The sequence below is a fragment of the Zonotrichia leucophrys genome, chromosome 23 (genome assembly GCF_028769735.1).
Source record: "Zonotrichia leucophrys gambelii isolate GWCS_2022_RI chromosome 23, RI_Zleu_2.0, whole genome shotgun sequence".
Taxonomy (NCBI): domain Eukaryota; kingdom Metazoa; phylum Chordata; class Aves; order Passeriformes; family Passerellidae; genus Zonotrichia; species Zonotrichia leucophrys.
Genome location: NC_088192.1, coordinates 852,473 through 920,284, shown reverse-complemented (window position 1 = coordinate 920,284; position 67,812 = coordinate 852,473). Strand labels below are relative to the sequence as shown.

General features: G+C 49.4%; 5 protein-coding genes across 11 annotated transcripts; 3 read left to right on the top strand and 2 right to left on the bottom strand.

The window, feature by feature from the left end:
* Positions 1-17,652: 17,652 nt before the first annotated feature.
* Positions 17,653-20,690, top strand: SYF2 (SYF2 pre-mRNA splicing factor). 2 transcript variants are annotated; one of them, XR_010442650.1, is made up of 8 exons: positions 17,653-17,780; positions 17,859-17,972; positions 18,202-18,327; positions 18,421-18,538; positions 19,021-19,111; positions 19,767-19,865; positions 19,947-20,171; positions 20,259-20,690. XR_010442650.1 is itself a non-coding variant. In XM_064731322.1 (7 exons), exons 1-7 carry the CDS (start codon positions 17,724-17,726, stop codon positions 20,110-20,112), a joined length of 771 nt encoding a protein of 256 aa, XP_064587392.1. In that variant the 5' UTR covers positions 17,653-17,723; the 3' UTR covers positions 20,113-20,690. The 2 variants fall into 2 exon arrangements, 1 of the variants encoding a protein (XP_064587392.1); XM_064731322.1 differs by having other exon boundaries at positions 19,947-20,690.
* A 575-nt stretch (positions 20,691-21,265) lies between these two features.
* On the bottom strand, positions 21,266-26,248 carry RSRP1 (arginine and serine rich protein 1). The gene is made up of 6 exons (XM_064731323.1): positions 26,059-26,248; positions 25,872-25,927; positions 23,954-24,574; positions 23,304-23,458; positions 22,184-22,267; positions 21,266-21,774 (listed from the first exon to the last, which is right to left on the bottom strand). Exons 1-6 carry the CDS (start codon positions 26,127-26,129, stop codon positions 21,586-21,588), a joined length of 1,176 nt encoding a protein of 391 aa, XP_064587393.1. The 5' UTR covers positions 26,130-26,248; the 3' UTR covers positions 21,266-21,585.
* Positions 26,249-26,307: 59 nt separating this feature from the next.
* Positions 26,308-30,566, top strand: TMEM50A (transmembrane protein 50A). 3 transcript variants are annotated; one of them, XM_064731325.1, is made up of 7 exons: positions 26,308-26,397; positions 26,922-27,024; positions 27,810-27,922; positions 28,536-28,603; positions 29,354-29,446; positions 29,851-29,911; positions 30,131-30,566. In XM_064731325.1, the coding sequence occupies exons 2-7, from the start codon at positions 26,932-26,934 to the stop codon at positions 30,174-30,176; spliced, it is 474 nt and encodes a 157-aa protein (XP_064587395.1). In that variant the 5' UTR covers positions 26,308-26,397; positions 26,922-26,931; the 3' UTR covers positions 30,177-30,566. The 3 variants fall into 3 exon arrangements, with proteins under 3 accessions (XP_064587395.1, XP_064587396.1, XP_064587394.1); XM_064731326.1 differs by having other exon boundaries at positions 26,376-26,444; XM_064731324.1 differs by lacking the exon at positions 26,308-26,397 and adding an exon at positions 26,453-26,476.
* Positions 30,567-30,829: 263 nt separating this feature from the next.
* On the bottom strand, positions 30,830-37,805 carry RHCE (Rh blood group CcEe antigens). The gene is made up of 10 exons (XM_064731561.1): positions 37,539-37,805; positions 36,851-37,037; positions 36,485-36,635; positions 35,757-35,898; positions 34,542-34,699; positions 34,010-34,147; positions 33,648-33,793; positions 33,013-33,092; positions 31,939-32,012; positions 30,830-31,654 (listed from the first exon to the last, which is right to left on the bottom strand). The coding sequence occupies exons 1-10, from the start codon at positions 37,672-37,674 to the stop codon at positions 31,628-31,630; spliced, it is 1,239 nt and encodes a 412-aa protein (XP_064587631.1). The 5' UTR covers positions 37,675-37,805; the 3' UTR covers positions 30,830-31,627.
* A 1,250-nt stretch (positions 37,806-39,055) lies between these two features.
* MACO1 (macoilin 1) lies at positions 39,056-64,830 on the top strand. 4 transcript variants are annotated; one of them, XM_064731665.1, is made up of 12 exons: positions 39,056-39,163; positions 39,247-39,380; positions 46,273-46,414; positions 47,321-47,447; positions 48,277-48,400; positions 48,867-49,045; positions 49,823-50,321; positions 56,542-56,700; positions 58,020-58,202; positions 59,737-59,857; positions 61,924-62,098; positions 64,090-64,830. In XM_064731665.1, the coding sequence occupies exons 1-12, from the start codon at positions 39,071-39,073 to the stop codon at positions 64,290-64,292; spliced, it is 2,139 nt and encodes a 712-aa protein (XP_064587735.1). In that variant the 5' UTR covers positions 39,056-39,070; the 3' UTR covers positions 64,293-64,830. The 4 variants fall into 4 exon arrangements, with proteins under 4 accessions (XP_064587735.1, XP_064587738.1, XP_064587736.1 ...); XM_064731668.1 differs by lacking the exons at positions 61,924-62,098; positions 64,090-64,830 and adding an exon at positions 61,710-61,814; XM_064731666.1 differs by lacking the exons at positions 39,056-39,163; positions 39,247-39,380 and adding an exon at positions 39,451-39,712.
* The last annotated feature ends 2,982 nt before the right edge of the window (positions 64,831-67,812 follow it).

Below are 67,812 nucleotides of genomic sequence, written 5' to 3'. Positions count from 1 at the left end.
TATTTCATTTATTTATTTTAATTTTCAGGTTGATTTCTTTTTTTCTTTCAGGCCACCCTAGTGTGGAATCCGATTCCCTGGGGTTCCCAATCCCATTCCCTGGGGCTCCCATCCCACCCCGGGCACTCTCCCCGTGCCCCGGGCACCCCCGGCCGAGCGTGGGGCTTTGTCTCCCTCTAGTGCACGGAGCTCCGGAGCCTGCGGGCAGTGATGGACAGGACACCCCGGACACGGCCGGAGCCTGTGGTCAGTGGGCAGTGCCGGACAGGACACTCCGGACACAGCCCGGTGTCCCAGCCCGGTGTCCTGTCCTGTCCCAACCCGGTGTCCGGTCCTGTCCCAGCCCCTGTCCTGGCACATGGAAGGGTCTCCAAGCAGAGCCTGGCACTCCAAGGTGGGCACAGCACCCCGTGTTTGTCACCTGCAGTGCCACAGCTCCCTCCTTCCATCCCTGCTGCGCTGTCCGTGTGTCCTTCACACCACAACCCCGGCACGGGCACGGTGATCCCTGCCTGGCAATCCCGCTGAAATATCCATTATTCATCCATCTGCCCATGATTCATTTATTCGCTGCGAATCTGGAGGCAATCGCAAGGGCACTCCTGGTCGCTCTGCTATAAAAGCATTTTTGAGCCTCCTCGCTGCCAACACGAACTTGTCTCGGGGTTTAAAGCACATTAATGAGCCATTACAGGGCCGGGCTGCTCTGCCCTGCGCGGAGATCCTGAGATAAACAAAGGGGGATTGTTAATGAGCTCCTTAATGAGGGCTGGGCTGGGCTCAGGAGCTCCCCGGGGCCGTGGCCACGGCACAGCAGTGCCTAAAAACGAGTGGCAGCCCAGGATGGGGCAGGAGAAACCTAAAAATCAATGGCAGCCCAGGAAGGACCAGGAGATGCCACCAGAGCTGCCAAAGGTGACCTCAGGACAGCCCTGGCAATCCCAGGACAGGGAGTGCCCACCTGGCACTGCCCAAACCTGAGCCCCTTGGGGACAGGGACAGCAGGGACAGCAGGGACAGCGTGCTGGCAGCCTCCCCACCCTGCTGGGGTGACACTCGTGCTCCCAGCAGTGCCACCCCAGGTGTGGCTCGTCCCCAATCCCCCCCAGCTCCTGTCTGGTGCCACCACACAGAGGGTGGCACATTTATTTAATTTATTTATTTTATTTTATTTTGTTGTGGTGCTCCCTTCAGGGACAGGGAGTTTGGGGCTGGGGGAGCAGCAGCAGCTGGAGCAGCGTCCTGGATCCCAGCAGGCGCAGAAACGCTGCAGAGATGGATTTTGCATCCATCCTTGTGGCTCCTAGAATATCTTCATAAGCCACAATGTGCCCTTAATCCCACAACAAAATCAAGTCAAAGAGCAATTAATATTCTGATACCTGTGGCTGGCTGAAGTGATATAGAGCTGAAGATTTCTTTTTCCATTTCACTCCAACTGTGGTTTTGTTTTTTTCCAGCCATTCTCTGGTCAGTGGTTTTAGGGGCACCAAGGTTCACTTTTGTGGGTAACCTCCACTGTTAGCTGTTGATTTAATTAACTCAGGCTCCTCTGCCTCCTTGACCATACCAACCCCAGCAGGGCTGGAGAGCAAACGCAGGATTGAGGTCGGGGTTGGGGGTTTGGGCTTAAGATTTAAAATAAAAGCGCTGAGAAATTAAAAATGATGATTCTGAAGGACCGGGCTGCGCCACTGCAGGGTTGTTTAATCCTAAACTCGATGAGGAATGAAGTTTTGATGCCTAAGCTTGAACCAGGAGTGAATGGATGAGCTCAGCACCCAAAAGTGAAGGTGCAGCCACGGGGATGCTGAGAGGGGCAGCACCCAAGGGCAGCTCTGGGTGTTTGGGCTGAGATTTCTGAGATTTCCCATTAAAAACACTGGGAATATTGGAATTTTGGGCAGGTCAGGCAGGGAGACACCTCCACAGCCTGGGGAAGGGCCCTGCTGTCCCCAGGAGCTGCAGGTCTGAGCCCAGGTGGGGTTGGGAGAAGAAAATTCTGAGTTCTCTGTATCAGGATCAAGGGAAAACGCCCAAAGCAGAATTTACTGACACAGCCCCTCCTCTGGACCCCAAAACAAACCCAGCCCCAGCCCCAGGGACCCCCAGAGCACCCAGGGGTGCCCCCTGAGCAGCTCTGACCTTCGCCAGAGTCTGCCTTGTTTTTAGCAACCTCGTTGAAATTTAAATTGATTTGTTATTTATCCAACTGACAACAAAGAGAGAAGAAAACAGTCCTAACTCAGTGCGCTGGGGAGATTGAATTCCTGTATCACTGTCAGCTGCATTAACTGACTTCCTGGAGCTAAATTCAATTAGGGCAGCATTCCCGAGCATTAATAAATCAATACCGATGCCATTTTGATATATTTTGAACGTCTTTCATTATACATTTCAGGGCAGGGATTAGGGCTGAACTGGAAGTTAATGGGACGTGACAGGGCGGGGAGGCAGAGCCTGGCAGCTGGGATTGCTTTGTGCTGCACAAGGTGGAACAAAGGGAATGATCCCGGCCAGGAGCTCCTCAAAGCCAGGAGAAACCTCTGGGATGGAAATAAAGGCCCGGAGCCCCTCCTGCAGCGATTTTGGGAGGGTTCACACCTCGCCCGTGTCTCCCCCTGGAGCTGCCCTAAGGGAAAAAATGAAACCAATGTTATCTCATTTGCTTCTCCTGCGTTTTGCTGCTGTGGAATGTGCTTGGAGGTTGTTTATCCAGCGTGTGAATTGTTTTAACTTAATGACCAGTCACAGCTGGGCTGTGTCAGGACTCTGGAAGGAGTCAGGAGTTTTCATGATCGTTCTTTGTGGACTTCTGCTGACACTCACGAGATTCTGTGCAGTGTGTGCAGAGTTGAGAGCCTGGCAGGTTCAGTTTTAGATTTATAGAATAATAGAGCAGAATAATAGAGTAGAATAAAATACTTAATTAGCCTTCTGATATCGATGGCGTCCTCCTCATCGTTCTCTCCTCATTGGGACCAAAAATATCCACTATAGTGGATATTTTAAAAAGGCTAAAAAGGTTAAAATATTATTTAAAAGGTTAAAATGTTAAAAGGTTAAATTTTTTAAAAAGGTTTAAATGTTCAGCCTTTAAAAATGTTAAAATAGTATTGATATTTTAACGTATTTAATTATTATATAATATATATAATATTATAGATAATATACTGTATACTATATACTATATACTATATTATATTGTATATTGTATATTGTGTATTGTATATTGTATATTGTGTATTGTATATTAAATATTGTATACAATACGTTATTACAATATTATTAAAATATTATGTTATATTATATTATATTATATTATATTATATTATATTATATTATATTATATTATACTATATATTTTTAAATTTTAATATATTTTAAAGGTTAAAATATTTCGCCTTTAAAAATATTAAAATATCCACTATATTCACCATTTTAACCTTTAAAAAGGTTAAAATATTGCCATCATCCCTGGCCATCAATCACTCACCCCGAGCCCTGCAAAGCACCAGTGAAGCTTTCCCTCCCCCCAGGCCATAAAACAGCGCCTTGCAAAGCGCAGCCTGCGCCTCTTCAAGGCTTAAAAGCATCTGAACGGCCTGGAGGGACCATTCCTGCAGCACCTGGGGATGGATAAAGATGGAAAATAAAGACGGAAAATAATCGGGTATCGACGGGGCTGCTGTGCTCAGCTTGGAGGGATTAGCGCGGCTCGTTCAGCCCTTTGGGACAGGAGTGGTGGGGGGCTCCTCTGCGTTTTGGGGCAGAAAAATAGAAAATGAATAGTCTGAGGTGACTCCTGCTCGTTCCCAGTGAGATTGTCACTGTTGTGTCCCCAAAAAGCCTCTGCAGGGGTCAGGGATACACAGAAACCCTTCTCCAACCACCCAAAAACTTTCTCCTCCAAGCTTCAAAGCCCCAGAAAATCCCAATTTTTCCTCTGCCAAGCAAGCCAGCCCCCCCCCAGACACATTATCCCACCCATAAAATCAAAATAAGCCATTAAGAGCCAGTGAGAGTCAGGAGTGCCCTTTGAAACCCAGGTGTTTCCACTTTCAGGGGCACCAGGAGCTGCGAGGGCGCAGGGTTTATGAAGATTTTCCATGCTCGGCTTGGAAAAACGAAATAAATCCATGGAAGGAGCCCTGAGAGGGCAGGGCCGGTCCCATCCTCTCGCAATTCATTAGATCCTTCCTCCTCCCGTGGCAGGTGCTGATCAAGGCAAGGGGCAGGAGGTGGAAAAAGCCGCCCCAGTTTTGATCAAAACCGGTAAAATCCCAACAAAAAACAAGAGGCTCTTTTTCCCAAGTGGCTTCCAAAGCCTTGTAAAAAGGGTAATGATCCTATAAAGCTCAGCCTTGGGTGGCTTGGGGGCAGCTCAGCTCAGACACCAAAATGCTGAGGGTCCCCAAAGGAGCTGTGCCCTAAAATGCAGAGTTTGGCACCCCCAGGTGATGCTGAAAGCCACACTAGGGTTAATCCCAGCAGGGATCAGGGTGTGGGGCAGGATCTGCTCCTTTTCACACAATTATGGGGTTTTTTGGCCTGGAAGGGATCCTCAAGCCCACCCAGACCTGGCAGGGACATCTCCCACCATCCCAGCCCCATCCCATCCAGCCTTTCCCAAATTCCTCCACCAGGGCTGGGCTCCCCTGCGGGGCTCTGAGAAAACCCAACCAGAGCAGATTCGGCCCCAGCTGTGGCTCTGCCAAACAAAACCTGGCATTTTCTGCCCACTCCTGAGGGATCTGAGGGGGTTTGTGGCCCTACAGGGGTGCGAACTCGGCTCTCGTGGGGTTTTGACTTCACTTGGCCACGGAGACCAAAGCAAACCAACGAATGTTCAATTTACCCCGGGCTCAGGGAGGATTTTCCACCTCGGCCACAGGCAGCAAACCCTCCTGGATGTGATGGCAGTGACTGAATCTGGGCAAAACAGACCCAAAATGAGACCCAGGCACTCCCAGTGAGGGCAGTGGGTGCTGCTGTCCCTCTGTCCCCCCTCAAGGGCCACCCAAGGGTGCTCCCAGGGGTTTTCCTGGCATTTCCAGCCTCCCCAAAGGAATGCCTCCCTTTCCAGGCAGCCCAACGCCAGCAGAGAGCCGGATCCCCTCCAGCAGCCTCCCCCCAGTGCACAAAGAGGATTTACTCCCTCTCCAAATCCCACTTTAATTTCACATCCCCAGCAGCGCCAGCCCCTCCACCTGCCTCCCCTCCCACGTTCGTGCCAGGTGAGAGCCCAAAGCCAACCACCCCCGGGGCTGGTTCCCCCCAACTTCCCCAGCTCGGGGGGAGAAGGAGAAGAAGAATCAGGAATGGCTTTGCCCAGAGGTGTTGCACAACCTTTCAAAAAGCAGAAGCCTGGCTTGCAGAGAAACCTGAGCAGGGCAGCCCCGAGGAGCCCCAAACCTCCCTGCCCACAGCCCTGATGAGCAAGAGCGCATCAGAGAGGAGGGATCCTCTGTCCCCACGCCAGGGGTGGCTCCAGGTTGGCTCCCTGTGCCCCCAGCCCAGGGAGGGGACACAAATCCTAGCCTGGAGAGAGGTTGGATATCTCCTGTTTTAATTAATTAAAGATGTAAAGCTCATGGCGAAGAGAGCTGGGGCACAAAATCCCGGGTATGGATGGGAAAAATCAAACAAATCTTCGATGACCCAACAGGGAGAGCAATAAAAGACTGAAAATTGGCCCATTCCAGAAATAGCCCGGGCAGTTCCTGAATTACCTCGTGGTAATGGAGCTGCTGTGCTGGCAGGACACCCAGAGCTGCCCTGGTGCCCAGGGATCGATGAGGAGAGCTCTGCTGGCCAGGACAGCAGGGATGGGGATCCCACACTGCCTCAGCCCATCTCCCTAAAACCAGCCCCAAAATCACCCTAAAACCAACCCCAAAATCACCCTAAAACCAACCCCACAATCACCACTAAAACCAACCCCAAAATCACTCCCTAAACCCAACCCCAAAATCACCCTAAAACCAACCCAAAAATCACCCCCTAAAACCAACCCCACAATCACCCACTAAAAACCAACCCCAAAATCACTCCCTAAGACCAACCCCAGAGCCAGAACCAAAGCAGGAACAACCCCCCCAACTGCCACCCAGCCCAAACTCCTCGTTTTTCACCCCAAACAAAGCTCTCCCTCCCCTCCCTGCAGCCATTTGTTGATGCTCCCAACACCAGACCCATCTCAGGGCCCAGCCCCTCTCCCTTTTTCCCTCCTTGCCTTCGCTTCAGACGTGACCTTTTGATTTCTCGGGTAGAGTGTAAATTACATGTCGCCAGCATAAAATATTAAATCCAATTTATATTTAATTATTGATGTTATTATGTATTCCGTAGTAATGGCAGCAGGAAAAAAAAGAAGATCTCCACCCCACCATTAAAGAGCTCGGTTGCATTAGCAGCTTCTTGAGGTTAAGATTTCTTCCTCCGCTCCTTCTTAACCGTAAGATTGATGGGGATGGGGGGATTTTGTAAATAGTCTTCCAGAAATATTTTATCTGATTATTGTACCTATAAAAGGGAGCCGGGAGGGGGAGAAGGGGCCTTTTTAAACCGCTGATAATTCGCTCAGCTAAAGGGCAAAGAGCTCCCCAGCAAGCCCAGTGCAGGCCCCACAGGCAAAGAGGGGCTGTGGAAACCAGGCTGGGTTTAAGGAGCTGGTGGGGAACCACAGTGGTTTTTCCAGCTGAGATTTAACCAGTCTGTTAAACTCCAGCGTGAGGTTTTTACTAAAATATTAATCAATTCTGCTTAGACTTGATTAAGGTAATTTTCTCCCCATTTATATTTAATGCGGGAGCCACCCAAGGTGTGCAGGGCTTGGTTGGGTTGGGTTTGTGGACACCCAAAGCGAGGGCTGGGTTCCCACCAGGGCCGAGCTCATCCCACCAGCCCAAAGCGCCACGAGGAAACCCCCAAATCACCTTCACCCCTGGCCACAGCAGCTCCAGGCTCACCAAAACGCGGCAATAATTCCATTTATTCCGCAGCGCCCACGCCCCCACCCGCCACAATAAAAACAGCATTAAAACCAGCATTATCCCCTCGCTTTAAAATTCAAATCAATAGAGCAAATGGAGAGAATCCGGCTCAAGAAAAGTCAGGAGCAGGAATCCATCTGGGGCTGCCAGGAGGCCGCTAAGTGCTGCGGTGTCACCCGCTGGGTGACAGCCCCTGGGAGCCGCCAGCTCTGGGGGCAAAGCCTCTCCAGCCCCCTGGGACCCTCCCTGGCCACACAAAGAAATGGTCAATGCCAAAGAAATGCTCTTCTGGTGGGGCTCTGAGCACCCCAGGCAGCGCTGAGAGAAGCAGAGGACATAGGCTCCAGCTAGGGAAGGTTCAGGGTGGATATTAGAAGGAATTTTTCACTGAAAGAATAATAAAATACTGCAGTGTCCTTCCCAGGGAGGTGATGGAATCACCATCTCTGGATGTGTTTAAATAAAGACTGGACATGGCATTTAGTGCTATAGCTGAGGTGTCGGGGCACAGGTTGGGCTCGATGATCTGAGAGGTCCCTTCCAACCTCATCATTCTGTGGTTCTGTGATTGATTCTGTGATTCTGTGATTGATTCTGTGATTGATTCTGTGATTGATTCTGTGATTGATTCTGTGATTGATTCCGTGATTCTCCGCTGGGCAGGAGCTGCACAGGAACACCCAAAGGCTCTGCAGGGCTCTCACCTTTCCCTGACCAAACAAATCCGTTTAAATTTGCTGTTAAAGCAGCGTTTTGGGACGGAGCTTTCTCCCCTTTAATTTTGGTTAGAAATGCCCCTCAGCACAGGCCCAGAAAGCTCCAGCTCCGTCCTGGTGTTAATTAACGCAAATTGTCGCGCTAATTATCCCCTTCAATTACGGGTCTGTGGTGCCCAAACCATTTCCAGCAGAATTCCCAACCCGGAGCTCGAATCCCATTCACTCACAGCCCCATCTCCACCTTTATTTAAGGGACATTTCTGTGGATAAATGACAGCACAGCCCAAGGTGTTTCAGAAACACCCAAAAAAACCCCAGAAAGCGCCAAATCCCCACACCAGGAAGCCCCCACACAGCCTGGATGGCCTTTAATCCCATTTTTACCCCTGCAGCCCCAAATGCAGGTGGCACCAGCACATTCTGCAGGTGACAAAACCTGGAATAAAACTCTGGAATCACTCTGGAATAAAGCTGGAATAAGACTCTGGAGTAAGACTCTGGAATAAGACTTTAATAAAACTCTGGATTCACTCTGGAATAAAACTTGGATAAAACTCGGGAATCACTCTGGAATAAATCTGCAATAAAACTCTGGAATCACTCTGGAATAAAGCTGGAATAAGACTCTGGAATAAGACTCTGGAATAAGACTCTGGAATAAGACTCTGGAATCACTCGAATAAAACGGCAATAAAACTCTGGAATCACTCTGGAATAAATCTGCAATAAAACTCTGGAATCACTGCCCCGGCGGGGTGGGGGACAGCGAGAGGACGCTCCCTCCTTTGTGACACCCACCACGGGACAAAACCCCATTTTTGGGGCAGCAGAAATGTCCCAGCTCCGGGAGGATGCACAGGACAAATCCCTGGGCTGGTTCGCAAGGGAGGAGGAGGCAAAGGGAGCACGCAGAGGGGTGACAATCCCAAAGAAACAATCCCAAACAAGCAATCCCAAACAAGCAATCCCAAACAAGCAATCCCAAACAAGCAATCCCAAGCAATCCCAAGCCCCGCTCGCCGCCTCCCAGCCCATCTGGGTGCGAGGCCCCTCCATCCTGGAGCCGTTTCCCCCTCCCCGCCCCTCTCCGGGCTAATTTTAATTTTACCCGCTCTGGCCGGGGCTCGCAGCCCCTGGTTCTCGTTACCCCCCCGCCGCGCTCCAGGCACGCAGCGTTTTTGCAAAGTGAACGGGGGAGCAGAAATATCCTTGGTTTGGTTTTTTGGTTTTTTTTTTTTTTTTTTGCCTTTGGCCACTCCGAAGTCGCGCTTCCAAAGTTGGGAAAAAGTTACGAAGCGGCAAGAGGCGGGGGGGAATAAAATAAAATAAAATAAAAGTAAAATAAAGTAAAAAAAAGAACAGACCAACCCAAAGCCAAGCGACGGCGATTAGACAAAAGCATAAATAACCTCTGGGCTCTGGGTGTTGATCGCGCTCCAGGGCGAAAGAAGGGAAAAATCTCAAAATGTAAAAAACTGCAGTTTGTGTATTTAATAAAAAACAACCAAAACAAGGCAAACGTGCCCAGGCAGTGACGCCAGCCCGGCCCTGTGGAGGGACCCGGCGGCTGCAGCTCCCCAGACCAGCCGGGGGTCCGGGCCCACAGCAGGGCCTGCTTTGGGGCAAAATCCACGATTTTGGGTTTCCTTCTCCTTGGCACCGCTCGGGCACGGGGGATCAGAGACGGAAAACAAGGGAGAGCAGGGACAGCAGAGAGGGCAAGGCTGGCCCCGAAAGGGACAAAGGGCCCCGAAAGGGACAAAGGGCCCCGAAAGGGACAAAGGGCCCCGAAAGGGACAAAGGGCCCGCTCAGAGCGGCTCGGTGGCCCCAGGACGGGGCTGGAGCCGGTGACAGCTCCGAGCAGCACCAGGAGCTGTCCCAGCCCTGCCGGGGGTGAATAAACCCATCCAGGAGCCCCCGAACTGGAATAAACCCATCCAGGAGCCCCCGAACTGGAATAAACCCATCCTGGAGCCCCGAATTTCTGCATTTTCTGCGTTTCACACCCCGAGGGCCGAGCGGGAAGCGCAGCAGAGGGAACCGGGACGCTCGAGGGACAAACCGGGGGTGGAACCCAAAGCTCCGCATCCCCTGCAGCCATCCCGGCCCCGGGGACAGCCCGAGGTCCCGGAGGGGAGGAAACGGCCCCGGCGGAGGGTGAGGAAGCTGCGGAGCCCTGGCGAACACATGGGCCGGGAGCGAAAGCCAAAAGCAGAAGGAAGCAGAAGGTGACGGCGGAGATACCGTGACTAACGGGACCTTCCCGGCCTGCGGGGGAACCGGCGCTGCCCCGAGGCCGCCGGGGATGGGCCCCGATAGCATCAAATGGCGCCCAGGTGGTGGCGAGGATGGCAGATAAAGGCGGCGAGCAGGAACACGATTGCAGAAGTGACACCCGCGCCGCTGCTCGGCCGGGCCCGCTGGTTTCTCACCTCAGGTCCCAGAGCGCATTGCCCAAACCCAGCCCCGGATGAGCATCCTCACAGATCTCCTCAGCCCCAGGCAGGCAGAGTGCAGGTGTAGGGGTGGGAGCATCCCCGCTCCTCTAAATTCCCCCATTCCCCAAAATTCCCCTCTCTCGGGCGCCTTTTCCCCACACCGAACCACACAAACGCTTTTCCACCGGGGAATTATCGCCTTCGGTGCCTTCCCCAGCTGCCACAAAGGAGGGGAGAGCTCTGAGGGAGCCCCAAAACCAAACCCGAACCTCCCAAAACCAAACCCGAACCTCCCAGAATCGCCTGCCCGGCACTCGGGGGGAGGCTCCTAAAACCAAACACGAACCTCTCAAACCAAACCCGAACCTCCCAAAATCTCCTGCCCGACACTCGGGAGAACTCTGGGTGAGGGATGCTCGGGGCAGGAGCATCCCTGCACCTCTAAATTCCCCCATTTCCCCAAAATTCCCCTCTCTCGGGCGCCTTTTCCCCACGCCGAACCACACAAACGCTTTTCCATCGGGGAATTATCGCCTTCGGTGCCTTCCCCAGCTGCCACAAAGGAGGGGAGAGCTCTGAAGGACCCCCAAAACCAAATCCGAACCTCCCAAAACCAAACCCGAACCTCCCAAAACCGCCTGCCCGGCACTCGGGGGGGCTCTGGGTGAGGGATGCTCGGAGCAGGAGCATCCCCGCACCTCTAAATTCCCCCATTCCCCAAAATTCCCCTCTCTCGGGTGCCTTTTCCCCACGCCCAACCATCCAAACGCTTTTCCATCGGGGAATTATCGCCTTGGGTGCCTTCCCCAGCTGCCGCAAAGGAGGGGAGAGCTGGAGGGGCTCCCAAACCAAACCCGAACCTCCCAAAATCGCCTGCCCGGCACTCGGGGGGAGGCTCCTAAAACCAAACACGAACCTCTCAAACCAAACCCGAACCTCCCAAAATCGCCTGCCCGACACTCGGGAGATCTCTGGGTGAGGGATGCTCGGGGCAGGAGCATCTCCCGTGGGACAGGCGGGATGGAGCAGGCTCAGAGCGGAGCTAAACCCGAATTCCCCCTGGAATTGAGATCCCCGGACAGCAGCAGCAGCCCCAGCTTGCTCGCAGCCCTGCTCCGCTCCTTTCACCAAAGTCTCACCATATTAAGCAGCTGAACTGCATCATCCGAGGAGTGTCAAATTGGTTTTAGATGGTTCTAATTATAACCAGGAAGTTTTAAAGTGTGTGGGTGGAAAGGAATGCAGCAGATTAATTTAATAGCAGTTACCACGGCACAATGGTGCTTCAATTAAGAGTTCTTTCTGACTGGGATTTGTTGGTTTTGTGTTGTTTTTTTTTTTCTTTTCCCTGTTAATAATAAATGTCACAAATGAGAATAGACATATTACTTCATCAGATGCTTTGGCATATCTCTTCGCAGAGAGCCTTTTGTGCAGAAATAGTAGCTGAAAGGGTAATTTTATGGGGCTTAGCACTCACTTAACACTTTAGGAGCCAAAACGGGGCCTCAGCAGAAACCCAGGAAGCTGCACCTGTTTCCAGAGCCACAAAGAGCCCTCCCCGCGCCGGGGAATGGTGTGTGAGGCACGAACCGGGGCCAGCATCCTGCTCGGGCGGCTGGGGAGCGCATGGCGAGCGGGATCCGCGCTCCGGAGCCCCCTCCCGCTGCCCCGGGCTGGGGGCGGCCCCGGGGGCACGGGGGGAGCGGGACAGGGACTCTTTGAACGGCGTGGGGGATCCCGGCCCCGGTGTCCGCACGGGAAGCGCCGCTCCCGGCCCTGCCAGGGCAGAGGGGCCGCTGTGGGGCGGGCTGGGGGCGTCCCGAGGGGTCGGAGCCTTCCCGGGGCCGGGATGAGCCCCATGGAGCCCTGTGTCACCGTGTCCCTGCTGAAGGGACGGCACAGCCCTGTGAGCCGCTCTCATTAACGCCCGGCGCTAATTACCTGAGCCCCGGTTCCCTCCCGAGGAAGGTTCCTCCGCTGCGGGAAGAGTTCCCCGGCACTACTCGGGCTGGCCGGCCCGAAATCGCCTTGGTCGCGGTGTATTTTGTCGGGGTTTATTTGGTCGGGGTTGGTTTTTTCGGGGTTGGTTTTGTCGGGGTTATTTTTCCCTTTGAGAGATTGATTCTGGTGGGTTCCGAGGGGGAGCCCGCTGGGATGGGGAGCAACCCACAGAGAGCCCGAGGCAGGCTGGAAATAACCTGAAATCCTGCCCCACAGAGTCCTTCTGCCCATAATCCTGACTAGGATCCCTACCCATAAACTCCTTCGCCATAGATCCTCCCTATAGATCCCCACCTAGATCCTACCCTATGGATCCCCTGTACCCCATAGATCCTGACCTAGGGATCCCCTGTACCCCACACATCCCTTCTGCCCCATAGATCCTGCCCTATGGATCCCCTGTACCCCATAGATCCTGCCCTATGGATCCCCTGTACCTCATAAACTCCTTCTGCCCCATGGATCCTACCCTATAGATCTCCTCTACCCCATAGATCCTGCCCTATGGATGCCCTGTACCCCACAGTCCTACCCTATAGATCCCCTGTACCCCATAGATCCTGCCCTATGGATCTCCTCTACCCCATAGATCCTGCCCTATGGATCCCCTGTACCCCACAATCCTGCCCTATGGATCCCCTGTACCCCACAATCCTGCCCTATGGATCCCCTGTACCCCACAGATCCTGTCTGAGGGAGGGAGAACACGGCCCGGAGACAAAACCACCGGGAAATGGCAGCAAAAAGAGCTTTAAAAAGCAAACCTGAGGCTGGGAGGGGCAGGGGACACCCCCGGGTCCCAGGGACACCCCCTGGACCCCCAAAATTCCCAGCAAGACACCCAGGGGAGAGGTACTGGGAGCACTGGGAGGAGCTCCCCAGCCACTCAATTCCAGCACCAGCTTCATTTTAATCCTTTAATGATGCCTGGGGTGTGTTTTCCATGCCAGACACATCCCAAACTGCCCTGATGTGGGACAGGGACACATCCCTGGCACCCCAAACTGCCCCTCTATGGGACAGGGACACATCCCCATCACCCCAAACTGCCCCATGGTGGGACAGGGACACATCCTGGAGCCACCTCACCTCTCCATTCCCCCTTTTCCACCCCAGCCCTGCCCAAGGAGCCCGGGGGAGCTCCCCTGGCCACAGCTGAGTGCTGGAAAGCAGCAAAGCCCGCCCGCTGTTCCCCAAAATCCGGCTCTGTCTCGGTGATTTGTGTGCACTGCGATATCGAACCGCTGCCTGGAGGGACTCGGCTACTTAAAAACCCCGCGCAGGAGGCAAACAGGGAGATTTATTATTTTACTTTTGTGGTTTTCAGATAGTTTATGACACCGGGCTAATAACTGCCGAACCAAAATCTTCATTGATCCGGGGGAAAAGTGACGTTATCCTCCCTCCCCGGGCCCCCGGATGAGCTGCTGCCCTCCAGGGATGGCTCCATCCCAGGGGTGCTCCTGCTGGGTGTCCCACGGCAGGGACAGGAGCAAATCCAGAGTAAATCCTGAGCCCACACCTTCCCTTCCCATCCCATCCCATCCCATCCCATCCCATCCCATCCCATCCCATCCCATCCCATTCCCCATTCCCCCAGCCCACTGGGGATCCCAATCCATCCCACCCCACTGTTCCCAGCCCACTGCCCCAATTCCAGCTCTGATCCTGGGCTGGAACACAGGCAGGGAGGGCTGGGGCAAGGCAGCTCCTCATGAGGGCACCAGGGACGCCCAGCAGGACCCTCCCTGTGATTCCAGAGGAAATCAGGGAGGATTTCCCATTTTCCCCATCACAGGGACACCCAGCAGGACCCTCCCTGTGATTCCAGAGAGAAAATAAGGAGGATTTCCCATTTTCCCCATCACAGGGACACCCAGCAGGACCCTCCCTGTGATTCCAGAGGAAATCAGGGAGGATTTCCCATTTTCCCCATCACAGGGACACCCAGCAGGACCCTCCCTGTGATTCCAGAGGAAATCAGGGAGGATTTCCCGTTTTTCCCCATCCACAGGGACACCCTAGGCAGGACCCTCCCTGTGATTCCAGTGGGAGGATTTCCCATTTTCCCCATCACAGGGACACCCAGCAGGACCCTCCCTGTGATTCCAGAGGAAATCAGGGAGGATTTCCCGTTTTCCCCCTGGCTCTCTGCTGGCATTAAAGACAAGCCACTGCCATCATTTGAACTCCACGATCAGGACCTAATTCAATCCCAGCCTGCTCATTGCTGAGGGCTGAGCATTAGACTGAAACCCTAAGCCAGGCCTGCAGTCATTTGGCTGGGGAGGAATTGATTTTGGCCATCAGCACTTTCTCATTTTCGATGGAGTCCCCACGTAACCAGGTTAATTTCTGTTAATCCCATTAGCCAGGTACTTCTGGCTCTCCGGCCCAATGATTTTGTGTCTGATCTGAAAGATTGCAATTGCAACCCAAGAGGACACAAACAGGAGCCTGTGATGGAGAGGAACCGGCCTGACACAGACCCAGCTTCTCTTCCACCTAAAAACCAAACCCTCTCCAAATTTCCCCCTGCTTAATGACACACACAGTAAGTTCTGTCCCTAATTAATTTCCCCACACTTCAGATGCCCCATTTTGCTGGATTAATGTTATTATTACAAGTTTGACTGTGTCCTGTGCAAGTTCCAGGCCCAGGTTTATTTTTCTTGACTCAGATCAGGGCTGGTTCTTGCCAAGGGCTTCCCAGGGAGGCTGATCCCAGTATCCCCCCGGAGCCCCCAGCCCTGAGGGAACCCCTGGCACTGCCCCAAGGGAGATTTGCCCCAGGTCTGGAACCCCAGCTGGGGAAAATGGGGGGCTCCAAAGGGGGGGAGATTTAAACTGAAAGAGAGGAGTGCCCCCAAAACAGCCAAGGTGTGGCAGGGTCCCCACCTGCCTGGGGACATTGCGGGCATTGGTGACCTGTTGTCACTGCTAATGAGGGCTGGGAGCGGGGTGAGCATCCCTGCACCTCTCCCTGCATCCCTGCCTGCATCCCTGCCTGCATCTCTGCATCCCTGCACCTCTCCCTGCATCCTTGAACCTCTCCCTGCATCCCTGTGTGCATCCCTGCAACCCTGCCTGCATCTCTGGATCCCTGCATCCCTGCATCCCTGCATCCCTGCACCTCTCCCTGCATCCCTCCCTGCATCCCTGCCTTTATCCCTCCATCCCTGCAGCTCTCCCTGCATCTCCACACATCTCCCTCCATCCCTGCACCTCTCTCTGCATCCCTCCATCCCTGCAGCTCTCCCTGCATCCCTCCATCCCTGCAGCCCTGCCTGCAGCCCCGCCCGCCTCCCCTGCTCGCCAGGGCTCCTTCCTTCCGCAGCCGCGGCGCTCGGAGCACGCCCGGGCCGGGGCAGCAGCTGCGGAGCACCCGGAGCTCGCTGGGGCAGGAAACGCCGGCGGTCCCGCAGCTGCTGCGGGGCTGGGCCGGGGCTCACACGCGAGGGACACGTGGCACGGCCCGGTGGCACCGGGGGACACGGGGGGACACCGGGAGGAAGGGATGGGCTGGGCACCGGGACAGGAGGGACCTGCGGGGACACGGGAGTGACCATCAGAGACACCAGAGTGACCATCAGAGAGTGTGGGGACACGGGAGTGACCATCAGAGACACCAGAGTGACCATCACAGAGTGTGAGGACACAGGAGTGACCATCAGAGCCATGGGGACACGGGAGTGACCATCAGAGAGTGTGGGGACACAGGAGTGATCATCACAGCTCAGGGACACCAGAGTGACCATCAGAGAGTGTGGGGACACGGGAGTGACCATCAGAGACACCCGAGTGACCATCACATAGCCATGGGGACATTGCAGTGACCATCACAGAGTGTGGGGACAGGGGAGTGGCCCAGTGTGGTGCAGGTCCAAGCTGTGGCACTGCAGGTCTGGATTGTGGCATTGCACTCCCAAAACATGGAGTTGCACACCCAAATAATGGAATTGGAATTGCACACCCAAACCATGGAATTGCACACCCAAATAATGGAATTACACACCCAAACCCTGGAATTGCACGCCCAAAATATGGAACTACACACCCAAACCATAGAATTGGAATTGCACCCCCAAAATATGGAATTACACACCTAAACCATGCATTTGCATACCCAAACCCTGGGATTGCACACCCAAAATATGGAATTACACACCCAAAACTTGGAATTGCACACCCAAACCCTAGAATTACACACCTAAATCACAGCACTGCACACTCAACCCCTCCATATCCCTGTCCCCAGGGTTTGGGGTCACACCTCTGGGATCCCAGGCTCTGTGGCCTCAGGCACATTGCCACCATTATTTTTCCATTATTTTCCCATAATTTTTCCAATATTTTCCCATTATTTTCCCAGGAACATCCCAGGCCTCTCCTTTCCCCCTGCCCCAGCCCAGGAGCTGCACGCTGAGATCCCTGATAAGAGATAAGGGATGCTGCTCCCCAGCCCTGGCCAGCACGTTCCCCTTTGAGGGGCCCAAATCCACCCGAGATGAGTCAGTTCCTCCAGCTCCAGCCCCTGTTCTACATGGAACTGGAATTTCTCATTTCATTTCGGCCCTGCAGGGGAGGCAGAGCTGCAGGAGACAATGGAGGAACACAAACACTCTGAAATCTAAAAATAAAATAAATGTCAGTGCCAGGCAGAGCAGCCCTGCCTGTGCTCGCTGTCAGCCCTGCAGGAGCTCTGGGATTTGGGAATTTGGGACAATTCTGGGCACCGTCAGCAGTGATGGCTGGAGACAACACCTGGGACAGGACACAGTTACAGGAGTAAAGTAGGGGTTTATTAAAAATATTTAAATGTATTTATTAAGAATCCTTCACAGGATTCACCGGGGGCAGCGCAAGAGCCTGGCCATGGCTACACCGAAGAGTCAGAGTTTTCATTTTTTTATAAGTTTTGGCCCATTTTCATATTGGGGTTAATTGATGGGGGGAGACCCCAAGGGTGGGGCTGTCCTGGGGTGTTTTTAAACCCAGGGAAGTGGAGCTGAGGGGACAGAGGAGTTCTGGGGAGTTTTTATTCCTTTGGCAGGGGAGGAGAGCAGAGTTGAGGGGAGAAAGGTGTTCTGGGGGGTTTTTGATCCTTTAGCAGTGGAGCTGAGGGGACAGAACTGCTTTGGCGTGTTTTTAATCCCAGGGAAATGGAGCTGAGAGGACAGAGGAGTTCAGGGGTAGTTTTAATCCCTTATCAAAGGAGAAAAGCGGAGCTGAGGGGCCCAGGCCGGCAGGGCCGCCTCACGGCCGGGGCTGTGTCTCCCTCTGCTGGGCGGCCGCGACTCCTCTGCAAACCCCGCTCCACGGAGATCGGGACTTTCTTCGCTCAGAAGTTGCAACAACACCTTTTTTCTTTCTTTTTTTTTTTTTTTTCCCTGTAACGCTGCCCTGTTTTGGGTCTCCTGAGGGATTTTGCGCATTTTGGGAGAATTCCAGAATCCGGGAGCGGCAGCACCTCCTGCCCGCTGGGGGGCGCCCTGCAGGACGCGCCAGAACCCGGAAGTGCCGGAGCACCGGAAGCGGCAGAAGGCGGAAGTGCCGGCGGGGCGCGATGGCGGCGGCGGTGTCGGCCCTCAGCAGCCTGGGGGTGCCCGAGGCCGATGTGGGGGTGAGGCGGGGACGGGATCGGGTGGGACGGGGGTCCCGGCTCCTCCCGGGGCTCCTGCCTGAGTGCGGGTCCTTGCAGAGCGAGGAGGAAGAGGAGGAGGAGCAGGCAGAGCCCGGCCCGGCCGCGGCGAAGGCGGCGGAGCAGAGGCGGGAGGAGCGGCTGCGCCGGTTCCGGGAGCTCCACATGAAGCGGGTACGGGACCAGAACCGGGGCCAAACACTGCCTGGCTAGCTCTGGGGGTCGGGCTGGGCGATGTACGGGGGTCCCTTCCAGCCCTGATTGCTCTGGGGTTGTTCGGGGTGGGTTTGTGTCCCCCCAGGTTCGGGGTTGTTCGGTTCTGTTCCCCTCGGGGTTTGGGGTTGTTCCCCTCGGGGTTGTTCTCTCTCTCTCTGTGCTGGAGTTTTGCCCTGTTTGGTTCCAGTACGAGGCCTGCAAGCTGAACAGCCAGGAGGTGGTGGAGGAGGACAAGAGGCTGAAGCTGCCCCCGAACTGGGAAGCTAAAAAGGCTCGGCTGGAGTGGGAGCTGCAGGTGCAGGAGAAGAAGAAGGTAAAGAACTCCCCAGAGCCCGGGGTGTGAGCTGGGATTAGCTGGGCTGGGCTGGGCTGTGCAGGGCCGGGATTAGCAAATCTCCTCTCTCAGGAATGTGCAGCCCGGGGTGAGGACTACGAGCGGGTGAAGCTGCTGGAGGTCAGCGCTGAGGACGCCGAGAGGTGGGAGAGGAAGAAGAAGAAGAAAAACCCCGACCTGGGCTTCTCAGGTGAGATTAAGAATTGTATAACATATATTAAAAATGCTATAAAATAGCTAAAATAATGCTATTTATATGTAAGATTACAGATTTCACTATAGAAAAAGCAGCTAAAAGGGATTACAAATTGTTCTATAGCAGAATCTTTTTGGTCAGTAATTACTTGTGAAAACCAATGCTATAAGAGATATTTAAAATTGTAAAAAATATATTAAAACCAGCATAAAATACATAAAATAATGCTATTTATATATAAGATGATAGATTATGCTATACCAAAAAGCAGAAAAAAGGGATTACAAGTTGTTCTATAGCAGAATCTCAGTAATAACTTCCGAAAGCCAATGTTATAAAAGATATTAAAAATGTCATAAAATATATTAAAAATTCTATAAAATATGTAAAATAATGCTATAGAAATATAAAATAATGCTATAAAATATGTAAAATAGTGCTATAAAAGCCATTCAATGCCATCATTTTTAACGCAGACTACGCGGCGGCGCAGCTGCGCCAGTACCAGCGGCTCACCCGGCAGATCAAGCCCGACCTGGAGCAGTATGAGAAGCTCAAGGAGCAGCAGTGAGTCCTGGTGTCAGTCCCTGGGGCATCTCTGAGGGCTCAGCACACCCTGAAATCCCTCCTGCCTGTTCTGTACTCTCAGGGGTCCAGCTTCAGGAGGGATGGGGGTAATTAATGAGGTTAATTTCTCCCAGTTTGGCACTGGAGGAAATGTTCACCCAGTGAGGTCACGTTCCAGTGGGTAATCAGGCACTTCCTGGAGCAGGGTTTGGGTTCTTAAGCTGGGTTTAAGGACTGAGACCTGCCCAGATTGCATTCAGACAGGTTTCTGGGGGGATCTGTATCTTCCAGAGGCACCTGCTGGTCCCTGTGTTGGGTTTAATGTTGACATTTGTCATCTGAGTCTGGGATTGGCACAGCTGAGTGAGCGTGACAGGGGAACTCAGGCAAAAGCAGGGAAACCATGAGGACAGGGACAGGAGAAGGGGTGAGGGGATCAGAGTGAAAGAGGGGAGATTTGGGTTGGATATTGGGAAGAAACTCTGCCCTGTGAGGGTGGGCTGCCCCTGGATCCCTGGCAGTGCCCAAGGCCAGGCTGGGCATTGGGCTTGGAGCAGTTTGGGATGTAGGGGTGGCACTGGCTGGGCTTTAAGGTCCCTGCTGGGATCCCCAGGAGCCTGGGCACTGCCAGGGGTGTAACTGTGCTCTCCCACAGCGGGGAGGCCCTGTACCCCACCTCCAACAGCCTCCTGCACGGCACCCACGTGCCCTCCAAGGAGGGCGTGGACAGGATGGTGGCAGACCTGGAGAAGCAGTGAGTACAGGGGGGCACGGGGGGAGGGAGGGCAGGGCTGGGGGCGCTGCAGGCCCGGGCTCAGCCCCTGCTGCCCCCCAGGATCGAGAAGAGGGAGAAGTACAGCAGGAGGCGGCCCTACAACGACGACGCCGACATCGACTACATCAACGAGAGGAACGCCAAGTTCAACCAGAAGGCTGAGAGGTTCTACGGAAAATACACAGCTGAGATCAAACAGAACCTGGAGAGGGGCACGGCCGTGTGAGCCTGCCTGGCACTGCTCAGAGCCTGGGCTGTGTGAGCCTGCCTGGCACTGCCCAGAGCCTGGGCCCTGTGAGCCTGCCTGGCACTGCTCACACAGAGCCTGGAGAGGGGCACGGCCGTGTGAGCCTGCCTGGCACTGCTCAGAGCCTGGGCTGTGTGAGCCTGCCTGGCACTGCTCAGAGCCTGGGCTGTGTGAGCCTGCCTGGCACTGCTCAGAGCCTGGGCTGTGTGAGCCTGCCTGGCACTGCCCAGAGCCTGCCCTGTGTGAGCCTGCCTGGCACTGCTCAGAGCCCGGGCCCTGTGAGCCTGCCTGGCACTGCCCAGAGCCTGGGCTGTGTGAGCCTGCCTGGCACAGCTCAGCTCAAACTGAGCCTGGGCCCTGTGAGCCTGCCTGGCACAGCTCACTCCTGCCTCCTCTGTTGCCATTTTCTATTTTAAATTGTATCAAAAGTAGATTTTTGCTGTTGCTGTCTCGTAGTGTGCTGAAGGATGTACAGAATTCAGCTGTAAATAGCTTTGGCTGCAGGAGTAGCCAGGTTCTGCCTTTCATGCTCTAAATAAACTCTTTGCTCTAATGTGGGAGTTGAGGTTTTGTTTGCCAGCAGGATGAGGAGCAGTGACATTCCCATGGAAAGGCAGCTCCCCCTGTCCCTCAGCAATTCCAAGGTGGGATTTGCCCCCTGGCTTGGCAGCTGCCCAGCCTCACCCACAGGGACAGGACAGACACAGAATCCTCCCACCCATTCAAGCCTTAATTAAAGAAGATTTCAGACAGGAGCAGTCCAATTTAGTTTATTTTATTAATAATTTATTTATACAAAAGCCAGGTTTAACCAGTTACTCCCAGTCCATGCAAGAGCTTCTTGTGTTCCTGAATTCCTTTCTCCTGGAGCAGAGGTCTGGAACCCTCCTGCACTTTCCCTTCCTGCCTCACAGGGAGGCTCATCTCGAACCCCAAATAAACACAAGCCTGTAGTAACTGGAGACATTTCTGTGGCAGGCAGCTAAAATCCTACACAATCCCCACTTCCAGAGGGGACCCAGGGAAGGAAGAGGCCTGGATCAAGGCAGGATCCACTTTTGGAATGATGCTGCTGGGAGTGCAAAGGAAATCCAGAAATAACCACATGGACTCGGGCCTAACACCCGACACAGCCAGTGCAAAACTAAACTTTATTCACTTGAAGTAAACAGTTACACAAGGGAAATCCAGGTGTGCAAAGAACAGCTACTCAACTATGGTTTAGAAAAAGTTACCCACCTGCAAGTTCTAGTCCAATAAAGCAATATAAAATATTTACAAATATACACAAGATTCCCATCTTGGCTTCTGGATCTGTGTGCTCTCTATCTGAAAGAGAAACCTAAGATTCCAAAAATTAAGACCTCAAAATAAATACTCAGTATTAACAAGTCTTCAAGCCCTCGTGAGTGTCCCTCTGTGCTGAGGGTGCTGCAGTGCCAGGGGCTCCCCTCAGCGTGCCCGGAACAGGGAGCTTTTGGGTGAGAAGTTCAGGAATGTTTTCTTCTCCTCCTTCTTGACAGGAACCCACTGCCCATAGGGGCTTCCCTTCCTGTCATCCTCCCTGGCTGGAGAAACCACTGGCTCCTTAACCACAGGGTGGCTCACTGGCTTCTGCAGGGCAGGCTTGGCCATTGTGTTCTGGGAAAAAAAAAAAAAAAAAAAGATTTCCTGTAAGAAAAGGTGTTAAAACCAAGGGTTTTATCTCTGCTGATCTGGTAAATCATATAAATGTTTTCTCTCCAATTCCTGGAATTCCTGATGCATATACTGGGTATCAATCACATGCACTTAACACAGGAGAAATCCCTGAATCATGAGTTTGCATTACTAGAGCACATAACTTGAGATAATCTGTGTTTTAAATTAGTTCTAGTTTTAAATTGTTTGGGTTGAGGGTAAACACTTATTTCAAACACACTGCTGAGGTGTATTCAGGGTGCTCCACCACCTCCTGCAGGGAAACCATTACCAACATTAAATTCCTTTTGTTACTGAGGTGATTATTTGGGAAAAGCCCAGCCAGGAGGGCTGGGACTGCATCACTCACATTAGGGCTGAAGGAAATGCTCCTCTGGATGGTTGCTCTCTCCATGCCAGCCTTGCTCTCGTCCTCAGCTGCACTCCCAGGTTGCTAGAGAAGAGCAGACACAGCTCAGGAGGGGATCCCTGACCCAGGGCTCAGCACAGCTTTCTCTGCAGAGGTTCAGATTTCATCTAAAGGAGCTGGGAAGCTGCAGCAGGGCTGAGCCCAGAGTGCAGCTGAGCCCATTGCTGGGCCATGGAGCAGCTCCAGCCCAGAGCAGAGCAGGGACAGCGAGGGGCAGAGCTCTGCACACCCCTCCTCTGGAGAACAACAATAAACTTATCTGCAAGGGATGCAGGCCTCTTCTTCTGTACTCTCTCAACATCTGCAATATATTGCATATGTTTATGAAAGGGATGCCTGCACCATTTGTGTCAAACCCTCAGCAAATTCACTTCCCTTTGCAAGAGCAGCACCTGAGCCAGGCAGTGGCTGCAGGTTTGGATTTACTGTGACTCAGGGGAACACACCACGACAGAACCAAACTAAAATTCACTTTAAGCTGCTCGAGTTTCTCCCTCCCTTCAATTCACAGCAGCTACAGCCCACAAAGTCCCTTAATTACCACCAGATTTTCTTCCTCATGTCTGGAACCATAGTCATGATTTCTATAAGACAGAAATAAAGTATGTAAAATGCATTGTGTGCTTGGGTATGGAATTTCTGGGAAACAGTTTGTTGCACATGAAAAGCTTTTAACAATTAAAAAATGCAGAAAGATTTAACCTTAAAAAAAACCAAAAAAACCACCAAAAACCTCAGGCTATTCACTAGGTTTGGCAAGGAGACTCCTGATCTTAGGTCAGAAGGCATAAACCAGTGGAATTCATGGGAATTATCCCATCAGGAGAACAAGTCAAAGGAACAAGTCTCCTCTCCTTCCCCAGCTGTCCCTACTGGACACTCAGGGATCAACCAGAGGCCCTCTGTGCTTCCAGCTTAAGGCAGAGCCTCGAGGCCTCTGGAGAAGTTTTTGTTCAAGAGTTTGAGCTCATAAGCACAACCTCCACAGATGAACTACAGCACAGCCATGCAGACAAGTCCAAGAGGTGTTTACCTGGTCAGGAGAACACTCCATACTTACCTCAGCTGACTCCGCGGCCTCCTCACGCTCCTGCTTCTCGGTTTTGATCTCCTTGGCAGGGGCAGAGATCCTCAGGCTGGCTGGCAGGACAATGTTGTCTGTTCCCAGAGCTTTGGCTGCATTGGCTTTTGCAATTTCCAGGAGTTCCCTCTTGTCTACAAGAGGAAGGAATAAAAAAAGTGCTTTGTGTCACATTAAAATCCACGTGTACCTCAAACCTAAATGCTGCACATTTTACATCCATTCAATCATCAGCTAGGACGGATCTCATCACAGCCTGTCCCCTGTGCCAATTAACATTCTGAAGAACAATTTTTATTGCAGCATTGGCTTTTGCTATTTGCAGGAGTTCCCTATGGTCTACAAGAAGAAAGAATAAAAAAAAAATGCTTTGTGTCACATTAAAATCCATGTGTATCTACTCAAGCCTAAATCCTGCAGGCTTTACATGCAATTATCAGCTAGGACAGATCTCATCACAGCCTGTCCCCCGTGCCAATTAACATTCTGAAGAACAATTTTTATTACATTTATAATGCAATTTTTAACACATCTGTCCAACCACACTGAGGTTTCCTTCACTCAGAAATTACAAACCAAGCAAGCAAAGGACAGACCACCTGCCTGGCCCAACCACCCCTCCCGGGTACCTTTCTCGCTGAGGTGCAGCGGTGAGTGGCTCCGGGAGCGCGAGCGGGAGCGGCTCCTCCAGCCCCGGTAGGCCTCGGGGTACACGGTTCTGCCGAAGCCGTAGTAGCGGCGGCCGCGGGAGCGGGAGCGGCTGCGCGAGTACGAGCGGCGGTAGCAGGGCCTGCCGCGGGACCAGGAGCGGGAGCGGCGCCGGCCGTAGCGGTGCCGGTAGCGCCGGGGCCGGTAACGGGAGCTGCGGGAGCTGCGGGAGCCGCGGTAGCGCCGGGAGCCGCGGGAGCGCGAGCGGCTGCGCGAGTAGGAGCGGGAGCGGCGCCGGGAGCGGCGGGAGCGGCGCCGCCGGGAGCGGGAGCGGGACCGGGAGCGGCTCCAGCTGCGCGAGGAGCGGCCCGAGGAGCTGCTGGAGCTGGAGCTGCGCGAGGAGCGGCTGGAGGAGCGGCTGGAGCCCGAGCAGCTCCGCCGGGAGCCGCGGCGCTCGGGAGAGTCCCGGTGCTCGGGAGAGCCCAGCCTCAGGTCATCCATGAACTCCGCCATGTCGGCCGTCTGCCCCGCGCTGCCTTTGTGCGCGCTGTCAGCCTCGGCCTCGGCTCTGCCTGCGGCTCGGCAGTGCCCCGTCTCTGTTCCTGAGGGGAGTGGGGGCAAGGTCAGCGTTTATGGCACCGGGGCACTTCCTCAGCACCACAAACACGGTGACACACGGGCAGCGAGGCCAGGGGTAATTAAACAGCCCAACACCTCCGGCCATCCTCCAGTGACAGCTCAGCTCTGCAATTCCCCCTCCTGCACTCAGCCACAAAACTGAAATACCAGGAATTAAACATCCCAACCATCTTCCAGTGACAGCTCAGCTCCCTCTCCTGCACTCAGCCACAAAACTGAAATACCAGGAATTAAACATCCCAACCATCCTCCAGTGACAGCTCAGCTCCCTCTCCTACAGTGTGCCAAAAAACCGAAACACCAGGAATTAAACACCTCAACAACCCCAGCTATCTTCCAGTGACAGCCCAGCTCTGCAATTCCCCCTCCTGCACTCAGCCACAAAACTGAAACACGAAGTTGTGTGAAAAAAAGAAAGGCTCCAGTTTAAACCATGAGTGGTTGGTTCTGTGTGGGTTTTAAGTGTAATTCCTTTTGCAGTATCTTTTTTCCTCCAAAAAGGAGGAAAATCTTGATATTCTTGAAAGCATTTTCAAGGTCTTTCATCACCCACTATGATACATCTATGATACAAAATGACCATTTGCCTGCAGCGCAGAACAAAGTGAGTTTTCCGCTTACACTTCCCCACAGGTTCTTACTCAACAAGAGAAAATGATAGTATCTTTTAAACATAAAGCAAGTATTAAGAAATACTTGCCAGTATTTCGTTATAAAACTCGCGGCACACAGGCCCACAGATCTCAGCAAGCTGCTGCTAAAAACGCTCTGTGCAAAGCCGGGTGATGATTCAGCGGCCGTGACTCGCACAGGACGCAGTAATTCTTATATTAATAATTAAAATGGCTGTCCCTGGAGTGGCAGCCATTTTATGGCTACAAAGGTTACTCGGGGTAAGGATCTTATCACAAGACTTAAGCCCGGAGTTACGTAACCAGTTTACAGTTTAGGGAAGCTCGCTCTGACACCGAATTTCTATTTAGCGCTCGGCGCAGAGCGAGGTTAGGCAACAAATCCAACCCCCGCACTGAAATCTATTTAAAATATAACTTGCGGGAGAGCTGTCAGACGCACTTTTCTCGCTACTACTCCGCGTAAAGTTTCACTATTTCACCTCTACGCCAGAGCCAAGGTCACACTGCCGGGACGGTAATAAGAGAAACCCCCGGCTGCCACCGCCACCCCGCTCCCGGCCCGTGGGGCCCCAGGGCCGGTCCGGACCCCCCGGTCCCTCCCGGTCCGTGCCGGTCCCGCACTCACCGCTGGGCGCTGCCGGGCACGCCCCGCGCTGGTTCCCCTGAGGCACCTGCGCGCTCCTGGAATAAAACAAATAAAAACCCATTAAAACCCACCCGAGAGCGATCCACGGCCCTCACCCCGCAGCGGCCACCGGGACCGGCCGCTCCCGCCTCCTCCCCCCCGGCCGTGCCCCGTCCCGCCGTCTCACCGGCTCCAGCCCGCCGGGCTGCCCCCGCACGGGTCCTGAGGGGAGAGCCCCGCTTCGTGAGTCACCCCCATAGCGCCGGGCCCGCTGCGCCAGCCGCGATCGGCGATAGAAGGGCGATAGAAGGGCGATAGACGAGCGACAGAACCGCAGCTGCCGCCGCCCGCCAGCGACTGACGGTGCCCCCAGAACCTTCCAGAACGTCCCTCCCGTTACGCAACCCCCGCGCTCGCGGCGCACGCGCCGGCCCCGCCCCGCGAACGGCCGCCCCGCCCCCCCGCCGGCACTGCGCGCGCGCGCTGCGCCTGCGCGCGGCCGCCGCCGCCGCCGCGTCCCGTGACGGTGCGCGAGGGATGCGCGGGGAGCGCGCGGGGCCGGGGGCGCGCACGGTGCGGGGGATGCGCGGCGTGCGGGGATTGGGGTGCGCGGGGTGCGGGGATTGGAGTGCGGGGGATGCGCAGGATGCAGGGACTGGGGTGCGGAGAATGCGCGGGGTGCAGGGATTGGGTGCGGGGATGCGCGGGGTGCAGTGACCGGGGTGCGGAGGGTGTGCGAGGGATGCAGGGATTGGGGTGCGGAGAATGCGCGGGGTGCAGGGATTGGGGTGCGGAGGATGCGTGACCCGGGTGCGGGGGATGCGCGGGGTGCCGTGACCGGGGTGCGGAGGGTGTGCGAGGGATGCAGGGATTGGGGTGCGGGAGATGCGTGACGCGGGTGCGGGAGATGCGCGGTGCGCGGATCGGGGGTGCCCCGGTGGGATCCGGCGCGCTGCTCGGGCGGTCCCGGTGCTCGGTCGGTGCCGCGCCCCGCGGATCCCCCGCTTCCAGCGCGGACGGAGCCGCCGTTTCCTCTCCTTTCCCCCGCAGTCGCGGAGCCATGTCCGGGTTCCTGGAGAGCCTGCGCTGCTCGGAGTGCGTGGACTGGGGCGAGAAGCGCAACACCATCGCCTCGGTGGCCGCGGGGGTGCTGGTACGGCCGCCCCGCTCCCCTCTTTGGGCTCGGTTTGGGTTTTCTGAACTCAGATCAAAATCAGGAGCGGTTTGGGAGCATCTGTCCCGCGTTACAGGATGGGAGGAAGCGGCCTCAAGTTGGATAAAAGGGGAATTTCTGCATGCAGGATCGTCAGGCAGTGCTGGAGTCGCTGTCCCTGGGAATGGTTAAAAATACCTGGATTTTTGGGGCATTTGGGCACGGGTTTGGTGGGTTGGAATTGATGATTTTGGAAGCTGCTCCTCAGCAATCCCAGGAAAGGAAGAACAGGGATACATTGTCCCCGTGGGTAGCAGCAGAGTTACTGACAAAATCCGGCCTGCTTTCCTCCGTCCATTTTTTAAATTTCGCCTTTTTTTGCGTTTTTCACAATGTGGAAATAACTGCGGGAATGGGCAAATCCCTGGCTCTGCAGCCAGCCTGATCCCAAACTAATGGTGTCAGTTTAGTCTGGGTTGGAGGCTGTCAGGCTGCTCAAATATTGATGTTTTATTAGAGCCATCTCAGGCTGAGGACAGGCTGTGTCTGTGGTTTAAACTCTGTATTTGAAGCTTTATCTGCATTTAAAATTCTGTATTTTAAGCTCTACCTGCATTTCAAGTTCTGTATTTTAAGCTCTATCTGCATTTTAAGCTCTATATTTTAAGCTCTGTCTGTATTTTAAGCTCTATCTGCATTTTAATTTCTGTATTTTAAGCTCGATCTGTATTTTAAGCTCTGAATTTGAAGCTTTATCTACATTTTAACCTCTTTTTTCCCCCCAGTTTTTCACAGGCTGGTGGATCATCATCGATGCTGCTGTGAAATACCCTCAGATGGAAGATTTCAACCATTCCTACCACGCCTGTGGGGTGATAGCCACCATTGCATTCCTCATGTGGGTGTGGAAAAGTTAAATTTTAATCTATTAAATTTAACATTCATTTAAATTTATTAAAATTTTAAAAGCTTAATAGTCATGAAATAGTACATTTATAAATTATTTTATAGTATATTTAAGTAGTATATTTAATAAATTTTTAAAAGTATATAATATATAAATTATTTAGTATATATTAGTAGTATTAGTATTATTTATTATTATTTATTAGTAGTAGTATTATTTAGTATATAGTATTAATATTAGTATTATTTAGTATTAGTATTATTTAGTATTAGTATTATTTAGTATATAGTATGTAAATTATTTATAAATTATATTTATAAATTATTTTCTCCAATGACACTGGACAAACCAACAGTCCCATCAAATTTCTCCTCTATAAAAGAATGCAAACCAATAAGTTATTTACAGAAAGTGTGTGAGAAAGCTCGTTACAACAACGTAAACATCAGAAAGCTTGGAAAATCTTAAAAAATCAGGTGACAGCCATATGATGTGCACTTCTCACACAGGGTCCCACCCCAGCAGGGCACAGAGAGTGAAAAGGAGATTTTTAATGCCATTTTTAATGCCATTTTTAATGCCATTTTTGTCCCCTTTTCCCCAGGATCAACGCCGTGTCCAACGGGCAGGTGCGGGGGGACAGCTACAGCGAGGGCTGCCTGGGCCAGACAGGTACCAGGGATGGGGTCCCTTTAATTTTAGATTTTCTAAAAAAAAAAAAATTATTTTTGGGGGGATTTTTTTTCTGGGTAGCTGAGAAGCTTCAGAGAAAAATGCAAGCAATAATTATCTGCTTTATTATTCTTGTGTTTTGTTGTTTTGGAGGTTGTTTATTTAATAGGTGATTGTTTTATTGTAAATTGTTTTTATTTGTCAGGGGCTACTATTGATTATATATGATTATATATTTATTATATATATTATATGTATAACGTGTATTATTATATATTTATTATTTATTATATTATTTTAAATTTTATATATTTTATATTTATATATTTATTATATTGTTTTTATTAATCAGAGGCTAAGCTGTGTCAGACTCTGGAAAGAGAGTCACCAGTATTTGTTAGTTTCTTATAGCTTTTTGTTTGTATATATTTTTTTGTATTTTTTAGTATAGTTTTAGTATAGCATTTTTTAATGTAATATAGAAAATAATTTATAAAATTGTTTTATAATAATTTATATAATAGATATTATACAATAGAATTTATACTATATATTATATGATATATTTGTATAATACATATTTTATATATAAATTATTCATTTATAAGAATTTTATTTCTTTATAAAATATTAAAATAGCTTTTTAAGAACATAGGTTCATCATTCCTTCCAACGATGGGGGTCTCAGAAAATGCAGCAGGGGGGTTTGGGAGGGTCCCAGGGGCACAGCACATCCCCATCCCATTGCAGGGGCTCGCATCTGGCTCTTCATTGGCTTCATGATGGCTTTTGGCTCCCTCATTGCCTCCATGTGGATCCTCTTTGGGGGCTACGTGGTTAAAGGTAAGAGCTGAGCCTGTTTTTGGGGAGTTTAAGGTGTTTTAGTTAATTTCTGGATTTTTAGAACTGGTATTTAGAGGTTTCTAGCAGGCCCAGTTTGAATATTTTGCCCTACACTCCGCTCTCCCATATCATTACTGATATTGGGATGGATCTGATCTATTTCTAAGGACAAACTTCCTCTACAAACCCGGCTGGGAACTCCATGGGTATAATTAAATGCTGCAGTTTTAAGGGAATCATTCCCTGGGTGAACACTTATTCCCAGAACACAAATTACTGAGCTCCTGCAGATTGCTCCCAAAGCCTCTCTGCTAAATTAGCACAAGGGAAATGACATGTCAGAAATGGGATAGGCTTGAAAATTACTTCAAAAAAAATTTATGGGGATTTTTTTTTCCTCTTAGAAAAACCAGTGGTGTACCCAGGAATAGCAGTGTTTTTCCAGAATGCATTCATCTTTTTTGGGTAAGACTGACCTCTTTTATTTGTTTACCCTTTAATTTTAATGATAGAAAGCTGAAACTTGCTGTGATCTGGGTGGTGCTGAAGTTCTGCTTTCAGTGTGAATAAACTGGGATGTGCCTGCAGAGGAACTGGGTTAACAGATCCCCTTTTGAAACCTTGTGTTTTAAACAAGAGGGGTTTTAAACAAGGTTTTTGTGGTGTCCCTTTGTGTTCCCACAGGGGCCTGGTGTTCAAGTTTGGGCGCACGGAGGATCTGTGGCAGTGAACTCCCCCTGGGCTCTGCCTGCACCCCCAGAGTTTTGTAAAACCATTTTGTAAACCTTCCATCGTGTCTGAAGAGAAATCAAGCAAAGCTGAAAGCACTAAATCCAGCTCTATTCTGGTTATTTTTTTTACTCTTGTACGTAATCCACTTCAGCGTTGTGGTGTTTTTGAGAAACGTAAAATTCCTACAAACAGCAGTGGAGTCACTTTTCTAAAATGATGTTTGTTACAAATAAAAGGAGAGTGGGACATGGATGTATTTAACCAGCTCTTTCTATGATGTTATTTACACTCCAAGACTTATTAAAAATGCATTTAAACAACCTTTTAACAGATATTTATTACATATTTCCTATATCTGGGCAATATAACCATTTCTTCAATTTCAAAACTTGCTGGTGTGTGGCTTTTCTTGTGTCATTCAGAACTGGGGTGGTTTGGGATGTTTCTTTCCCCTCCATTCCTGAATATTTCCTTTATCCTGTAGTGATAAAGAGGAAATGTGAAATGTGGGAAGTACCAACTCCCAGCTGTGTGTAGAAGGTTTGGGAGCTGCTTCTCAGGAGGAAACATCCCAAGGAAAGGATTTTCCATAAAAGATGTTTGTGGCATCACTGCTCACAGGGTGCTGAAGGAAGGGAAGCAGCCACGGTTCAGTTTTCACTCTTTATTAAGTAAGCGCTGCTCAAAGATTTTCTACATCAGCAATTTCTGAAAGAAAGAAACACTGAGGATCACAATCCACTGAAACCCAGGGTTCAGTGGCACAGAATGCTCTGTCCCCAAGGTGCTGCTCTCCAGAATGGGGTGCTGGCAGCACTGAGCCCCCTGCCCTGTGCTGTCCCTGTGTTTCACACTTGGCACCAAACCCCAGGGCTTTCAGGAACACCACCCTGGCCATCAGAACCTCCCAATATCCAGGTTTTTCAGGAGTTATATATAATATCCAGGTTTTTCCAGGAGTTCAGGCAGGCAGGATGCAGAGTTCTGGCCCTGCTCCAGCTCACTCATCAAATCCTGGCTTGTCAAGGCCTTCAGCAGAATCAATTCAGCTTAAAAACTTGAGTACTTTGCTAGATAAGAGTGCTCCTTGAGAAATGACACTTTGAAATCCATCATTTTGCCTTGTAAACCTGGGAGCTAAAAATACTTTAATGTTTCCAAGCATTTGGATTGAGAAGCCATGAATACATATCTTATAAAAAATATTCAAGGTAAGGCCAACAAAGCAGAAAAGCTGCGTGCAGCTGAAGTTTACATTTGTGAATTTACACTCTGTATCTCTCAAGAATAACTGGAACAGTTTCATTTTTGAGTGTCCATTGGGGTGGCTTTTGTGGGCCTGAGCATTGGTATTTCAGTGCTCTTTGAAGCCATCATAGCTGTTCAGTTTTTCTGGTGATAAAGAGGAAAATCTTATCCTGGTCCTGTCTGTCAGCTGGGATCCTCCACTCAAAATCCAACAGACAAGTGGGGAAACTGTGAACACAAACATTCCTGTATCAGAACACATCAAATAACCACAGGAAAACCCTCAAACCAAGGGAAAAGCTGATTAAAAGCTTTTTTTTTCACCCATTTGTTATTCCTGTAATTCAGACACAGCCTCACATCAGCACCTAAGGGTGCCCAAGGACTGTTTGTGCTGGGAAAAGGAATAACTCTTTTTTTCCTCCATATTTTTAATTCAAATACCTGGAGTTCTTCATCAAGGTGCTAAATGAACTCCCCCACAGTGAATCTGAAATGATTTTGAAACTCACCTCCCAGTAAAACTGGTCATCAAAGTACTTGGAGACATGCACAGCTTTCAGCAGTTTGATGTTTAAGATCAAACCTGTTGGTGAAAATGGAGAGATCCAAAATAAACACAAACAGCAGGGCAAGGGGAGGATTGTGTGTAACAGGAGTTTCTTGGCAACATTTATCCCAATTTAACAGAGCAAAACACAAATTCAGACCTAAATCCTCCAGCAGAGCCCCCCTGACTCGAGCTGGCTTTAAATACAAAAAGAGGCTTGCCAGGATCAAGGGATACTAAAAATGGATTGCTTTAGGTAAAACCCCATCAAACAGCTGCTAGATTATGAAAATACATCAAAATGATGAGTTTCCTGCATGAGAAGTGCCTGTGTATTAAAAAACAATGTGGCTTATCAGCGCTGTTAGTTTGGGATCTCTGATGGGAATCTCTGGGTTTTTGAACAATTGGTTCAACAGTGAATGTTTGGTTATTTCAGCTGGATGTTTTCTAAAGATCTGTTCCTTCTTCATTACACTTAAAGCCATGCAAAGGTTTAAATAAACTAAAACATTCAGAAATCACTGTAGGGTGTGTTTCCCAGCAGTTTTCACTGGCCATTTCTCTGTTGCCCCAGACAGAATTAAAGGCTGGGGAAAAAGCAGCAGCTGCCACAAACCAGAGCATTCCACAGGAGCCACGTGAGGGCTGCTGCTCCCAAAGCAGCAAAAAGTCCCAAAAATCCCCAAATCTCCTGATCAAAGGGCTGCAGCTGGGCTCAGGCAGCTCCTGATGCTGGTGAAACTTTGCACATTTGCTCCAAATGGCCTAAAAAGTGACAAGCCCCTGTCAATAAGACAACACCCAAAAGGGGAAGTATTTTCATCTTCACACCTCTCCTGTCTGCAGGTTGAAGGCAGCTGTTAAACCTGGGTTAAAATAAAACTTCAGGACTGAAAGAATGGTGCTGCTGGGTTATTTCTGTGCAAAACAGCTCTGGCTGGGAGGAGTCCCTGGCACTCATTTATCCCACAAGTGATTTACCCAGAGTTGCTCCAAGGAAAGAAAGGGATTCCTGGGATGTGTCAGTACTGACCTGTAATCAATCCTGTTATCAGGGCAGTGCTGATGGTCTGGCAGAAGGCACCAATATAAACAAAGGCATCATAACCCAGTCTGGAAAGCAAAAAAAGTGTTTCACCTTTTATTTAGCATTACCACTGGGAATGAGTCTGCAGCTATCAGATTCTCAAAGAAGCTGTAATTCTTAAATCTGCAGCTGCAGTCAGATGTTTTAGGAACACACCAAAGCCTAATGCAGACTTCAGAAGATTTATTTTGTCCATCCTTTTGGTATTAAAACTTCTTTAAATGTTTTATTAAGAACATGATGGGAAGTGTCAGGCCCTCATGCTGCACCCTCATTTCTCCCTCCCTCCTGAGCCCCCCAAAACATCCCAAACCCTAAAGTGAGCCTTCACCTCCTGTGTCTGCTGGATTTAACATAAACAAAAAGGGAGGCAGAAAACAGGACCCAAAGTCTGCTCAAATCTCAAATTCCTTTTTACTGACTTTTTTTTGGTTTTGGACTTCAGGGTTATGGTGGGTTACCTGACATAAAACAATGTATTGTGATGACATTCAGGCTCTCTGGGTGTCCAACAACTCTTCCCAGGGCAGGCTGCAGTGAGGATTATTTATCCTCATTATTTAATACAAGAATTTATGTACCTGGATAAATCATTCCATCGTGTGTCAATCCCATCTTCTACAAGTGCGAGCACAACAGCGGCCACAGCTCCAAGCACAGCAGGCAACCCAAAAGTGAAATGAACTCCAGAAGTATCCTGGAGCTTCAAGGCAGGATTAAAGCACCTCTGGGAAGAGGAAAAGGTTTAATTACACCCAGAAACACAAGTTGGTAATTGCAGATCAGCTGCTGCAGACCTAGAGGATGAATTTGCTCTCAGGAGCTGCAATCCTGCGCTCTGCTCAAAACACCTCAGGTTTCCTAGCTTGGAAAAGAGTTATCCTGCACTGGAAAAACCACTGACACAGCTTATCCAAGGAGCATTCAGGGGGGTGAGCATTACCTGCACACAGTGAGAGCCCAGGATGGTGATGCCAGTGGCCAGCAGCCCCAGGAGCATGGCGATCCAGGGCTGGTGGATGCGCTCTGTGGTGCAGCTGATGGCGACCCCTCCAGCCAGCACTGCACTGCGGATCTGAGCCTGGGAACAGCAACAACAGCCAGCAGGGACTCCTTACAAGGGCTTGTAGGGCTACAACAAGGGGCAGTGCCTCTGCACTGAGAGAGGGGAGCTGCAGATTCAATGTTGGGAGGGTGTAAAGCCCTGGCACAGGTGCCCAGAGCAGCTGTGGGTGCCCCTGGATCCCTGGCAGTGCCCAAGGCCAGGTTGGACAGGGCTGGGAGCAGCCTGGCACAGTGGGAGATGTCCCTGCCCATGGCAGGGGTGGGATGAGGTGATCTTTGATGCCCCTTCCCATCCAAACCCCTCTGTGAGTCTGTGACTGTCAGACCCTGGGCAAGGTTTCGCTTCCTGAGGGTACCACAAACTCTCTTTGAACAGAAAATCCCCATGCAGGGTTTTCCCTCGTCCTTACCATTCTGAATTTGCCATCCTTGGAGGTCAGAGCAGACAACATGAAGGCAGCCACAGCACTCACTGCCAGGGCCAAGTAAGTGTTGAACACTGCTTGCATCTTGGATAAAGGCAGGATAGAATTGAAGCTCGGCCAGAACACCCAGACAAACACAGTGCCTTGGGGACAAGGAAAGAGAGCCTCAGGAGCTGCTCTGAAGCACAGGGAGCCATCACTGCCTGTCCCTGCAGGGCTGCAGCCCACAGGGTGCACTCACTGCAATTCCCAAAGCTTTCCCAAAGCAGAGCTGCTCTTGTCCCACACCCCTAACAGGTGACACAGGCATTGTCACTGTGAGGCACAAATCCAGTTTCCATTGCTGATATCCATGATTTCAGTGCACCAAGGTTCAGATAACCCTGCCTCACACAGGACAGGCCATTTCAGCAACTCTAAACTGAAGGTGGCACTGAGGATTGTGAGATGGTTCATCCTATTCCCACTGATCAGGCAGTTAGTCAGTCATAAATACAGATATAAAATCCTCTGCAGCATTCTTGTGAGGATCTGCTCAGCTCTGGAAATAAACAGCAAACAAGAACTCCAGGGACACAAAAGAGGAACATTTAAATGTTGTATTCCCTAAAGACTGACTGAGAATGAGACTCTGTGGACCCCTGCAGGAAGCTCTGGGCTCAGCTGCTGGCAGTTGCACTACTGTGATAATAAAGACACCAAATTGCTCCCCTAAGAAAAGGAATGAAAGTCCCAGACACTGAGCGTGTCCCTACCCTCATGGGCCTGTCTGTATCACACTCCCCACCCCTCAGCAGGCTTTATCTCTTTATTTCCCTCACCAGCAGGGACTGCCCTTTTCTATCTCTGTGCACCACCTGGAGCAGCAGCCTGAGCCCTGCTGAACACGAGTTCTGAGCTCAGCTCTGGCACACAGCCCCTCACCCAAGCCAAGGGGACAGCCTGGCCAGGAAAGGGAGTGTGAGCCTGGAGAAAGAGCTGGGAGCCTGGAATTGCCTTTGTGCTGAGGTGACCGAGCAAACTGAGCCCCAGCTGTGGCAGGAGCGGCCTCTGGGCCGGGCAGGAGAGGGGCCGGTGTCACAAACAGCACAGTTTGTGTGCTTGGCTGCATCCAGAGCTGCATTTCGCATTTAAACCCCCAACCCTGCCCATGCAATCCCTCCATCCCTCGTGCAGCTGGGACACTCCAGCAGGACTCACCCAGCACTGAGAACAGCTCGGACTTTGGGGTGCTCCTGTCCTTGTCCAGCCCCGGGGGAGCCTCAGGGAAGTGGGAGGCGAGTGCCAGGCCAAAGTAGGCTCCAAAGAGGAACACGTGCGTCCCAGTGAGGTGCTCAGGGACCTGCTCCAACACAACAGTCACAGCTTACTGTGGGCTGAGCAGGCCCCACAAAGCCTTGCTGCAGCTCCTGACAGAACATTCACAGCTTGCTGTGGGCTGAGCAGGCCACACAAAGCCTTGCTGCAGCTCCTGACTGACATCACACGTGATGACCCGGCCACAAACTTTGCTGAGCTCTGACTGAACTCTAGCTGTGAGTTGAACCAGGCCACACAAAGCCTTGCTGCAGCTCCTGACTGAACATTCACGGAGTTGAACAGCACAAAGCTGCTCAGTCCTATGAACATTCACAGCGTGTGAACAGGCCACACAAAGCCTTGCTGCAGCTCCTGACCGAACATTCATAGCTGTGAGTTGAACCAGGCCACACAAAGCCTTGCTGAGTCATGAACATCATGCTGTGCACCCGCCAACAACTTGCTGCAGCTCCTGACTGAAATCTAGCTAGACAGCAGGCCACACAAAGCCTTGCTGCAGCTCCTGACTGAACATTCATAGCTGTGGGCTCAGCCAGGCCACACAAAGCCTTTGCCCCAAAGCTCCAGCGACATTTCCCCACACATCTCTGCCAATCCCACCACGGTACCTCCAGGAATGTCTCGTTGATGTATCTGCTCACGTAGAAGAAGATTAATTCCACCAGGGTCATGACAATGAGCTGCACAGGATTGGCCCTGCCCAGGACAGCCCCAGTGGAGATGACCACAGCAGTCACGCTCACAAAAGCCTTTGCTAGGCTGCAAGAGAGGAAAGAACAACTCAGTCTCAGGGTAACACCCGGGCCGATAAAAAGGAATTACACAGAGCAATGTACTTAAAAACCAAAAGTCCTCTAAAAATGCCTGCAAATGTGACTCTGCCCATCCCTACCAGGGCCCCACAAGGAGGCATTCACTGCACAGGGAGCAATCAGCAGTTCTGCCGCAGCCCAGCTCTAACACGAACTCATTACCTTTCCAAACCAGCTGCCTTTCGCCCTCCCCTAAGGAAAACTAATAAATCCTCTGCCACCACAGAGCACTGGACACCCAGAACAACGAGCAGGAAGTTGAACCCGGTGCTGCTAAAGCCATATCTTCTCAGAACCATCAGGAAGAAGCCAAATCCAAAAATCACCATGTGGTTCACATCTTGAAATTCTGCAGGACAGAAAAGAGCAAGATGGCAGTGAAATCATTAACGCAGATTTCTGGTTTAAAAAAAAAAATCAATTAAAAAATTACAGTTAACTAAGAAGCCTTCAGGTAAAATTTTAATTATTGTTTAGAGGTTGCAAAGAATTCCAGAGCTTTCTTTCCAATGCATAATAAGAGAAAAAATACCCTTAATAAAATACCCCTAATAAAAAATAAGAAGTAAAATACCCTTAATAAAAACACCCTTAAAGCTGAATTTATTTTTACACACTGATCTGAACGGACCAGGATGTGTAAATGGATCAGGATGGGGGCCGAGAGGTGAAAACCCCAACAGAAAACTGACCAAAATTACAATTCAGTCTCGGATCCCCATCACACCTGTGACATAAAGAAGCTGCCAGCACTCCTGGCAAGTTCAGAGAGCAATGAAACCATTCTGCTCCTCACCACCAGACCCTGCAGAGCAGCAGGGATCCCCCCGTTCCCCAGCAAGGTGCTTACCTGGGTAGGGCCTGGATGAGGAATAGTTGTCACTGACACCCGGGAAGCCGAAGAAGGAGCGCAGGAGGAGCAGAGCCTGCAGCACAAGGATCAGCCAGGGCACGCTGCAGCGGAAGCTCAGGTAGCGGGAAGGCATCGTGCACTACATGGAGCAGCAGCTCAGGAGAGATTCCTGTGGTTCCTGTGCCCTGTGGGATGTCCCTGTGCCCTGTGGGACTGTCCCTGTGCCCTCACACCAGCAGCACAGGAGCTGTAGGGGCCAGCAATGGGAGCTCAGCGAGAGATAAAAAGGCCGAGAGGCGTGAGCAGGGAGCAGCTCCTTATCTGGGTTATGGCAGGAGCCAAACGGAGTCCAGCTCACATGGGCTGAGCTCAGAGTGTCTGTGGACACAGCCACAGTCACAGCCAGAGCCAGGGCCACAGCCACATTCGGGTCCTTTTTCTGGCAATCCTGTGAATCCACGGGTCCTGGTGTTCTCTAAACACGGCAACAGCTCAAGCAGCAATTTAGGAATTAATTTAGCTAGCACAATGAGCCTTTCTGCTACCTGTTACTAAATCCCATCCAGGGAGAACACCCCAAAGGTGAGGAATTCACCCGTTTTCCCTCAGGATGGCACATTGGAAAGGTGATGCTTGGATTCACAGCTTATGTTTCCAAACAGAGACCAAAGCTTGGTGATCTTTGACAGGGTGAAACACAAAGTAACTTTTATTAGGGAAAAGTTCTTTTGCACGAGGGTGGTCAGGCCCTGGCACAGGGTGCCCAGAGCAGCTGTGGCTGCCCCTGCATCCCTGGCAATGCCCAAGGCCAGGCTGGACAGGGCTTGGAGCAGCCTGGCACAGTGGAAGTTGTCCCTGCCATGGCAGGAGATGGAATGAGGTGATCTTCAAGGTCTCTTCCAGCCCAAACAAATCCGTGATGCTCCAATTGTAAAGTATAACTCCACCACCAGGAAAACACCGCCGTGCCTCAGCCCAGCACCCTCCTGAGGCAGCTCTAACGCCGTTTAGGGACCCCCACACTCAGCCCATCACTGCCCGGCCGTGACTCGGCAGCCCCCGGCGGCGGCAGCACCGGCGGGACCCGCCCGGCCCCGCCCCGCCCCTCACTGAATGCCCGCCCCCTCCCCACAGGCCGCCCTTAGGGACTGCGCTCCCATTGGCCGAGTGCAGCTCCTCCTGGCCTCTGATTGGCCTATCCCCAGCACCGACCGTCTTTGGGCGGTGCGTCTTGTATTGTGATTGGCCCGGTGTCTTGTCACTCAGCTATGACGCTATTTATTGGCTGGCGCGGCCTGTCCGTCACGTTGGGGGTTATTTTGCTCTCCGGTGAGCAGCAGCGCAGGCCGCGCTGTGGGGGCGGCACCGGGCGTCACAAACTGTCACTGCCTGACTCTGCACCTGAGACGGGGTGTCCCCTGCCCCAACTGCCCATTTGCCAGCGAGGCTGTCAATCAAGCGGGAGAGGTGGCACCTCGGTGCTACGGTGACAGAGGAAATAGAGCCCTCCTTCTTCCGTTTCCGAGTGGATGGCTGAGCTGTCCTTTTATTTCTCTGTTTCTCCTCCATTGGGCAATTTTGCTGTCGGTCACCGCAGGGGGCGGGAACTAGCCAGCAGCACAGTAGGCAGGAGGAGACCAAAATCTGTATTCTGATTGGTTGCCAGGCCATCAATCACAAATAATCCTCTCTGATTGGGTTGCAGGGCCGTCATTCACAGTGGTGGGCGTGCCACGCGACTGCACGAGGCGGGCTCAACTTTCTGACACTGCGATTGGTCTGTTTTACCGTCTGTCTGCGTTTGCCCGCTGTCGATTGGTCAGACATGCTGTCACTCAGGTGGGATCAACCGTTTGATTGGCGATCGCCGGGGAGGCGGGGCGCTGCGCGGCGGCTGCGCGGGGGGACACGGCGGGGAGGGACGGACCAGGAATTATTTTTATTTCTTTGTTTCCCGGGGAAAAAAAAAAGGAAAAAAAGGGAAAAAAAGAAAAATAAACCCAAAAAAAAAGCCCCGCGCTCGGGAACCCCCCGCGGGGGCGGATGGTGCTGCCGTGAGCGGGGCGGGCCGGGCCGGGCCGGGCCGGCGGGATGAAGCGGCGGAGCGCGGACTGCAGCAAACTGCGGCGGCCGCTCAAGCGGAACCGCATCACCGAGGGCATCTACGGCAGGTACCGAGCGGCCGCCGCGGCGCCGGGAGCGGGCGGGTCGCGGCCCCGGGCCCCCCGGCCCTGTCACCGTCATGGCGCCCCGGCGCCCCTCAGGCGCTGCCCCGCCCCGGGCCCTCCGCGCCCCCGGGGCTCCGCGGGGCCGGGGCTGCTGCTGGCCAAGGTGCTGCCGGTGCTGCCGGGAGGGAGCGGCCGGAGCCGGCCCCGGGGTGCGCGCCCAGCGCTGGGGCCTTCGCCCTGGGTCACCCCCGGTGGTGCCGGAGCTCCGAGCCTTGCCTGGGCAGGGTTTCCCGGCCGGGTCTCGTAGCTGGGCACTGCCGGAGCTCCGAGCCTTGCCTGGGCAGGGTTTCCCGGCCGGGTCTCGTAGCTGGGCACTGCCGGAGCTCCGAGCCTCGCATGGGCAGGGTTTCCCGGCCGGGTCTCGTAGCTGGGCACTGCCGGAGCTCCGAGCCTTGCCTGGGCAGGGTTTCCCGGCCGGGTCTCGTAGCTGGGCACTGCCGGAGCTCCGAGCTGCCGCTGCCGCCTCAGCTGGGTCTGCCCGGGGAGGCTTTCCCGGCCGGGCATTCCCAGGCTCAGGCTCGCACCCAGCCCGGCTGCTCGCTCGGGGTCTCACAGAGTTGTTCTTGCCGGGCTGGTGGAGCTGCGGGGAAGCCGTGAGAGCTGGGAATTGCCGGAGCAGGGACGGACGGCCCGGTGTGGGCAGAGCCCGGTGTGTACCGGGGGGACACAGCCGGTGCCCGGCTCAGCCCTGACCCTGGCAGCGAGGAACCCAGCAGCTCTGAAGGGAGATGCACGTGGGATGTGTTGTGTTTTCCAGGGGCTCCCAGGGCTCACAGGTTTGTGTCCCAGGGATGTGTTGTGTTTTCCGGGTGCTGCCAGGGCTGGTTGGTGTCCCAGGGATGTGATTCTCCAATTCTAAACTGGAGTTTTCCAGGTGCTCCCAGGTTGGTGTCCCAGCACCCAGCCCGTGTAAGGAGCAGTTCAGGGCTGTGCTCTCCCGAGTGTGGCAGGTTTTTATGTTTCTGTGGCGTGCAGTAATTGTGCATTTCTCAGTCAGCAGGAGTTTGGGTCAGGAGAGGCTCGGGAGCTGGTGAGAGCTGTAGTAAATGTGCTGCTGTCCCATTTCTGTTTCTAGTTCAGTGGGGTTGATGAATGCAGCGCCTGGAAACCTGAGCGAGCTCATACAATTCAGATGTTAACTTTGCATGAGGGAAGCAGCTGCTGGGGAGCTGTGACAGGAATAAAGCTGTCCCAGTGTGCTGCTTATCCCACTTGTAGTGAATCTCTGAGAGTAGAGAGCTTCTTGCTTCAGACTTTCAGGTTTTGGGAAAGCCCTGCCTGGAACGGTAAAGAAAATCATCCCTTGTGTGGAAATTATTATTCAAGGTGAAGAATAATTCAAATATATAAGGAATTGCTTATAGCTGGATTTCAAAAGTAATTCCAAATGCTTTGCTTTTGAGGTGGCTGGCAGGGAAGGCGGGGTGAGAGAAGGATGGGAAATGAGGGAAAGCTGAGCGGAGCTCCAGGAGCTGAGTGTGAGCAGGGAGAGCTGCTGGAGTCTCTGAGCAGCTGAGGCACCTCTGCCTTCGCTCCTCCTGGGATGCTTTGCTTCAGGAATGGGATTTTTAGCCTTTGTTTCACGTGACATTTTGCTAAACAGAAACAACCAGTGTGCTCAGAGTGTTGTCACACAGAAAAGGAGAAATAGTGGGAAGGCTTTTCCCTTTGCAGTCTAAGCAGAGGGAGGTTTTTCTACCTGGATCTGGGATCTTTCTCTTTTTTTTTTAATATTTTTTTCTGCCTCCATAATTCACTGGTCAAATACAGGTAACTTCTCACAGAACTACAGTTGTCTAAATTCTTGTAATTACTGCACTTATTTATTCAGCTTATCTTAATTGTCCCCATCAGCTTACACAGCCCCAGTAAATGCAGTTATCAGGAGGAAGCATCCTGGCTTTATGGGCAGAGCAGCCAGGCTGAGCAAACAGCACCATTGGGATGCTTAACTCTTTGTTTTGTTTGGTTTTTAAATTAAGCCTGATCTTAAATTAAGCCTCCTGTCCAGCCTGGCATGTGAGCAAGGCAGAGCTGTCACTGTGAGTGAGAGCTGGGAAAATGAGGAGTTTTGGAGCAGGTAAGGAAGGAATTGTGCTGCAGGGAAGCTCTGGTGGCAGAGTTCATTGCACGTGTAAAACTGAAGATTATAAGAAGTGATAGAAAAACGGAACAGGGTTAGCAATATAAATTCCTGAGCTGCACTGAAAGGTGTGGATGATCTGTGAATGCTGATTTTTGCAGTGACTTATCCTCTTTAGAAGTATTGCAGGATCTGTGGAAAGAACTTTATTATAATTAAAAATAACTGCTTTCAGCAGATCTCCAAACCCACCACAGTCATGGTGGGAATAGGAGGGTCTCTTATTTCCACAGTTTATATTCCAAATTTTGCCTTGTCCTGTGTAAAACAATGGCAACAGTTTAAAAATGCTCAAGTGATTTAACATCTCCTACCTTTGGCAGTGTGCATGCATTAAACCCCTAATTGTTAATTAAAGTATTCATTGCAGCTTGTCATCAGTTAAGCAATTAAAGTTTATTTGTTTTCAGCTGAATCCCCAGCGCTGGCAGTGCCTGCTGTGGCTGCATTTTGGATTTTGGGGTTCAGAGCTGGCAGTGCCTGCTGTGGCTGCATTTTGGGATTTTTGGGGTTCAGAGTTGGCAGTGCCTGCTGTGGCTGCATTTTGGGATTTTTGGGGTTCAGAGCTGGCAGTGCCTGCTGTGGCTGCATTTTGGGATTTTTGGGGTTCAGAGCTGGCAGTGCCTGCTGTGGCTGCATTTTGGGATTTTGGGGTTCAGAGCTGGCAGTGCCTGCTGTGGCTGCATTTGGGATTTTTGGGGTTCACAGTTCAATCCCCAGAGCTGGCAGTGCCTGCTGTGGCTGCATTTGGGATTTTTGGGGTTCACAGCTGAGTTCCCAGTGCTGGCAGTGCCTGCTGTGGCTGCATTTGGGATTTTGGGGTTCACAGCTGAGTTCCCAGAGCTGGCAGTGCCTGCTGTGGCTGCATTTTGGGATTTTTGGGGTTCAGAGTTGGCAGTGCCTGCTGTGGCTGCATTTGGGATTTTGGGGTTCAGAGCTGGCAGTGCCTGCTGTGGATCTATTTTGGATTTTTGGGGTTCAGAGCTGGCAGTGCCTGCTGTGGCTGCATTTGGGATTTTTGGGGTTCAGAGCTGGCAGTGCCTGCTGTGGCTGCATTTGGGATTTTTGGGGTTCAGAGTTGGCAGTGCCTGCTGTGGCTGCATTTGGGATTTTTGGGGTTCAGAGCTGGCAGTGCCTGCTGTGCCAGCCCCACAGTGCTGGGTGCTGACTGTGTGCCCCTGCAGGGATTTATTTCCCTTTCTTTTGCCCAGCTCAGGGCTGGGTGCCCTCTGTGCCCCGAATCAGGGCTCAGGGAGCTTTCCTGAGTTTCCTCACATTTATTTTCCTTTTCAGACCTGTGGCTGGCGGGTGTTTCTCGTGGTCAGTGCCAGCAGTGATGTTTGCTGCCTTTCAGACTCGCCGTGTTTCCCTCCTTCTGCCCGCTGATAACAATCTTAGATATGTTTGTGTGTTTATTAGATAAAGCTTTAATATTTACTAATCTCCCCTCAGCATGCCTGTGTTGTGGCTGCTGGCTAACCCTGAGCTGGGGGGCTGTTGATTATTGGGTGATTTCACCCAAATGCTCCAATTCACCTTTTTTAGGCTCACCTGTGCCCCTGGCTCGCTGCCAGGCTGGGGCTGCCTCCCACCCCACTCCATTGTCTTGGATGAGTCAGGCTGCCAGTGGAACATGCCAGGATTGCCTTTCCAGCCTTTGGGCCTTGCTGATAAGGAATTAAGGCTTAATCCACCCCCAGTTTGGGTTTGGGGTGCAGAATTGGGCCTTTTCCTAGGGATTTTGGCTGTGTTTTTACCTTAGAGCTGGCAGAGGATCTGCTCCTGCAGGGCAGTAAAAGGAGAACAAAGAACAAGAGAGGAAAAAAAAAAGGGGAGGGGGGGAAGGAAATGGCATCTGGCACTTGCAGGGGGAGGAGGAATAAGGAGGAAAATTATTTATTTGCAAATTCAAATGGGGAGCAGAGGCACCGCAGGGTTATGAATAAATCTTTCTGTTCAGTGTACATTAGCCATCAATTGACCTTTCAGAGAAATTGCAGCTCTGCAATCCCTGCTCCTCCCTGCCCTGTGCCCTGCTCCTGGCATGGATCTGTCCATCCTTCCTTCCTCACCCTCCAGGTTGATGCCATGTGCTGTTCCATGGGGAAAGCCCGAAACCTCTGCCAGGGCACCCAGGGCAGGTTTTTGCCACGTGTCAGGAAATTGGATAACCCAGATTTTAGGTGTTTATCTGCAAGAATCTTCCCTGTATTGGGATCCACCTCAGAATTCCAGTTGGCCTGGTGGAATACATTTGAGGCTGTGCAATAAACAGGTTTTCCAGGGGTTGAATTCCTGGGGATGTGTTTCAGCCTGAGCACAGACCTGGCTGTGCAGCACCTCAGGGCCAGCAGGATCTGAGATTTGGGGCCAGCCCCAGGATTGAGCTTTGAGATTTCCCTGAACTCCTGGAATTCCGAGTGCCTTTGGAGCCTTCGGACAATGAGGAATAGGCTCTTTAATAGTGTTGGCAAAAGCTCCTTACAAGTGTTGCATTGTTCCAATTCCACTTTAGAAGGTGCTAAGTGTCAGCGGGGCCCTTGGATTGATATGAATTTAATATCAGAAATCACTTTAATGGCTGTGCTACAGAACTGCTGCCCAGCAAATGCTTTCCCTTGGAGTGGCACTTGAGGGCTGAGCAGCGTTAGTCCTGACAGCCCTCGTGTGCTGGGGAAAATGGGGTCTCCTCCTGCCTTGCAGTGGCAGGAAAATCAACAATAACCACGAGAGGAACCCAGGGAAATGCTCCACAACACAACCAAACCGAGCAGGGAATTCCTGGCTGTGGTGGCTTTATGGAATTCCTCAGATCTGGGCCCAAATGTCACCTTTAGTGTCAAATATTCCCTGAGTGCAGCTGCTTCTTACGGATTTCTGCTGAGGATCTGAGCTGTAAATAAGCAGGGGAGGGCAGCCTGAGGAAGCACCAGCACAGTGTGACCATTTAAGGGCTTTTGGTGTGGGATATTTTGTTGGCTTGGAGGCTTTTTGCAGTACTCCCACTGAGATTTTAGTTTCATTCTTCTCTAAAGAAATTTGTGACTGGGGCTGGGTCCCTCGGAACTGAAAACACTGAAAGCACTTCCTTAACTTTGCAAGTGTGTGCCATTAATTTTGTTTCCATTCCCCTGAGGTGTTTCCTGGAGCTTTTTGCTGTGTTTTTTCCCAGCCAGTTCAGTTGATAAGGGCTCCCTCAGGCCCCTGCCATCCACCCCTGGCTCCCAAGAAATCCAGGAGTGTTCCTGGATTGGGTGAGAACTGCACAAGTTCACTCATTTCCAATGTCTGCTGGCACCCAGCTCTTTCCCTGGGAATTTGGGGTTTGGTTTCTTCCCCAAAGCTCTGAGCAAGTTCCCAAAAAAGCCCCGAGCAGGGCAGAAACTGGACCCTGCCTGGCACCGGTGCCAGCCTTGGCACCTCCCACTGAACATTCCAGGGCAAAGTTCTGCTGCTTGTGCTGCCAGGGTGGCACAGGAGGGAAAACAAGTCGCTAAAAGGACAATTTACATTTGATTTAAATGAGAAACAAATATTTTTAACCCCCCTTTTTTTTTTTGTAACCTAATAGAGTGCAGCAAGGTATTGGGGAGCTGGAGTGACCCATCTGGGGTGGTGGCTTTGGGGAAAAAGGGGTTTTGCTGCTTTTTTGGAGGAATGGATTGGGCTGATGCCTCAAGTGTTGCTTGGGTATGAGCTCAGAGTGTTTTTAAGCCCTGTTGCCAAGAAGGATCATCAGTGGTTCAAAATGCAGGACTCAGAACATGGGAATGTGGCTCAGAAATAATTAAAAATAGAAGTTAGGCTGGTCTCAGGCCTCACGTGCTTCCATTTTTCTGGGGTTGGTTTGTTTGTTTTTAAGGGATCCATTTGCCTTCATAGAAATGTTTTCCAATCTACCACTGATAACTCAGTATCCAAACAATCCTTAAATTGCTGTAGGCTTAAAATGCATCTCAGTTTCTTGGTGTTGCAGTGTGTGTTAAATGAGGGAACATCTGCAGCCTGCTGAGGAGGGGAACACGAAATTCCTGAGCTCCAGGGCCAGGAGGGGACTGGGAAAGGAATATTCCAGCTGGGAGAGGTTTCCTGTGGGAGAATGCAGAGGGACATGCTGGGTATTGGGGAAAATAAATGCACTTCAGTGTGAGCTTCATTACACCAGGCCTGCTGTAATGGGGTAATAAAATAAACCAAAAAAACAAACCTAAACTTGTTTTATAAAATTATTTTGGCTGGTATTTTCTTCTATATTGTCCTTAGTTTTAATTCTGAATATTTTAATTAAAAAAAAAAAAGAAGAAAGTCAGTTTGTCTGTTGGAAATCCTGATCTGAAATTTCCTTTTTTCTTTCCCCCAGCACCTTCCTGTACCTGAAGTTCCTGGTGGTGTGGGCCCTGGTGCTGCTGGCAGATTTTGTGCTGGAGTTCAGGTTTGAGTACCTGTGGCCCTTCTGGCTCTTCATCAGGAGCGTTTACGATTCCTTCCGCTACCAGGGCTTGGTGAGTGGCACAGAATATTCCATTTCCCACAGGGACAGTGGCACAGAATATTCCATTTCCCACAGGGACAGTGGCACAGAATATTCCATTTCCCACAGGGACAGTGGCACAGAATATTCCATTTCCCACAGGGACAGTGGCACAGAATATTCCATTTCCCACAGGGACAGTGGCTCAGAGCCTCCCCAGGAATATCCCAGCAATATCCCAGCAATATTCCATTTTCCTCAATGGCAATGGCACTGAGCCTCCCCAGGAATATCCCAGCAATATTCCAGCAATATTCCATTTTCCTCAATGGCAATGGCACTGAGAGCCCCCTCACAGCACCAGGGCTTCTCTCTGATGGATACTTTATCCATGGCCAGTGGAAATGAAATCAAGATTTATCCAAATTTCACCACGGAGAAATATTGTTTAAATTCCTGAGCTGGGTTAGAATGAATCAGAATTATATATAACATTATATATGTGTAAACAGGCAAGACTTTCTGCATTATTTTAAAGAAAACCCTCTATATAAACTTTAAAAAAAAAAAAAATGTGTATATATATACACATATGCTATCTATCTATATCCAGGGTTATATATATATATGGTTATATTAAAAATATACATAGCCATATAAAATATTGCTATTTATATATTTATATAGATTTAGATATTTATTTTATATAAATATAAATATATATTTTTATTTAGCAATACTCATTTGTATATAAAAATATATAATTTTTATATTAAAATTAAACATGTAATATTAGAAATATTGGTGAGTTATAAAATTATAGCTATTAGATATTTTATGTAAAATTTATTATATGTATTTTAATATATATAAAAAACTGTATTTGGGTTGGAATAACCAAACTCTCTTCTTTGTCCCCCTCCCTCCTTTCCTTCAGGCCTTCTCAGTATTTTTTGTGTGTGTAGCATTCACCTCCAACATCATCTGTCTGCTCTTCATCCCAATCCAGTGGCTGTTCTTTGCTGCCAGCACCTATGTGTGGGTACAGTATGTGTGGCACACAGGTGGGCATTGTTCTTTATTTACAGCTTCCTGACTCATTTATAATTTCTCTATTTCCAATTCTTCCTTTATTGACAATTTCCAGGGCTCCATGTGTATCTCACATCTTTTAGGAGCAAATCCCCTCTGCTGTTGCCTCACTTAATGCAGTTTTTTTAGAGTTAAAAATTTTGGTTTGTTTTTTTTTTGCTTTGCATCTCCAGTAAGCAGGAACTGGAGGGGAATAAACAGGAATTCCAGAGCAGTTAAAAGAAAATGAAATTCCTGACTTTAAAACTCTACTGCAGTGATTGAACAATTCCAGAGCACACAGTTTGTGACAGTGTTCTGTTCTTCCACACTCAGTTGGTGTGCTGATAATTTAGTTAATAATGTTCAAATATCAGTTATTGCAGTGCTCAGAGTTGAATTCTGTGTTAGCAAAGCTGGATCCAGTTGCTGAGCTGGTGGTGCCAGAGGCTGCCCTGACACTTTGGGATTCCATGGAGAATTTTTATCCCCCTCTGCTGCCCTTTTCTCCCTGAGTTTGTTCTCACAAATCCCTGGGTTTGGATGAGGAAATGGAGCTGGGAATCAAATTTTAGGAATCAAATTTAATTTAAAATTTTTTTTAGGGGTAACTTTTCACTCCCCAGATTGTTGGGATTTGAGATTTGTGGAAAATTTTGTGTCAGCCCTGATGCCAGGGGTGTGATGGGAACTTGCTTTTTTTTTTGTGAAAATCTTTAAGGTTTGTTTCCTCAGACTCCTGAAAATGTTGTAAAAATAACTTTCAAATCTTTGCTGCCTGTCCTCTGTGCCTGAGTGCCTCTGTTTCCCTTCTCTCCACAGAAAGAGGTGTGTGCTTACCAACAGTATCACTGTGGATACTTTTTGTTTATATTGAAGCAGCCATTAGATTTAAAGATTTAAAAAACTTCCACGTGGACCTTTGTCGTCCATTTGCAGCACACTGGTGAGTGCTTCTCTGTCCTTTCCTTATTAACCTTTATTTCACCAGGAAAATGAATAATCAGGCCTTTTTTATTAACCTTTATTTCACCAGGAAAATGAATAATCAGGCCTTTTTTATTAACCTGTATTTCACCAGGAAAATGAATAATCAGGCCTTTTTTATTAACCTTTATTTCACCAGGAAAATGAATAATCAGGCCTTTTTATTTGGGTTCAGGGCTTGGCTGTTCAGTTTTCCCCTCCCAATTCTGCCATGAAATATTCCATGAGAAATGTGTGTAAACAAGGACCCAGTGCCACCTTTCTGTGCTGGGAGGAATTTGCAGTCTGGATATTCCAAGCATTTCTTGAAACAGCAAAAACCACTTTATAAATCAGTTTCTGTGGAGCATGTTCATATATTTATGAATATGTGTAGATGAATTATGTATATATTTGATTAATATTGCTTTTTTTTTCCTCCTCAGCATTGGCTACCCTGTTGTGACTTTGGGCTTTGGCTTTAAAAGTTACGTCAGCTACAAGATGCGGCTGAGGAAGCAGAAGGAGGTGCAGAAGGAGAATGAGTTCTACATGCAGCTCCTGCAGCAGGCTCTGCCCCCAGAGCAGCAGATGCTGCAAAGGCAAGAGAGGGAGGCAGAGGAAGGCAAGTTATCCCTTCTTGTGTGCTCTGTTCTGTGCTGCTCCGAGGAAAAACAAACCCCAGACGTGCAGGGGAGGAGCTGTGGGGGCGTTTGAGGGTCCCAGGATGAGGGGAGAGATGAGAATCTTGGCTCCATCTTTCAGAAGGCTGATTTATTATTTTATGATATATGTTATATTGAAAGAAAATGATATATTGGCACTCTACTAAAAGATGAGAAGAAAGGAATGATAATAAAATCTTGTGACTGCTGACAGCCTCGACACAGGTGGCTGTCATTGGTCACTGAGTAAAAATAATTTCATGTGCTGGGTAAACAATTCTCCAGATCACATTCCAAAGCAGCAAAACATTGGAGAAGCTGAAGCTGCTCAGCTTCTCAGGAGAAGCTCATATTTCATATTTCTCATAAAATTTGTCTGTGACAAGCTCTGTTGGGTGGGAGGGTGGTGAGCCCAGAGGGGCAGAAATGGAATCACTTTGGAGGGGTTGATGTGACAGGAAAAGGGAATTCTGGCCCCTCTGCTCAGTTCCTCATTAGCACTGCATCAGTCAGTGTTGTGGGAAGCTCTAGTGTTTATTCTTAAATCCTCTTTCCTGCCTGGAATGAGGCAAAAAGCCTTAAAATTGGTGATTTGGATTCTCTTTTCTAGAGAGCCTCCAATCCTGATTGTTTCCTGCAGGAATGAGGGATGTGTCCATAATGATTTTTTCTTTCTGTGGCACGATATTGATGGATTTAATGAACTAAGTTGGTTTTTTTTCACTTTGGTGTTGCAGCAGCCAAAGGATTATCTGATATGGATTCCTCAATACTCCTGCAGCACAATGGAGGCATTCCAGCCAACAAAAAAATCTCTGCAACGTTGCCAGAGCTGGAATATCGAGAAAAAGGGAAAGAAAAGGACAAGGATGCAAAGAAACACAACCTTGGAATAAACAACAACATTTTGCAACCTGTAGACTCTAAAATACAAGAAATTGAATATATGGAAAACCATATCAATAGTAAAAGATTAAATAATGATCTTGTAGGAAGTACAGAAAACCTCTTGAAAGAGGACTCATGCACTGCCTCGTCCAAAAATTACAAAAATGTCAGCGGGGTTGTGAACTCCTCACCCCGCAGCCACAGTGCAACCAACGGGAGCATCCCCTCCTCATCCTCCAAAAATGAGAAAAAACAGAAATGTGCCAGCAAGAGCCCGAGCACACATAAGGACTTAATGGAAAACTGTATTCCTAATAACCAGCTAAGCAAACCAGATGCACTGGTAAGGTAAGTTGGGCCTGAGCCTTGTCTCATCCTCCCTTGCTCCATCAGGACTCGGGGGTTTTGTTTGCTGTTTATCAGGAAAATGTCGTTTGTGATGATGTGGAATTGTGCAGTGGTGGGACAGGATCTCCAGAGATGTGTGCAGCTGTGTTCTGGGCTCTGATGCATTCTGGAGCAGGTTGCTCCATGTCTGCCTCAGGATCTGCTGCTCCCCTGGCTCACAGCTCTGGTGTGAGGCACCAGGAATACCCTGGTGGAGGGCAGAAGGAAAACCTGAGGAAATCAGCTCATGTGTCCCTGCCAGCTCCTGCCCTGCCTCTCCAGGGAGCTCACTGGCCTTTCCTGCTGCCTGAACAGGTGGTTTGGTTTTGTTTTTCCTTTGGAGTGTTTGGCTTTTGCTTTAATCTCCAACTCCAAGTGAGTGCAGAGAGCCAGGGCTGCTGTGGAGCTGAGCTCAGCTCTGCCCTCAGCCCTGGGACCTGGCAGGATGGAAAATCCCAGCTTTGCCCTGCTCCTGCAGGTTCAGAGGGAGCTGTGGGGTCTGAGGTGCTGCCAGGAGAAGCAGCAGTGAGGAAGGGGCTGTGGCTGTGCTTGGAGACATGTCTGGAACAAAACCTGTCCCGCAGTTCTGCCCTTCTCCAGCATTTCCCACCTGCTCATGTCTCTTTTTCCTTCTTCCACCAGTGCTGGCCAGCTTAATGGGCAGCTCAGGCTTGTTTTCCCTGCAGGTACCTTTGATAATTGGGCTTTTATCTCAGAGGATTTGTGCTGTGGGAACACAGTTACTTCATTGGAAATATTATTTTTGCTTCTGATAATCACTCTGCTCTGATTGACATACCCCTGCCAATTAAACACCTGGACTAATTGATAGCTAATGTCTGTGGAGAACCTGTGTGGGGTTCAGAAAGCAGCCAGTCAGTGAGATGTGTGACAGGATCCTGCCAATTAAACACCTGGACTAATTGATGACTAATGTGTGTATAGGACCTGTGTGGGGTTCAGAAAGTAACCAGTTAGTGAGATCTGTGATAGGATTAGTCCAATTAAACACTTGGACTAATTGATAACTAATTTCTATGGAGGAGCTGTGTGAGGGTCAGAAAGGATCCAGTCAGTGTGATGTGTGACAGGATCCAATTAAACACCTGGACTAATTGATAACTAATGTCTGTGTAGAATCTGTGTGAGGGTCAGAAAGCAGACAGTCAGTGAGATGTGGGACAGGATCCTGCCAATTAACCACTGGACTAATTGATGACTAATGTGTGTCTAGGATCTGTGTGGGGTTCAGAAACAGCCAGCCAGTGGGATCTGTGGCAGGATTAGTCCAGTTAAACACCTGGAAGGAGCTGCCAGCCTGGGGATTGTGCTGGGACAGGGTTAAAGCTGCTGTGTTAAGGAGTTTCCTGCTGAAATCCTTGTGTGCAGCTCAGAGCAGGTGCTCACCAATCCCCCAAGGTGAGTTTTGGATCACAGAAATGAGTCTGCAGCAAAACAGATCCTGTCCTGAGGGAATTGCAGCTGCTGGAAGGACACAGAGCACAGCTGGACTCTGAAAGGGCCTTACTGTGCCCTGAGAGGGAATTCCTGAAGTCTGAGCTCCTTCAGAGGAGTGGTTTTGGGATGTGTGGCTGTGGAGTGGTGCCACAGGTCCCTGGAGCTGTTCCTGTCCCTGCTGTCCCCGTGCAAACAGCCCAGACCCAGCTCTGCTGCAGTCATCCATGGCATCCATGGCATCCATTGTTTCTGCTCAGCCTGGCTGTGCAGCTCCCACACCAGTGGGAGCATAAACTCACCTGACAAATTGGATGGGATGGATGCACTTAAATTTAAAAATTCACGGTGCTTTTTTATTTTAACCTTGTCCATTATCCCCTCCCTGGAGTTCCAGGCATTTGTTCATCAGTTTTTCCACTTGCAGGAGTGTTACTCATTCCTGTTATTAAACTTTCAGTCTGCTGGAGCTGGAAAGGGCTCAGTGAAGTCCTGATTTGTTCAGACTCAGCTCAGATCTGCCCAGCTTCCAAATAAAGCTGCTTTTCTGAACTGGGTGTCCAGCAGGGTGGCAGACCCAAGCTGCTTTCCTTTTGTGTCCACAGAGGATGGCCCTGGGCTGAGTAACCAGGAGCAAATGTGAAATATTCCTTCTGCAAATGTGAAATATTCCTTCTGCAAATGTGAAATATTCCTTCTGCAAATGTGAAATATTCCTTCTGCTGCTGGGGCTGGGGATTAGCAGGGCTGGAGACAGTCAGGATCAGGAGGTTTTGCAGACCAGGAGCTTTACAGGGTTGTTAGCTCTGAAATGTTTGATGTGGTCTGTGTGGAAGTGTCCTAAAGTTAAGGTTTATGTATGTATTTCATACATGCTCCTCTTTGAAGCTAAGCTTTTCCTGCAATATCAGAACCTGAGTTTTATGGAGAGGAGCTCCCTGATGCCCATCCCTGGGGATTGTCCCATCCTTGCTGGAGCTGAGGGGTCCCAGGAACCTCTGGGGGTTTCTGAGACATCTCCTGAGGGTGCTGGGAGCTTCTCAATCCCTTCATCACTGAATCTGTGATTGAGTTCCTCTTTCCCAGCTCCCTGGGGCCACTGCAGGGATCCATTTGGGATCAGCCTGGGTCCTTTTGCACTCTGCTGTTTGTCAGGAGGTGCAGAGCAAACCCATCTCTTCTCCCATTTCCCTGATTTCTGAGCTGGAACAGATTCACAGCCTCAATATATGGAACAAGTCCAAGCTGTAATTGCTGCAGAATTATTTTTTTTTTGTTGTTTATTGCACATTACACTGCAAAACCCATGACCTGCCTCTGCCTTTCAGCACCCTTAAAAATCCCTGCTCTGAAAGCACACAAAAACCTGGCAGTGCAGCTTGGCAGGCCTGCCTGTATCCACAGAGGTCCTGCCTTTGGCACACGAGGTGATGAACAAGCTGTCTCATGTACTAATTATTCCCACAGATAACGAGGACATCTTCTGGCACTTGGACTGGGAAAATTCTTGGTGGAGCAAAAGCTGCTCTGCCACAGCTTATTTCACTTCTCCTAAAATGGTGTTACCTGCAGGGACAGACTGGGAGGTTTTTTATGTGAATTTGTGGCCATTTGGTGCTAATACTGTAAAATTTGGTGACATCACTGGTGGGCAGAGAGGGGCTGGTGCCTCCTGCTCACCCCCTGGCTGCGTTAAAGCAGCAGAAGGTTTCCTGTGGCAGCTGCAGGGGGGTGATGGCCAAGCTTCCCTGCCCCAGGAAGGCAGGCACAGAACAGAAAATCAGGATTGGGGATGGAGATGAGGAGTGTGGGAGCCAATCCCTCCTGCAGCCCCTTCCCAAGGCAGCAGGGAGCTCAGGAACAGAACATTTCCAGCCCTGGGAATGGCAGCAGGGACAGGAGGGTCCTGGCTTTTTTTGGGGGGGTTCCTGGCTTTTTTTGGGGGGGTTCCTGGCTTTTTTGGGGGGTTCCTGGCTTTTTTGGGGGTTCCTGGCTTTTTTGGGGTGCAAACTGCTCCCAGGAGCTGCAGGGAGATCCTGTCAGTCCCAGCAGGGGCACAGTGGCCCCTCAAAGCAGCAGCTTCACTGCAGGAGCTGCTGGTGCCAGGAGCCCTGTGGGAACTTTAAAATGATAATTTTTATATAAACAGCTTGATTTACCCAACAATTGCCCTTTCCATCATTTAACACTGCACAGGGTAGCACCACTCCCCTAAAACCAGCTGCTGCTGTTCCCATTTTGGGGCTGAGGTTGGAATACTTGCTCAGGTTTGCAAGTTCTTTCCCTCAGAGCACCAAGTGATTTGTGCACTTCCCCTTGAGGTGGGTATTTGCTTTGTGCTGTTACTCTTTGCCTGTAAGTTGATTTTTTTTCTGTCTGAGGGTGCTTTTGAGCATTGATAGAGCACTGAAGGATTAATCTTGTGGAGAGGCAGCTGGGGCAGGAGGGGGCTGAGGGGTCCCAGCCCAGCCCTGCTCCCCTGGCTCCTCATTCCCCCTCTCATCTCTCTGCGTGTTTTTGCTGTTCCAGACCCACCTCTCTGGATTTCCTCACCCTTGAGGATCCCACATTTCCCCCCTGCACTCAATAGCACAGGATCTTCTCCCTGCTCATCTCTCAGTGCCTTTTAGGCTGAGATTTCCCTGCCCTAAGCCCAAAAATGTTTCATTAAGAAATCAGAAGGCTGCAGCCATTCATCTGCACTGCTCAGTGTCACTGAGGGCAGCTCTGTTTGGCTTTGGTGAGTGCTCTCCTCATCTTAATGTCCCACTGCCACCAGTTCAGAATGGAAGCCTAGGAAATAAAAGCACCTTCATCTTCTTTATGGACACTTAAAAACTCCCCAATCAATAGCTGGCAGAGCAGAGGAGGCTTGTGTGAGAATGGCTGGGGTGTGTTGCTTTCAGTGAGTGTGTAACAGAGTTTAAAAGGGTTGATTATTCACCTGTGATGTGTTTTTAGTCTAGGAATCAATAACCTCATTTGTGGGGAAAAAATGAAAGTGAGCTGAGTGCCTCTCCTCCAAAATGTGTTTTATTTAACAATATTTTAATTAAAAAGATTACATGAATCTTCAGGAACTTTCCAAAGCTACAATCTCAAGTGTAGAGCAGATGGTCTCTGTTCAAGAGCAATTAAAACTGAATTTACTGACTCCTGAGCTGGGGGTGACTTAACACATCCTCTTACTCGGCATGCACATCATGTGCTGCAAGAAAGCACCAACATGTTGAGGTGACAATTCACAGCTCTGGCTGGCAAATCCAACTCAGCATTTGTGGACAGAATGAAATCTCTGTGTGTGTGTGTGGCTCTGTCCTGCTTTGGAGCAGGACAAGACGTGTACAATATTTACAATAACTTCCCAGTATCACCTATGTTAGACAGTGAGCTTCTACTCTAAACCAATCTAAAAGTGCCACCATCACCCAGAAAAATGGGGAGGCCCAGAAGAAGAAGGAGAAAGGCTGGACATGCCCAGATTTCTCTATCTTGCCCCCTGAACCCCCATTCTAAAAACCCCAAAAATCAATTTTTCATCCTGTGATAAATTCACTATCATTTTACTTAAATTTTCATGTCTTGTAATCCTTCATATAAAGGTTGGTAATTGGTTTTTTCTAAGGGCTGAATCAAAGGCCCAGGGTTCTTGGTCTCTGAGCTCCCTGACAGGGTCTCGAGCCCTCCAGGGCAGCCAGAGGAATTCCCTGGGTTCCAAATCAAGTAATAAATCCAAATATTATCCCAAATAAAATATAAATAAAATTACTTTATTTATCCCAAATAAAGTAATAAATAATAAAGTGTAATAAATTAATTGGTGAGTGGCACAGAATATTCCATTTCTTGAGAACACGGTGTCTGCCACAGACATCTTTTATGAAAAATCTTTTCTTTAGGTTTTTTCCTTTTGAGAAGCTGAGAGGCCTCAAGAACAAAATGTAAACAACGTGGAATGCAACAGGTGGATCTTTGATTGGCTTATGTTAGTCAATTCTAATTAATGGCCAATCAAAGTGAGCTGGCTGGGACAGAGAGTCCGAGCCACAAGCTTTTGTTACGATTCTTGTTGGAGATTTTTTCAGGGATGGCCTAGAAGGCAGCTGTGAGGAGCAGATTCTCACAGCCGGTTTCTGTAAACAGCAGAGGTTCTCAGGTTATTTTTAATTACAGGTAAAAGTGGCAAACATGAAGGCCTTGAGAGCCTTGCACATCAGAGTTCTCAGGCAGCTTTCTCATAACAAGTGGATGTTCTATCTTTGGCTGTTTTGGGAAAGCAAGAATAATTTTGAGAACCCAAATCTTGGTATTGGAAACATAAGGTGGAGTTGGTGTGTAATCTCTGACCTATTGTGAGCTCAGATTTTGCAATATGCATGAAGTGAATTAACACTGTTATAAAAGGTGACTGATTGATCAATAGAGGGGAGTCGATGCTGACCAATGCAAGGTGGGTCGTCTCCCCTCCAACTTCAATATATGGTGAACTTCAATAGATTCTTTCTTTTTTTTATTCTTAGCCAGCTTTCTGATGAAATCTTCTATTCTTTTAGTGTAGTTTTAATATAATATATATCATAAAATAATAAATCAAGCCTTCTGAAGCATGGGGTCAGATCCTCAGCCCCCTGTGAGCAGGGTCACAGGAGTCAGGCGCACCGTGCTGCCTTTGTGGGGCTCCTGGTTCCCTCATGCCCACCCAGCGGCGCTGTCCTTGTGCCCCCAGGTTGGAGCAGGACATCAAGAAGCTGAAGGCCGACCTGCAGGCCAGCAGGCAGGTGGAGCAGGAGCTGCGCAGCCAGGTGAGCTCGCTGAGCTCCGCCGAGCGCGGCGCGCGCGCAGAGACCGGCCAGCTGCGCCAGGAGAACGAGCTGCTGCAGAACAAGTACGTGGGCACTGCCAGGGGGGAGTGGGGGCACGGAAACACCCTCCCTGCTGAGCTGGGAACATTTGGGGTGCTCAGGCAGCGATGGGGGAGTGGGAGTGACGGTTTGTTATTGGGAATTGTAATCTGGGAATTATTAGGAGTTATCGTAGTCTGGAAATTATGGGGTTCTCAAGGATATGGGAGCAGGAATGACAGTTTGTTATTAGGAGTTGTAATCTGGACATTAAGGGGTTCTGAAGGATATGACAGTTTGTTATTGGGAATTGTAGTCTGGAAATTATGGGGTTCTCAAGGATATGGGAGCAGGAATGACAGTTTGTTATTAGGAATTGTAATCTGGACATTAAGGGGTTCTGAAGGATATGGGAATAGGAGTGACAGTTTGTTATTAGGAATAACAGTTTGTTATTAGCTATTATTGTAATCTGGACATTAAGGGGTTCTCGGGGATATGGGCATAGGAATGACAGTTTGTTATTAGGAATTGTTGTAATCTGGAAATGAAGGGGTTCTCATGCAGAGATATGGGAGCAGGAATGAGTTTGTTATTAGGAATTGTTGTAATCTGGAAATTAAGGTGTTCTCAAGAATACTGGAGTAGGAATAATAGTTTGTTATTAGGAATTACTGTAATCTGGAAATTATGGGGTTCTCAAGGATATGGGAGCAGGAATGACAGTTTGTTATTAGGAATTGTAATCTGGAAATTATGGGGTTCTCAAGGATATGGGAGCAGGAATGACAGTTCGTTATTAGGAATAACAGTTTGTTATTAGCTGTTATTGTAATCTGGACATTAAGGGGTTCTCGGGGATATGGGCGTAGGAATGACAGTTTGTTATTAGGAATTGTAATCTGGAAGTTATGGGGTTCTCAGGCAGGGATATAGGAGTGGGAATGACAGTTTGTTATTAGGAATTGTAATCTGGAAATGAAGGTGTTCTCAAGAATACTGGAGTAGGAATAACAGTTTGTTATTAGGAATTACTGTAATCTGGAAGTTATGGGGTTCTCATGCAGAGATATGGGAGCAGGAATGAGTTTGTTATTAGGAATTATTGTAATCTGGAAATCTCAAGGATATGGGAGTAGGAATAACAGTTTGTTATTAGGAATTTCCAGATTACAATAATCTGGAAATTATGGGGTTCTCAAGCAGGGATATGGGAGTAGGAATAACAGTTTAGTATTAGGAATTATAATCTGGAAATTTAGGGGTTCTCAGGGATATGGGAGCAGGAATAACAGTTTGATTTTTGTGTTAAATAATCCTAAAATGAGAGACAGATTTTAAGATCACTCCTGTCCCCCTGCAGATTGCACAATGCTGTACAGATGAAACAAAAAGACAAACAAATGATCAGCCAGCTGGAGAAGAAGCTAAAGGCAGAGCAGGAGGCACGAACCTTTGTAGAAAAACAATTAATGGAAGAAAAGAAGAGGAAGAAGTTGGAAGAAGCAACTGCAGCACGAGCTGTGGCCTTTGCTGCTGCTACCAGGTGCTCTGCCCTTGGGAGCCTTTGGGTGGGAAAGAGGAGCCTGTGTTTGATCTTTTACTTTAAAAAGTCTTTTTTATTTAAAAAAAACCAGCTTTATTTGCATTGAGAGGCTCATTTGTGTTAAAACAAGGCAGGACTGGGAGATGTCTCCCCTGCAGCTGAGCCTCAGTGCCTACATGACATTTACACATGTACAGGATGAGCGTGCTCTAAATTACCTGCTCTTCCTGCAGTGTTGTGTCTTGCTCAAAAGAGCATCTCCCTTCACTTGGCAACTGGGAATCAGGGATTTGTGCAGTGACATTGGCCATAATTCTGGAATTTTCCTGCTGGGGCAGTGCTCCTTGTGGGGTTCTGCAGTCCCACAGCAGCACAGGCTGGGGGCACTTTAACCTGCAGGGCTCCAAATGTCTAAAAGGAATTATTCTTGCTTTTCTGCTCTCCCCAGAAAGGAATGAATCCCTTATCAATTGGAACATTGATTATTCCCTTGTTTGGGTTTAGCATCCCCCAAAATTCCCTTATTTGGGTTTAGCACCTCCCACATTCCCTTATTTGGGTTTAGCCCTGCCCACATTGCCTTATTTGGGTTTAGCCCTGCCCACATTGCCTTATTTGGCTTTAGCCCTGCCCACATTGCCTTATTTGGCTTTAGCACCTCCCACATTGCCTTATTTGGCTTTAGCACCTCCCACATTGCCTTATTTGACTTTAGCACCTCCCACATTGCCTTATTTGACTTTAGCACCTCCCACATTCCCTTATTTGGGTTTAGCACCTCCCACATTGCCTTATTTGGGTTTAGCACCTCCCACATTGCCTTTTTTGGGTTTAGCCCTGCCCACATTGCCTTTTTTGGGTTTAGCCCTGCCCACATTGCCTTATTTGGGTTTAGCCCTGCCCACATTGCCTTATTTGGGTTTAGCCCTGCCCACATTGCCTTATTTGGGTTTAGCCCTGCCCACATTCCCTTATTTGGGTTTAGCACCTCCCACCTTGCCTTATTTGGGTTTAGCACCTCCCACATTGCCTTTTTTGGGTTTAGCCCTGCCCACATTGCCTTATTTGGCTTTAGCACCTCCCACATTGCCTTTTTTGGGTTTAGCCCTGCCTACATTGCCTTTTTTGGGTTTAGCCCTGCCTACATTGCCTTTTTTGGGTTTAGCCCTGCCCACATTGCCTTATTTGGGTTTAGCCCTGCCCACATTGCCTTATTTGGGAATACTTTCAGTCACTGCATTGCTGTGAGGGAATCACTTCACTGAGCAGACCAAAGTTGGCTCCTTCTTTTCAAGCCTTTTTATTTTATTTTAATTGTCGGTGTTGGATGCAGCTGAGGAGGGGCAGGCCGGCTGTTGCCTCTGAGGGCCGGCTGTTGCCTCTGAGGGCCGGCTGCTGCCTCTGAGGGCCGGCTGCTGCCTCTGAGGGCCGGCTGCTGTCTCTGAGGGCCGGCTGTTGCCTCTGAGGGCCGGCTGTTGTCTCTGAGGGCTGCTGTTGTCTCTCCCAGCTGCTGAGCTGTGCTGTGTCCCTGCAGGGGGGAGTGCACCGAGACCCTGCGGAGCCGCATCCGAGAGCTGGAGACCGAGTGCAAGAAGCTCAGCATCGACATCAAGCTGAAGGAGGACCAGATCAGAGAGCTGGAAATCAAAGTGCAGGTAATGCCCAGCCCCAGGGGCTCAGGGCAGCCCCCAGGGAGAGCTCCCAGCCCTGCCACATCCCTGCATCTGCAGCACAGCAGTGCCCAGGGAGCGCAGATCCTGCCCTGGATGGGGGCAGGAGGGACCTGAGGCTGCTTCCAGATCCTTCCATGGTTCCAGGAGGCTCCTTCCAGACCTTTGCATTGATCCAGGAGGGACCAGAGGCTCCTTCCGGACCATTCCATGGTTCCAGCAGGCTCCATCCACACCATTCCATGGTTCCAGCAGATTCCTTCCACACCATTCCATGGTTCCAGCAGATTCCATCCACACCATTCCATGGTTCCAGCAGGCTCCATCCACACCATTCCATGGTTCCAGCAGGTTCCATCCACACCATTCCATGGTTCCAGCAGGTTCCATCCACACCATTCCATGGTTCCAGCAGGTTCCTTCCAGACCATTCCATGGTTCCAGCAGGTTCCATCCACACCATTCCATGGTTCCAGCAGATTCCATCCACACCATTCCATGGTTCCCGCAGGTTCCATCCACACCATTCCATGGTTCCAGCAGGTTCCATCCACACCATTCCATGGTTTTAGCTGGTTCCATCCACACCATTCCATGGTTCCAGCAGGTTCCTTCCAGACCATTCCATGGTTCCAGCAGGCCCAGAGGCTCCTTCCACACCATTCTCTTGGTTCAATGGGGATTTATTGCCCCCAAACCCCCTGGTCTGTGTAGGCTGAGGGTAGAATCCCCTCAGGAGCATTTTTCTCCTCATGCAAGGAGCCTGTGCCACTCTCATGGTAATAACTAATGAATTTCACTGAAGGTTGCTGATTCAGGGCAGTCTGGAGCACTGGCCAGGCCATTGTTTTTGTGTTAAAGTGCCTGAATATTGGAAATACTTTGTGGCAGGTGTGCAGCAAACAGAGCTGGGTTTGTTACAGCTACAGAGCTCAAATGTGTGCCCTTATTCCTGTCCTAAAGATGTGCTCAGACTGACAATCTGCATGAAAATGGATTTTTAATGCCTCTCCAAAGCCCACCTGGTGCTGCTGTGGACTTGTTTCCCAGTCACAGGTGCAGCCTCCTTGTCCCTGGATTTACCAGACCCTTGACAACAAGTGTGGCTTATCCCTGGAGTGTTTGAGCATGGCTTCCAGATAATTAAACCCAGCTCTAATTAAGCTTTTTAATTCCATGAGCATCTTCAAACTGTTAGAGAAGCTTTTTGTTGCAGGCATTAATATTCTCCCCTTTGCACTCTTGTCCCTCCATTTGAAGGTATAGAATATATTTGTATTATTTTCCCCCCAGCCACAGTTTGCCAGGATGACATTTTTTTTGCTCCTAGGCTGACATGTTTTGCCCCTCAGGGTGGGTTTTTTTGCCCCCTAGGATGACATTTGTGCCCCAGGCTGGCATTCCTGGCATGCCCATCCCTGTGTCCCTGCAGGAGCTGAGGATGTACAAGGAGAACGAGAAGGACACCGAGGTGCTGATGTTGGTGCTTTTTTGCCCTCAGGATGATATTTTTGTCCCCTAAAATAACATTTCTGTCCCCAGGACAGGATTTTTTGGCCCCTAGGATGCCATTTGTGCCCCCTAGGATGCCATTTGTTCTCCCAGGCTGGCATTGCCCCATTCTGACCCCATTTTCCCCTGCAGGAGCTGAGGAAGTACAAGGAGAATGAGAAGGACACCGAGGTGCTGATGTTGGCACTTTTTTGGCCCCAGGCTGGCATTTTTGCCCCTGTAGGTTAACATTTGTGCCCCCAGGCTGGCATTTTTGCCCCCCTAGGTTAACATTTATGCCCCCAGGCTGGCATTCCTGCTGTTCTGAGCCCATTTTCCCCTGCAGGAGCTGAGGAAGTACAAGGAGAACGAGAAGGACACCAAGGTGCTGATGTCGGTGCTTTTTTTCCCTCAGGATGATATTTTTGCCCCTTAGGCTGGCATTTTTTGCCCCCAGGCTGGCATTTTTGCCCCCCTAGGATGCCATTTGTGCCCCCTAGGTTAACATTTGTGCCCCCAGGCTGGCATTCCTGCTGTTCTGAGCCCATTTTCCCCTGCAGGAGCTGAGGAAGTACAAGGAGAACGAGAAGGACACCGAGGTGCTGATGTCGGCGCTCTCGGCCATGCAGGACAAGACCCAGCACCTGGAGAACAGCCTGAGTGCAGAGACCAGGATCAAGCTGGACCTTTTCTCTGCCCTGGGAGATGCCAAAAGGCAGCTGGAGATTGCCCAAGGTACCTGGGGGCTTCCATAACACACAGTCCTGGGGGATTCTCAGAGGGAATTTGGCATTTGCAGCTTTGGGGATGTGGAGCCGGAACCATCTGAGCTCACCTTCCCAGCCCGTCATGATCATGGACATTAAAATTGGTGTTTCAATTAATTCATGATTATTTTCTGCAGTTTATAAACCATGACAAGGAGCTGGAGATCTTTTAAAGCTCTGGAAAATCTCTCTCATTAAAAGAGATAAATGAAATTAAGGTTGTTAAGCTGCTCTCCTGCCATCCTATTAATAATATTTTATTACTCCTCAAGCAAATAAAACTTAAATTTGAGGAGAACCCAACCTGTTTTAACCCTGAACAGGTGAGGGGAGTGTGGGCACTGCCACCAGAGGGAGCAGAAAGCCAACACCAAACCCAGCCCAGGCTTTGTGCAGCTGTGCAAACCATGGAGCATTTCAATAACTTTGCATTTCATTTCCCTGCAGAAGGTTGTTTGACTGCAGGAATATTTAATTAGAGGGAGAAATTGTTTTGTTTCGTTTCAGCAATGGGTTTTTGCATCACCAGGTTGCAGGAATTGCTGTGGTGGGGGTGTGAAAGCTCAGAGAGAAATGATGGGAATGGGAGAGTTTGGAAAATTAACAACTTTTATGACTAGATATTTGACTTTTGTGAGGAGTTTGGAGAAGGGCAATGGAAAAAGGCAGAAAAATGAGATTAAATAGAATTAATCTTTGAGGGTGGTGCAGCTGTGAATGCAAGTAATGCAAATTGTCATGGGGGAGGGTTGAGATTTGTTTTGTGATAATTGGAGATAATCAAACCCAGCTCTGAGCACAGACCAGGAGCTGCACAGGGCTGGTTTCAGGAGTGTCTGTCAGGCAGGGAAGGGAAGCTCTGGGCTGCTGGGAGGTGATTTCAGGACATGATCTGAGCTCCTGGGTGGTGATTTCAGGGCTCTCAGGCTGGGGAATGGAAGCTCTGGGCTGCACAGGGATGATTTCAGGGCTGCCAGGCCCAGAGCTGCTGGTTGGTGCTTTCAGGGCCGGCTCTGAGCTGCTGGGTGCTGATTTCAGAGTTGTAAGGAAGGGAATGGAAGCTCTGAGCTGCACGGTGATGATTTCAGGAGTGTTAGACTGGGGAAGGGAAACTCTGAGCTGCTGGTTGGTGGTTTCAGGGCTCTCAGGCTGGGGAAGGGAAGCTCTGAGCTGCACAGGGATGATTTCAGGGCATGATCTGAGTTCCTGGGTGGTGGTTTCAGGGCTGCCAGGCCCAGAGCTGCTGGGTGATGATTTCAGGGCTGGGGAAGGGAAGCTCTGAGCTGCACAGGGATGATTTCAGGGCATGATCTGAGTTCCTGGGTGGTGATTTCAGGGCTCTCAGGCTCTGAGCTGCTGGGTGATGATTTCAGGAGTGTCAGGCAGGGAATGGAAGCTCTGGGCTGCTGGGTGATGATTTCAGGGCTCTCAGGCTGGGGAAGGGAAGCTCTGGGCTGCACAGGGATGATTTCAGGACATGATCTGAGCTCCGGGGTGGTGATTTCAGGGCTGGGGAAGGGAAGCTCTGAGCTGCACAGGGATGATTTCAGGGCTGGGACGTGGTTTCAGGGCTTTCAGGGCTGGGGAAGGGAAGCTCTGGGCTGCACAGGGATGATTTCAGGGCATGATCTGAGCTCCTGGGTGGTGATTTCAGGACTCTCAGGCTCTGAGCTGCACAGGGATGATTTCAGGGCATGATCTGAGCTCCGGGGTGGTGATTTCAGGGCTGGGGAACGGAAGCTCTGAGCTGCTGGGTGCTGATTTCAGAGGTGTCAGCCTGGGGAAGGGAAGCTCTGAGCTGCTGGGTGGTGATTTCAGGGCTCTCAGGCTGGGGAAGGGCAGCTCTGAGCTGCACAGGGATGATTTCAGGGGTGTCAGCCTGGGGAAGGGCAGCTCAGAGGCGCCGGTCGGTGCTTCCAGCCCTGAGCCGCTCTGAGCGCTGCCTTTTGCCGTCCGCAGGGCAGATCCTGCAGAAGGATCAGGAGATCAAGGAGCTGAAGCAGAAGATTGCCGAGGTGATGGCAGTGATGCCCAGCATCACCTACACTGCGGCCACCAGCACTCTGAGCCCCGTGTCCCCACATTATTCCTCCAAATTCGTGGAGCCCAGCCCCTCTGGACTCGACCCCAACGCCTCCGTGTACCAGCCCCTGAAGAAGTGAGGCAATGCCAAGGTTCTCTGTGCCCCCGGGGGTCTCTTGCAGTCAAGATTGAAATTGTTTCGTGTGGGACTGTGTTTGTTGTCATTTCCAGCAGGAGAAAAGAGCATTGGCTAGAGCTGCCCATCGGTTTTTCTTGTAAATTTTTAGGGAACCTCACAGAACTTTGCGATTTGTTTTCCTTGGCCAACGCATTAAAAAACGATTCTTGGTTTTCAAGTAGCCAATTTTGCCTTTTTATGTACTCTTGCATGGTTTCCTCTTGAAAAAAAAACAAAAAAACCACAGGGCTTTGCTTGGTTTTGAACCCTTTCTCCTCAGTTTTTTATTTAATTATCAAATTGGATTTAATTTGTGAGGAAAACCCCTCAGTTTGCCAGTGAAAGGGTTAAACAACCCAACAAAGCTTTGATTTATTGATGTGTTCAATACAAACACGTGGATGTTGCAGAAGATAATTTGATTTTCCCCCCCTCAAAGGACCAAACAAATTCCAGGGGCGTTGTTGAAGGGAAGGAATAAAGAATAGCTGATGATGTGATGGTGGTTGTTGTGTGAAATATTTCTATCCCCATTGGTGTTTTTTTTAGTCATGGAGAAGTCTTGTCCACAGTGCCTTGGGAAAAGACATTTCAAGAGGAAACTTGATGGTTTAAAATATTTTTTTTTTTTGCCCCTTTCGCTGTCATCCAGCTTCTGTACCAGAGCTCGTGCTTGGTCAGATCCAGGCTCCAAACTCAGTTTTGGTTCCAAACCCTGCAGTTTGTTCTGTCCTTGGTGGTGCTGCCCTGGAGAGGGAAGGTGGAGCTGGGCAATGTTCTGTACACGAGACACTGGAAAGCTGCCCAATAAAAGCTGCAGTTCTGGGGTTTTTTATTTATTCACCTCTCATTTACGCACTTGGTGTCCCCTCCTGCTGCCCAGGAGTTTGGGGTTTATTCAGGAGTTTTCATGGAAACACTCAAATTTCACAATCACAAATTTAACACAAATTAAAAGTGAGTTTGGGTTCTTATTCAGAGTTCAAGAAACTCTCAATTGCACAAACACTCAATGCACACAAAATGTGAGTTTGGGGGTTTTATTGAGGAGTTTTCAAGGAAACCCTCAAATCGCACAAATCACAAATTTAACACAAATTAAAAATGTTGAGTTTGGGGTTTATTGAGGAGTTTTCATGGAAACCCTCAAATTTCACACAAAAATGTGAGTTTGGGGTTTTTATTCAGGAGTTTTCAAGGAAACCCTCAAATTGCACAAATCACAAATTTAACACAAATTTAAAATGTGAGTTTGGGGATTTTATTAAGGAGTTTTCAAGGAAACCCTCAAATTTCACACAAAAATGTGAGTTTGGGGTTCTTATTCAGGAGTTTTCAAGGAAACCCTCAAATTGCACAAAACACTCAAATTTAACACAAATTAAAAATGTTGAGTTTGGGATTCTTGCTGAGAAATTTTCTAGGGAACCCTTAAATTGCACAAATTAAAAATGTGAGTTTTGGGGTTTTTATTAAGGAGTTTTCAAGGAAACCCTCAAATTGCACAAAACATTCAAATTTAACACAAATTTAAAAAGTGCTCCCCTTTTGTTCAATCCTTGGTCTTGGCTGCATTTGTTTTTTTCCTGTGGGGTTTACAAAGAATAAACATTTTCTTGCAGATAAAAAGAAATAATTTTAATTTTTCCCCCCTTTTTAACTGCCCTGATGTGGAAGCACAAAGGATGAGTTTGGTTTGTTATTCCAGGTAAGGTTTTGCTTTTGCAGCAGTGAAACAAAGGAGGAGCAGCTGGATTTGGGTTCCTGGATCAAATCAGCAACTTCCCCTCTAAAAACAGGTAAATTTAAATTTAAATTTATTGAGAATTGCAGAAGTTTGGCCTTTGTCCTTTTTCACACACGCAGGAGAAGCAGCTTCTCCCTGGTTTCTGTTTCTGCCCAATTCTGTGTTGTAAAATATTTTTTTTTTTTGGGAATCCTGCAGTTGGGTTTGGGGTGAATTTCCTGGATTTTCCCTCTTGGCTTTGGCTCCTGTGGTTTTGGGCCTCCAGGTGAAATCCTTCAGGAAATTCCAATGTTCTCTGTGCCAGGATCCTGCTGGGGGCACTGCCAGCGCTTCCCTGAGGAATATTTTATTTTATTTTTATTTTTTATTTTATTTTATTTTATTTATTTTTTATTTATTTTATTTCTTTTCTTTTTACTTATTTTATTTTTACTTCTTTTATTTTTACTCATTTTATTTTTACTTCTTTTATTTCTATTTATTTTCTTTTTACTTCTTTTATTTTTACTTATTTTAACTTAATTTAATTTATCTTAATTAATTTTATTTATTGTTATTTTATTTATTTTATTTTTATTTAATTTTAATTATTTTAATTTCATTTTTAAAATATTTTATTATTTAATATCATTATGCTTTATCAATATTATTATTTGATATGATAATGTCCTGCCCAAATTTTTGTCCCATGCCCAGGAGCTGCTCCGAACATTTTATTTTGAGGACATTTGTGTGCACCAGATGCATTTTGTGCACTCCAAACCCCAAAATCCCATTCCAGCAGCACGGTCTGGGTGTTGGGTGGAAAATCGAAGGAAATTCCTTCGTGTCGTGCCCGCAGCAGCCACGAGAGGGCGCGGGAGCCTCGGCCGAGCCTGAGAACAAACCCGGAAAATCCTGGAAAATCCCTTTTTCCCTAAATATGACATCTGAATGGGACTCCATTGCTTTCGGATTCTCAGCACCAGACCCCCTGATATTGGGTATTTTATTTCTTTTTTATTATTATTTTATTTTTATTATTATATAAATTTTTTTAAAATTTTTTTGGATTCTCAGCACCAGCACCCCCTGATATTTGGGATTTTATTTTATTTTATTATTATATTATTTTAATTATTTATTTTAAAGTACCTTTGGATTCTCAGCACCAGCATCCTTGATATTGGGGGTTTTATTTTATTTTATTATTATTTTTATTATTATGTTATTTTATTTTTTATTATTATATTGTTTTAATTATTTTATTTTAATTTTTTTTGGATTCTTAGCACCAGCACCCCCTGATATTTGGGATTTTATTTTATTTTATTTTATTGTATTTTATTTTATTATTATATTATTTTAATTATTTATTTTAAAGTGCCTTTGGTTTCTCAGCACCACACCCCCTGATATTGGGATTTTTATTTTATTATTATTTTTATTATTATATTATTTTAATTATTTTTGGATTCTCAGCACCAGCACCCCCTGATATTGGGGTTTTTATTTTATTATTATTTTTATTATTATATTATTTTAATTATTTTTGAATTCTCAGCACCAGCACCCCCGATATTGGGGTTTTTTAATTATTTTTGAGTTCCTGGGGGCTCTCAGCAAATCTCCATTGAAACACGAGGTTTGGGGATTTTTGTGGTTGGAAATATGAAGAGCACGAGTTCAGAAATGCACACAGCCAGCACAGAAATGGGACTTTTTTATTGTTTTTTGGGTTTTTAATCCCTGGATC

Bases quoted from the DNA above. Each gene is read 5' to 3' on its own strand.
- TMEM50A (XM_064731324.1), top strand. From the start codon at position 26,454: ATGCGCGGCGTGCGGGGATTGGG. The intron at 27,923-28,535 runs GTGGGTGTGGAA...CCTTTTCCCCAG, and splicing joins GCCACCATTGCATTCCTCAT to GATCAACGCCGTGTCCAACG. The intron at 29,447-29,850 runs GTAAGAGCTGAG...TTTTCCTCTTAG, and splicing joins TGGGGGCTACGTGGTTAAAG to AAAAACCAGTGGTGTACCCA.
- SYF2 (XM_064731322.1), top strand. From the start codon at position 17,724: ATGGCGGCGGCGGTGTCGGCCCTCAGCAGCCTGGGGGTGCCCGAGGCC. The intron at 17,781-17,858 runs GTGAGGCGGGGA...GGGTCCTTGCAG, and splicing joins TGCCCGAGGCCGATGTGGGG to AGCGAGGAGGAAGAGGAGGA. The intron at 18,328-18,420 runs GTAAAGAACTCC...CTCCTCTCTCAG, and splicing joins AGGTGCAGGAGAAGAAGAAG to GAATGTGCAGCCCGGGGTGA.
- RSRP1 (XM_064731323.1), bottom strand. From the start codon at position 26,129: ATGGGGGTGACTCACGAAGCGGGGCTCTCCCCTCAGGACCCGTGCGGG. The intron at 25,928-26,058 runs GTGAGACGGCGG...GTTTTATTCCAG, and splicing joins AGCCCGGCGGGCTGGAGCCG to GAGCGCGCAGGTGCCTCAGG. The intron at 22,268-23,303 runs GTAAGTATGGAG...GCTCTTCTCTAG, and splicing joins AGGCCGCGGAGTCAGCTGAG to CAACCTGGGAGTGCAGCTGA.
- MACO1 (XM_064731665.1), top strand. From the start codon at position 39,071: ATGGCTGAGCTGTCCTTTTATTTCTCTGTTTCTCCTCCATTGGGCAAT. The intron at 47,448-48,276 runs GTGGGCATTGTT...TTCTCTCCACAG, and splicing joins ACAGTATGTGTGGCACACAG to AAAGAGGTGTGTGCTTACCA. The intron at 62,099-64,089 runs GTACCTGGGGGC...TGCCGTCCGCAG, and splicing joins GCAGCTGGAGATTGCCCAAG to GGCAGATCCTGCAGAAGGAT.
- RHCE (XM_064731561.1), bottom strand. From the start codon at position 37,674: ATGCCTTCCCGCTACCTGAGCTTCCGCTGCAGCGTGCCCTGGCTGATC. The intron at 36,636-36,850 runs GTAATGAGTTCG...CCTCTCTTGCAG, and splicing joins AAGGCAGCTGGTTTGGAAAG to CCTAGCAAAGGCTTTTGTGA. The intron at 34,148-34,541 runs GTAAGGACGAGG...TGCTGTTCCCAG, and splicing joins AGGATGGCAAATTCAGAATG to GCTCAGATCCGCAGTGCAGT.